General features: G+C 46.4%; 2 protein-coding genes and 1 long non-coding RNA gene across 4 annotated transcripts; 2 read left to right on the top strand and 1 right to left on the bottom strand.

The window, feature by feature from the left end:
* The first annotated feature begins 17,002 nt into the window (after positions 1 to 17,002).
* On the top strand, positions 17,003 to 37,301 carry SYNGR3 (synaptogyrin 3). The gene is made up of 4 exons (XM_014067238.2): positions 17,003 to 17,218; positions 31,877 to 32,114; positions 34,833 to 34,975; positions 35,801 to 37,301. The coding sequence occupies exons 1-4, from the start codon at positions 17,120 to 17,122 to the stop codon at positions 36,011 to 36,013; spliced, it is 693 nt and encodes a 230-aa protein (XP_013922713.1). The 5' UTR covers positions 17,003 to 17,119; the 3' UTR covers positions 36,014 to 37,301.
* On the top strand, positions 37,302 to 39,426 carry LOC148042734 (uncharacterized). Its single transcript, XR_015698455.1, has 2 exons — positions 37,302 to 37,992; positions 39,187 to 39,426. It is a non-coding gene; the product is annotated as an uncharacterized LOC148042734 (long non-coding RNA).
* A 1,138-nt stretch (positions 39,427 to 40,564) lies between these two features.
* Positions 40,565 to 69,725, bottom strand: ZNF598 (zinc finger protein 598, E3 ubiquitin ligase). 2 transcript variants are annotated; one of them, XM_087728935.1, is made up of 12 exons: positions 69,425 to 69,725; positions 54,907 to 55,019; positions 54,155 to 54,284; positions 53,828 to 54,039; positions 51,094 to 51,311; positions 50,272 to 50,389; positions 48,821 to 48,999; positions 48,591 to 48,675; positions 47,333 to 48,084; positions 46,729 to 46,864; positions 43,591 to 43,735; positions 40,565 to 41,936 (listed from the first exon to the last, which is right to left on the bottom strand). In XM_087728935.1, exons 1-12 carry the CDS (start codon positions 69,611 to 69,613, stop codon positions 41,574 to 41,576), a joined length of 2,640 nt encoding a protein of 879 aa, XP_087585061.1. In that variant the 5' UTR covers positions 69,614 to 69,725; the 3' UTR covers positions 40,565 to 41,573. The 2 variants fall into 2 exon arrangements, with proteins under 2 accessions (XP_087585061.1, XP_087585062.1); XM_087728936.1 differs by lacking the exon at positions 69,425 to 69,725 and adding an exon at positions 68,589 to 69,098.
* Between the last annotated feature and the right edge of the window lie 1,002 nt (positions 69,726 to 70,727).

Below are 70,727 nucleotides of genomic sequence, written 5' to 3'. Positions count from 1 at the left end.
GCGCTTTGATGACCCTCTCACCGAGTGCAGGGCTAGAATTAAATTTACAACTATTAGGCAGGGGAAAAGATCTGTGGCTGAGTATGTGCAAGAATTTCAGGAGCTGTCAGCTTATATGAGGGGATGGTCTGAAGAGGCCTTGCTAGACCGTTTAGCTGATGGCTTAAACAAAGAAGTTTACCAGCAATGTGTAAACAGAAGGCCCCCCCCTCCACCGATTGCAGCCCTGGTATGAGGCAGCCGTGGATGTCGAAATTGATTTAGCTAGGCTTTATTACAAAGGAGAAAGAGAAAGTGAGGAATCCCCACCTCCCACCAAAAAACCCCTCCCAAAGTTGCAAAAAGGAGGAAGGGGAGGATTTACAGGCAAACCCAAGCCTCCCGTGTGCTTCTGCTGTGGGAAGGAGGGGCTGCCGAGTCAAGATCAGCCACGCCACACCACCCCCTCGGAAGAAGAAAAAGCTAGAGAAACCTCCCAGCAGGAAGAAGGAACCAGTTTTGATGGGGGAGGAGACTTCTCGATGCTTCGGCCCGGAGGAAGGAGGGAACAGAAGCCCCAGCTCATCTGATGTCAGTGATTCTGAGGACACGGACCATTGGGTAAGTTCCCGTTCGGGGCCCATGCTTGTCCCAGTTGAACTTAGAGTGCCCTCTTCTGGCACACAAGAGAAACTTCTTGCTCTTTTAGACTCTGGTTGCTCACGTTGCATTATAAGCCCAGAAATAGTTGAGAAAATGGGGTTGAAACTGAAAACTTTGAAAATCCCAATTGCATTTTGCCAATTAGATTTTTTTTTTTTTTTTTGGTATTTGGTATTTTATTTGGATTTATAGGCCGCCCTTTTCCCTGAGGGGACTCAGGGCGGCTTACAATCATTAGGGAGGGGGTGCAAATCAAAACAAACAATACGTGAACGAAATAAATAAAGTAATAAAAACACAACTTGCATTCAACATTCAACATTCGGGTGGGGCAAATTAGAGACTTATCCCCAGGCCTGTTGGGATAGCCAGGTCTTAAGGGCTGCGCGGATGGCTCTATTGCAGGGGGAAGCCCTGATCATTTTGCTACTGAACCTATTGAAATGTGGATAGGGACCCATCAAGAAATGATAACTTTTATTGTGGCTCTGGGAATGGACCGGCCCCTTATATTGGGACTCCCCTGGCTCCGTAAGTGGAACCCACGCATAAATTGGAGAAATGGTTGGTTGCGCATTCGGTCTGCCACACCCCCTGAAGGAGAAGTGGGGGGGCCTGGAATCAGATAAAGCAGGCCCCAAGCTAGCAGCCAGAGGGCAGGAGAAAATTGAGGGGGAGGAGAGAATCCCAAAAGACCTGAAAGATGTTTTCAGTGAGAAATCTTCTGATAAGTTGCCCACCGATTGCACCATTGATATTCTGCCTGGTATGAAACTCCCCAAACCCCAAATTTATTCAATGACCCCTAGAGAGATGGACGAACTGAGAAAATTCATTGACAAAAACTTGAAAAGGGGTTTCATTGAACCAGCTAGACCCAGGGTAGCAGCTCGAGTCTTATTCAGAGAGAAGAAAGATGGCTCCTTTCATCTCTGTGTGAATTTTAAAAACCTTAACTGCATTTCTGCCCAAAATGTCTACCCTTTACCACTGATGAAGGACATGTTAGCACAATTGGGGAAGGGGAAGATCTTCACTAAGTTGGATCTATGGGAAGCATACTATCGGGTTAGAATTAAGGAAGGAGACGAGTGGAAAACTGCATTCAATTGCCCTCTTGGCTGTTTCCAATTTCGAATTATGCCATTTGGACTCCAGGGGGCACCAGCGGTTTTCATGCAATTAATTAATGAAGTTTTACATGACCATCTTTGCAAGGGCGTGATGGTCTATCTGGATGATATCCTTATTTACACGGAAACACGTGACGAACACGTGAAACTAGTTCGCACAGTGCTCAAAAAACTACGTGCAGCAGAACTATATGCCAAATTATCCAAGTGCGAATTTCATCAGGAGAAGGTAGATTACCTGGGTTATCGAATCTCCCACAAGGGGATAGAGATGGACCCAGCAAAGGTTAAAGCAGTCACCGAATGGGAAGCCCCATGTACACGTAAACAGTTACAGAGCTTCTTAGGTTTTGCCAACTTCTATCGTCAATTTATTCCTTCTTTTGCTAAGATCACTCTACCAATTATGAACCTCTTGAAGTCGAAAGGCGGGGTTAAGCCCAAACCTAGCAAACCCTTGAACTGGACTATGGAATGTCAGGCTGCTTTCGAGAAATTAAAACGTCTGTTCGCAGAGGAACCAGTCCTCAAACACCCAGACATGGACACACCTTTTGTGGTCCAAGCTGATGCTAGTGATGTTTGAAGGTTTATTGTATTTATTGTATTTATATGCCGCCCTATTCCCGGAGGGACAGTGGGGGCGGTACTGCAGTGGGGGCGGTACTGCTTCAAGCGAATGCACAGGGGAAATTGCAACCTTGCACTTACACCTCTCGTAAGCTAACCGAAACTGAGAGACGTTGGGCCATTTGAGAGAAAAAAGCTTTTTGCTGTTCGATGGACTTCGATGACCTGGCGTCACTTTCTACAGGGCGCAAAACACCCTTTTGAAGTATGGACTGACCACAAGAACTTGGAGGTGTTAAAAACCCCCAGGAAACAGTCTCCCAAACAAATGCGGTGGGCACAACATTTCAATAGATTCAATTTCATTTTGAAATATATCCCGGGAGGGAAAAAAAATTATGGCTGAAGCTTGTCCAGACTTCCACAGTACAACAGCTGGAAACTCAGTGTTGTCCAGCCTGTCATACCTACGAGAAGTCTGGCCGTTCCTGTTGTCACCAGAAGTCAGGTGACCTCTAAGTTGGAGATCACACAAGACCTCGTCATGAAGCTCAAGGGGACTCTTGCGAATGATGAGTGGTTCCGACAACATAAGGATGAATGCACCATGAAAGATGGACTAGCTTGGATTGCTGCTAAATTATACGATCCCACATCCATTAGGGCCATAGTTCTTCAACGAGCTCATGACTCTCGCATGGCCGGACACTTTGGATTTGTAAAAACCCTGCACCTTGTCAAGAGGCAGTTTTGGTGGCCCTCATTGAAAAAAGACATTGAATCTTATGTGGCTAGTTGCCCCACTTGTGCTGCAGTGAAACCCCCACCGGGTAAACCCCAGGGGTTGCCCCAGGTGGTAGCCCACCTTGAGGCACCGTGGAAGGAAACCTCTATGGATTTCATTGTTAAATTATCAGAGAGTCAGGGGAATACAGTGATTTGGGTTGTCACTGACTTATTCTCCAAGCAAGTTCATTTTATTCCTTGTTCCAAGATCCCATCCGCCAAATCCCTGGCTTAGTTGTTCATCACACATGTCTATAGCTTGAATGGGGTACCAGACCACATCATTTCGGATAGGGGGGTCCAATTCACCTCCTTGTTTTGGAAGGAGTTCCTGAAGTTGATTGGCTCCGCCCAGGGGTTGAGCTCCACCCACCACCCTCAGACTAATGGGACCTGCAAGAGGACCAATTCCGTGCTGAAACATTATCTTCGCTGTTTCATCAACTACCAGCAGGATAATTGGGTGGAATTGTTGCCTCATGCTGAGGTGGCATACAACAACTCGGTGCACAGTAGCACAGGTTTTACAAACTTCAGGGTGGTATACGGACATGATTTTGTGCCTATCCCTGAGATTCCTTGCGAGAAACCACAGGTGTCGTCCCTCTCTGAGTGGAGTGACTGCCTCAGAGAGATGTGGCCTTTAACTTACCGGGCGCTGCACACCGTGTACACAAGAAACAGGCGGATAAGAAGAGGGCGAGACGGAAGGAATATAAAGTTGGTGATCGTGTCTATTTATCCACTAAGTTTCTTCAGACCACTCAAAAGTCTAAGAAGTTGGGTCCCAAATATGTTGGCCCATTTCCGATTATCAAGGTTATCAACCCTGTGTCCGTCCGTCTCCAATTGCCTAAATATCTCAACCGTGTCTATCCTGTTTTTCATGTTAATCTCCTGAAGCCGGAATGTACTTCTCCATTGAGGGCTCCTTTCCCGGCTCCACCTGCTCCGCTTCTGGTTGAGGGTGAACAACACTTTGAGATTAGAGAAATTTTGGACTCTCGTAAACGGAGGAACCGTATTCAGTATCTTGTGGCTTGGAAGCATTTCCCCCCTTCTCATATTGAATGGGTTGATAAATCCCATGTGCGGGCTCCTCGTCTGCTCCGCAAGTTCTACTCTGCTTATCCAGACAAGCCCTGACCTCACTTCAAATTTTTAATTTCCCCTTCCCTTTTTCTCTTCTATGTCATGTTGTTTGTTTGTTTGTCTGTGTTCTTTCGTTTCTGCAGGCATGAGTGTCTTTTTCTGAAGGAGGGCCGGATGTCAGCCTTTGCTTTGCTGCTGCTTTTCAGCTGCCATTGAAACGGGGAGGGGGGCATGGTAATTGGGGAGGGAATCATTCTGTACTGGAGGGCTGTTTATTAGGGAGTTATTCTCACCATCTCTTTGCGCATGTGGAAGGAGGGGAGTTTCCCGCCGAGGCCAACTGTCCAGCATTCCATTCCTGATGATGATTTTTGAAGATGTCTCCCACCTGACAGTTGGGTGAATTATGATTGGACTATGGACTGGGGTACCAAGGGGAGGGGAATGAATTATGTATTGATATCTATTGCTTTCGCGCCTTTTATTCAGATTCAGCTTTGCTTTGCTTCTCATCGTTTGTAACCAGTAAAAGTACACTTAATTCTGAAACATGGAGTTGAGTGGTTTCTTTCTTGGTTATTAAATGAAGGGGCAGTGACATTTGCATTCATCAAATATTTCTGGTCAATTGTTCTAATATGTGTTTCTTGCAGGCAAATTATATCATTCTTGAATTGTTTGAAATAATGATTTATTTTCTTCCTTTTCTGTGGTGAATTTAAGCCATTGACATTCCAAGTTAAGAATTTAGTTATCATCTTTAGCTCCCTGAAGCTTTTTTAGAGCCATCTGGAAATGCTGTAGTTTGGTTTTCGGCCTGGCTCCTCCCACCGCTTCTGAGCTAGAATCTGTGGCTTCTTTAGCTGTTGTGTGAATTAGTTGGAGAACTTGTTGCTTCTTTAAACTTTTGTTCCATACATCTAGTGACAGGTTTGTCTTTGCTCCTTGGCTCCTTCTAGTTCCAGCAGAGGTGTCCGGACTTGGTCCACCTGCAATAATCCTTGAGTTTCTTGCTGTCTGGTCTGTCTTTCTTGCTCTCTTTCTCTGGGTCCTGGAGGGGGGGGGCTGTCCAGCCTTCAGTATATTGCTGTAAAAATCTTTAGCCTTCCAAACTGAGTTAAGATGATATCTTTGTCCCAGGTAGTTGACCACTAATCCGGCTGGAGCTTCCCATCTGAACTGTAGAGCTGACGGTTTTTGAGTTCATCCACTAAGAATGTATAGTCTTTTCTAGATCTCAACATTTTGGGTGGGATTTCCTTCAGAATTATCACCTCCTGGCCCGCAATTTGCAGCTTGGTTTTGTAAGACTCTTGTAGTATCAAATTCCACATGGCCCTTGTGGCAAAATACACTACAATGTCTCTTGGGAGTTGTTTCTGTCTGGCAAGTCATGAATTAACACAATATATCTTGTCCATTTGCCAGTCAAAGTCCCCTCCTGGCCAGCCCAACAATTGATCAAAGGCTTCTGAGAAAATCTCCTTCAGGTTTTCTTGGTTTTTCTCCTTTAGGCCCCTTATTCCCAAAGCAAATTCCATCTGTCTATACTGCAACATTCTAATTTCATTCTCTGCATCATCAACCTTGCCTTGGACCACATCCATTTTAGTTACCAGATTAATATTAGAGTCACTAACTTCTTCCACTTTCTCCTCCAATCCTGAGACATAGCTAGATAAGCATTTAAAGGCTCCTAAAATATCTTCTCTGAATTCTTGATTATGAATCTGGACCAATCCCAACACTTCTCCCGAAATCTCCTTGAAAGCAGCAGAAATCTTTTCCTGCATTTTAATTTCCATTACAGCTACATGGTCTTTTAAAGCATCGTTTAAAACTCTTTGCAATATTTCTTGAGTCAGAGGTTCTCCAGCAGGAGGGGGGGTATTGGGGGGGCAGCAATGACTGTAATTTAGTTGTCAGAGCAGGGGAACTCCCTGCGCTCTTGGAAGTTATAGTTGTTTTAGCTTGCTTTGAAGCCATTTCCTCAGTTAATTTTATCTTGCACCCAATTAATAAGTCCAGACAGACCGCTTGTTCCAATTATTACTCTGTAGCTTGCTAATAAATCACTGCTGATGTAGTGATCTTTAAGTAATTTTAAGCTCTGTGGTAGTTTATAACATTATAGCACAACCCCGCCTTCAAAGCTCTTCAGCGCCATCTTTATCTTTCTGCCACGTAGTTTAATAGAAGGAATTTTTAGAAAAATTGAGTCTGTTAATACATACAATTGGAAGTTCTCCGGTATTTCTCTGCCTGTCTTGGATTCAGGTATAAATCAATCGTTGAACAAGGGGTGGACGTGCGTCTTTGTTTCTGCCAAAAGGCAGAATGAGTCACGGGCACGGAGTTCGCTGAGTTACAGGGGGGTTCACACCTTCCATTTCCCAGATTTATCTCCTGGGAGAGGTTAGTGGAGCACTTCCCAAGCCCAGCTACTCACTCCTCCTTCTTCGCCCGAAGAAGAGGTAATCAATCTGTCAAACAGCTGATGAATGCGGTTTAGACAGCTTAACGCAATCTTGGGACTGGAGCTGCTAAAAAAAGCAGTTCTTCAGACAACCCATCCAAACCGGAAGTCCTCCATTGCTTCTTTCTTAGGGTTGAGAGAAAGTGACTAGCCCAAGGCCACCAAGCATGCTTTCATGTCTAAGGAGGGACTAGAACTCAGCCTGATGCCACCACCACCACACCAAACTGTCTCTCTTTGAACTCTAGCAATAAGATAGAAAGATATATTGATATCCACCTAAGAGAAAATGTAGAAAATCTATATCTAATCATGACCTTTCTCAAAAATTGATATGAAGTGTTTCAAAGAGCTTTTCAGCATCTAATGACATTAGGACACAGAATAACAGAGTTGGAAGGGACTTTGGAGGTCTTCTAATCCAACCCTCTACTCAAGGCAGGAGACTTTATACCATCCTAGTGAAATGGTTGTCTTGTCTATTTTTGAAAACCTCCAGTGATGGAGCATCCACCACTCTGGGAGACAAGTCACTCCATTGAGTAATTGTTCTCACTGACAGGAAATTTATCTTTAGTTCTAGGTTGGATCTGTCTTTAATGACCTTCCGCCCATTACTTCTTGTCTTGCCCTCAGATGTTTTGAAGAATAGGTCAACTCCCTCTTCTCGATGGCAGTCCCTTAGATATTGCTATCATTGACATGATAGCAATATCTATCCCAGTCCTTCTCTTTGTTAGACTAAACATTCTAGAATGTCTAGTCTAATGAAGTTTAATCTAATAAATGTCTAACCAAGTCTAGTGTAGTTAACAGAATTGGAAGGCACGCATGCATGAATGAATCTACCCTACACCTGAATAATTAAGAGCATAGCTGCTCTAGAAAAAATGCTATGACTATGAAACCAAACCAACCACTAAAGCAACATTTTGATGCTGCTGCTGCTGCAAATCTTTAGCAAGAGGGGGTAGAAATTTTTCAAGGACAAACGTTCTAGAGGAAGTGCAAGTGGACCATTGCCTGCTCTGAATGTATAAAACATACATAAAACAAATTCGATTCCATTAAATTTACTGTAAGAGACTTCTTGAAATTTAAAACTTGAAAAAAATCGGAGAAAAGGAGCAGAGCATATCTTTTCTACCAATAAGGAGTAGAAAGCAGCAACTGAACAGCAGATGCAACAATGGGTAAGCAGGGTAGGACAGAAATCAAACTAAAGGCTACAAAAAACTGGAAACACAAGGTTAAATAATGAAATCTGACTTAAATTCCAAATAAATGAATGAGGCAAAAATGTGTTTCCAAGCATGCAGTCAAAGTAGCATCTGTCAGGACTTCTCAACTATGATTTCGCCTCAAGACTCTTTATTATCTTTGTTGCTCTTTTCTGCACACATTCTAGGGTATCAGCTTTTTTTTTTTTTTTGGTATCATTGTGACCAGAATTGGATACATGTGTGGCCTCACGTGTAGTATAAAGTGTTGTTATGACTTCACATGATCTTGATGCTATCCTTCTGTTGATGCAACCTAGGACTTCACTGGCTTGCATGCTTAAGAGAGATTCACTAGGATCTCTCTCACAATTACTACTGCTGAGTCAGCTACCACCCATTCTGTACTTGTGCGCTTGGTTTTTCCTACCTATGTGCAGGACATTATTTTTCTAACCACTGAACTGCATCTTGTTGGATACGACCCAAAGTTCAAGTCTGTCACAATCCTTCTGAATCTTGAATTTGTTTTCTAAAGTGCTATCAATTCCCCCCAGCTTGGTGTTATCTGAAATTTCCCCCTTCTAGTCCCTCATCTAGATCATGTATAACGATGTTGAAGATTACTGGGCTCAATAGCAATAGCAATAGCAGTTAGACTTATATACCGCTTCATAGGGCTTTCAGCCCTCTCTAAGCGGTTTACAGAGTCATCATATTGCCCCCACAGTCTGGGTCCTCATTTCACCCACCTCAGAAGGATGGAAGGCTGAGTCAACCTTGAGCCGGTGAGATTAGAACCGCTGAACTGCAGATAACAGTCAGCTGAAGTGGCCTGCAGTACTGCACCCTACCACTGCGCCACCTCGGCTCTCTGGCAGCACCTTGTTCATTTCTAGGTGCTCACAAATGCTCTGCTTGATTATCTTTTTCAGAATTTTGACAGTTATTAACGTCAGTCTGATTGACCTATAATTTCCTGGATCCATTTTCCCCTTTTTGAAGATTTGTACCACATCAACTCTTTCCCAGTCCTCTGGTAGTTTCCCTGTGCTACAAGTAGAGCTCTGAAAGATTACACTCAATGGCTCCAAGATTACGTCTGTGGGCTCCTTCAGAGCCCTGGGATGCAAACCATCCGGTCCAAGTGATTTGCATTCATCCATGGTGGATGGTGGATAGCTATTATCTTACCATGGCCTTGCCTATTTTGACTTTTGTATCTGTTCTGTCTCCCTTGGTGCTGCTTTTGATAGATTGGGCTATTTCTTCCTTTTGCATAAAAACAGACATGAAGAAGAAATTAAGCAGTTCTGCTTTCTCTCTGCTGCCAGTCACCTTCTTGCCCTCTTCTGTCCTTAGTGGACTTATTGTTTCCCTGACTTTCTTCTTGTTCCTTACATATTGGCATAAACTTTTTTGTTGTTACATAGAACTATAACTGTTATCTTGACTGGGATCTTTGTCTTCTAAAATCAGAAATATCTCCTGTAAGTTTTGTAAAACAGGTGTGTACTATTTTTATATTCCTCCTCCTTCTTGGAATAAGTTGTCCCTGTCAATCCTCTCAGCGACTGATTCTTCATCACACCAGCCTTCCTACAGTATAAAGAAGCACATCATCCAGAGATTATTTTATAAAAAAATTGAAAAGGAGGGTAAGGCACCTGAATATCTGCACTGCTGCTTCTGCCTATAAAGGTAAAGGTTCTCCTTGCACATATGTGCTAGTCATTCCCGACTCTAGGGGGCAGTGCTCCTCTCTGTTTCAAAGCTGAAGAGCCAGGGCTGTCTGAAGACATCTCCGTGGTCATGTGGCCGGCATGAATGCTGAAGGCACACGGAACACTGTTACCTTCCCACCAACGGTGGTCCCTATTTTTCTACTTGCAGTTTTACATGTTTTCGAACTGCAGAAGCTGGGACAAGCAACGAGCTCATTCCGTTACACGGCGTTAGGGATTCGAACTGCCAAACTGCCAACCTTCTTATCGACAAGTTCAGCGTCTTAGCCACTGAGCCCTTATGCTTCTTCCTATACATTTTGGTAAGGAGTTTTCTGGTAGTGGGAATGCTGGTCTCAGCTGCTGCCCTCTGCAGCAATCAATCCTTCTCTGACCTGCATGAGGATTGCAGGGGGTTGGAGCTGGCATTGACATCATGAAATACATCATGAAATTGATGTAATTATCACAGCCAACGGTTGGCTTGGGTTATGTAACAAAAATGCTATATTGTGGCTTCTTTATTTATCTTGGTGAAACCAGCCATTGGGGCTTGCTGTAAAACATGGTTTATGGCTCAGTATTTATACAAAGTTATCCCACTGTCATTTTTCCTGTAAGCCAAGATCACCACATTGTTAATGTGGTGCTGTTCACTTTGCTGCAAACAACAGAGTGTGTGGCTTATTAAGAATTATCAGTTGTGCTTCACATGCAGTAGCATCAAGCCATTGTTTTCTTTTACATTGTGTTATTCAGTTACTAGTCTGAGACTGGTGACCACATACATTTCTCAGATAAATAAACCAGGTTCTCCTACTGCATTTATCAAACAGAAAAAGTCTTTTATTCAGCTACAACCAGTCCTTGTAACCCTGCAACGGATTAATCAACAGCCCTTTGTATAATATTTTCCTTTGCCAGTTTTTCCAGCCATTTCTCTTCCATAAAGGCTCTGTCTTCAAAACAGCCACAATTTTCGCCTTAACTATTTATTCTTACAACGGTTCACATTTAATGGGTCTCATTTCAGATAGAAAGAAACTTATTTGGTTTCCCCTCTTTTGAGAAGAGCAGTCTCGGGCCGCATGGAAGATGGCTGAATAGGAGAAGCCCCATTTATTTTACCCATTCAGTAATATTTGATTTATGTTTGCGATAATGGCAAATATTTGTAGCTCGGGTGTAGGATGAGAGTGTCGGTTCATTCTCCAAGCTTAGGGAATGTCAGTGTTGGCATTCACCATTCCTTAAATTCCACTGAATATGTTACCTAGCCTGGTAACAAAATGTTCGGAAACCAACCCACAAGCTCAGAGATTGATTCTTGTTGTCTAAAGCCAGTTGAACTCCAGATGAATAGCTCTCCTTTGGGGAAGAGGAGAGAAGGGGGTTGTATACTACTCCAAAGGGTCTCCTTTTGCTGGGGGTGGGGGGTGGGGCCAGTGGGAGGAGGGGGGAGGCCTTTTCTTTAAACATTAGCAGACCCCTACAAAAATGTTAAGGACAAGCCCCCTGATTTCACCCAGAGACTCCAGCCCCCCTTCTTGTCAAGTAAGGGTCCTTCAATCTCTTTCAACTTCTAAAATGTTATATTGCTGAGTAACCTTTAAAAAGTGAGCAGATGTCAGTAAAATGCAAGTCATCTGTAATTGAAAAGAAGGAAGAAACCATCACCATGAATTGTGAAGGTGTTGCTTTTCAAGCTGTCTTCACCCCCCTGTAAAAGTAGGCTGACTCTCAAGGGACTACTGACTTTCTCCACAAGGCCAGGCAGGCTCTAATCTGGAGTCAAGAGGCCTGATGCTTGGAAAAGGATAAACTGAGGCACAGGAAAAGTCCAGATGGCTGGAGTGGGGGGGGGGGAACCTGACTGGATTCTGCTGAATCCATTCCTCTAGCAGGAGGAGGGGTAGCGAGTGTTTTCCTGAGCAGAGGAGTGACGTCATAGTTGTCATGGCATCAGTAGCTATAGAATGAAAATCACTGTTGTGACATTACATGAGTTGGGTGGGGAGAACATTGCTGCACCTGTGATGTAAAAATCTTCCTGGTATATTGTGTGACATCCACAGTAACTACTCCCTCCATTTGCTCACTCAGGTTGCTAGTGTGCAACACAGCCTGACTGCAAGCTGGGGTTATTAAAATATTTTTATTGGTTCTTAAACATCACAGAGGTTTGAGATTTATTGGATTTATATGCCGCCCTTCTCCCAAGGACTCAGTGTGGCATGCAACATAAAACACATATTACAAAAATTAAAAGGGACATTAAATAAAGTATCCAAAAAACCCCAATTGATATTTACAATAAAATTTTAAAAATTAAATTAAAATTAACAACCAAATTAATCCTGTATTTTGTTCTATTCAGGCCAGGCGGGCTTGCTGGAAAAGCCAACTTTTTAGGGCATTTCGGAAGGATTGAAGGGAAGGCGCTCCCACAAAGAAGGCTCTCCCCCTGGAGGTCACTAGCCAACACTGTCTGGTCAACGGCACCCTGAGGAGGCCAACTCTGTGGGATCGCACTGGGCGGTGGGAGGCTACTGGTGGCAGTAGGTGGTCTCGCAGGTACCCTGGGCCTAAGCCATGGAGCGCTTTAAAGGTCATAATTAGTACCTTGAATTGCACCCAGAAGATAACCGGCAACCAGTGCAGGCTGCCTAAAAGGGGTGTAACATGGGAGTACCTAAGTGCCCCCATGATAACCCACGCAGCTGCATTCTGGACCAGCTGCAGCTTCCAGGTGCTCTTCAAGGGCAGCCCCATGTAGAGAGCGTTGCAGTAGTCCAGGCGAGAAAGGACAAGGGCATGAGTGACTGTGCACAGAGCATCCCGATCCAGAAAGGAGTGCAACTGACATATCAGGCAAACCTGGTAAAAGGACTCCCTGGTCACGGCCATCAGGTGTTTTTCTAAACTAAGCCCCGTATCCAGGAGGACTCCCAGATTGCAGGCCCACTCCTCATATTGATGATACCGTTCCCCAAAATCACGGATGATCTCGCCCAGCGGTTTCATATATATATTGAACAGGAGGGGGGAGAGAACCGACCCCTAGGGCACCCCACAAGTGACGCGCCTCAGGGTCGATCCCTGTCCTCCAGTCAATATGAACTGCGACTGATCCGACAGGTAGGAGGAGAACCACCGCAAAATGGTGCCCCCCACTCCCAACCCCCCGAGTCATCGCAGTAGGATACTATGGTCGATGGAATTGAAAGCCGCCAAGAGATCTAATAGGACCAGGATAGAGGAACAAAACCTGTCCCGAGTCTGCCAGAGATCATCAACCAATGTGACCAATGCCGTCTCCGTGCTGTACCCACTTCTGAAACCTGACTAAAATGGATCCAGGTAGGCAGCTTCATCCAGGTACTGGGGAAGCTGACGTGCTACCACACTCTCGAGAACCTTCGCTACAAAGCGAAGGTTGGAGACCAGGTGATAGTTGGCTAAAGAAGCTGGGTCCAGGGAAAGCTTCTCAAGGAGGGGCCTCACCACTGCCTCCTTCAAGGCGATGGGAAAGAATTCCTCTCTCAATGAAGCATTGGTAATCGCCTGGAGCCAGCCTCGTGTCACCTCCCGGGAAGCCGAAACTAACCAAGAGGGATACCGGTCCAGCACACAAGTGGCAGCACTGAGTCTCCCCATAATCCTGTCCATGCCCTCGGGGGTCACAGGGTCAAACTCATCCCAGATTCTCCACAAGATTCATCCCCGTCGAATTGCCCGAATCTACCCAGTCAGAGTCCAAGCCTGTCCGAATCTGAGTGATTTGCAGATACTGAACAAATTCTTCAGCCCTACCCTGCAAGGGGTCATTCCCAGTTCCTTGGTTAAGTAAGGAGCGGGTCACCCTAAAAGAGGCAGCTGGGCAGTTACCTGTGGACACGATAAGAGCGGAAAAATGTTGACACTTTGCCACTTTTATCGCCACTAAGTAGGATTTAATATGAAGTCTTACTAGTGTTCGATCGGATTTGGACCGGCTGGCCCTCCAACCACTCTCTAGGTGTCTTTTCCGGCGTTTCATCTGCCGGAGTTCCTCAGTAAACCAGGGAGCTACCCGGGATCGACACTGGGTCAGAGGCTGCAAAGGCACAATGCGATCCAAGGCCACAGTGGCTGCCCTACCCCAGGCTTCCTCTAGAGCTTCGGTCGAGCTGTGAGCAAGGGATTCAGGAAAAGTCCCAAGCTCCATCAAGAACCTTTCAGGGTCCATCAGACACCTGGGGCGGAACCATCTAGTCGGTTCCACCTCCCTGCGGTGAGAGGTAGCAGTATGGAAGTCAAGCCTAATGAGGAAATGATCAGACCATGACAAGGTTGGATAGAAATATCCCCTAAATCTAGATCATTCATTCACTACCCAGAGACAAAAATCAGGTCGAGCATGTGTCCCCTATTATGGGTAGGGTCTTGAATTAACTGAGTTAGGTCCATAGCCGTCATGGAAGTCATGAACTCCCAAGCTGACTCGGATATCTCACCAATGGAAGGCAGATTGAAACCCCCCAGGATCATAAGCCTGGGGAAATCAACCGGTAACCCGGCTAACATATTCAGCAGCTCTGGCAGGACCTATGAAACGTAGCAGGGAGATAGGTACATAACAAAAAGGCTCACCTGAACTCCAAGGCCCCATTTCACAAAAAGGGACTCACACCCGCCTATCTGAGGCACAGTGACCTCCTGCAATTTTATGCGGGGGTGGTGTGGGGGGTTGATCTGGGTGGCTCATACAGGGTTGTGGGGGGAGTCTGCCAGGGCATAGGCCAGAGCTAACTAATGGGCGCGGGTCGGGAGTGCTGGGAAGGGTTGGGATTCCGGGGGAGATATTAAGGGAAAGGGATGGTGATAATAATTTTTTATCGCTATTCAAAAAAAGTCACATGCATCCTGCCAGAGTAATTAACAACCACCCTGTTAGGTAGGCCATCGTGCATTCAAGAAAGAACTAATCTACTACAGATTTTTATGTGCTGAGTTAATGGGAATCGGTTTAATATTTGCAGGGTTTATGATGGGTTAGCGCACAGCTAGCCAGATATTCAGACTGGATTTGACATTTTTATTCCCAAGGACCTGGTATAGGCCCAGGTCCTATTGGTATTTTATGGTATTAAGGAGTATCATTGCAGGATGGATTCTATTCCAAGTCAAGCTGCCTTTTGCAATTGACTGATTGAACGAAGGTCTCTGTTGCTGTCTCTCTCTGTCTCTCTCTTTCGGTGTCTCTGTTTCTGTCTCTCTGTCCCGCTGTCTCTCTCTGTCTGTGTCTCTGTCTGTTTCTGTCGCTCTTTCTGTTTGTCTGTCTCCCTTTCTGTCTGTCTGTCTGTGTCTCTCTCTCTCTATTTCTCTCTCTTCTACCTTGCAGAGCGGTCTTATGGAAATAAGAGAACAGGAAATGTTTGCCCACTTGAGCTGTTGCATACTAGAAATAAAGGCAACAAGTGTATTTTGGAAAACAGCACTGAGAAAACAAGCAATATGGCTATCATTGCTGCTCGCTTTGAAGGGTCTCCCTCTTCTGGGTAAATAGGCAACTTGGTTAAAATGGGGCTAGGGGAGACACAAAGCCTGTAAATTATGCCTCTCTTGCCACTAGTGGATTTATCACCTGGCCTCTGCTTTTAAATATTTCCTTCCTCTTCAGGCTCCCTCACTGACGATTTTGCATCTGCAAATCCTGGTTCCACTTTGAAGTTTTTCCAGTGGACTGATCCATGTTGTCTTTAATAACTGCTTTTAATAGGATTAAAAATAAACAGGTTGTTTTATCTGAGATGTGTCAGATTCATAACCTCCTTTGCATTTATACGAAAAGCTATTAATTTAAGCTAATGAGCCAACATCTGTTCCTTGGAGGCAAACTTTCCACCTCGCCCTTTTCTCCCTATCCTACTGCTCATGCATAACCTTGAACTCAGTTCTTCCTTCCCGTTTCATATTGCTCTACACATACAGACTGCAAACCCACTTGGAAAAATGGCAACAGGATTATTTCTGGATTTGTGCAGCAGCACCCAGCACATGATACAAATTAATTAGACAGCAGAATAAACAAAGGGCAAATCCTAAACCCAACTCTATTGTCATGCCAAGATGCATGTTTGTTTGTCCACCTTTGCAGATGTTTGTCTACCTCTGTAGATTTTCTTTCTGCACATTTTCATCCAGCTTTTTTTAAAAAATAGGAACACACAACCCTCCTTAGGGCCATAATATGTAGCAACCGCCACTCTTTCACTGGGAAGAGACAGAATGGCAGGTTTGTGGGATGGAATTTTCTTTATCTTCTCTCTTTATACAACTAAATATTGTGGTGAATAAAGCTAAGAATTTTCTGCTGGAATACTGCGATTGCCTATTTTTTCTCTGTGCTTCCCTTTCCTTCTCTCCTCTTCCTCCATGATTTCCTTCCACTCCTCAGGTAGCATCTATTATTCTGAAAGATCTTGGAGAAGCTTCAGAAATTAGAAAATAAAACAAAAAAATAGTCATCTTAACCTTTTGGACTGCCCACTCCCTTTCCTGCAGTTGCTCCAGAGTGAAATGCAAACTGGAAACCAATGGCCGGGGCCCAGTCAGAAGAAAGCTAATGGTCAGCTTAAAAGGCTTTAGAAAAACAGGGAAGTGCTTGAAGAGCAGGAAAGATGAGACCTGAGAATTGCAAAGAGAAGACTTGTGCCAAAGAACCAGACAAGCAGTTACAGGAAGACCAGTATAGATTTAATGTCAGGACAACAATGCAGAGGCAAGAGTAGTTTGCTGTGGGGATCAATGATCCAGAGAAGTGAGGGGCATTAAAGCAGTGGTCAGAAAGGTCGGCAGTTCGAATTCCTAATATATTCCTCTCCTGTGTGAACATGGGGTTGGACTAGATGACCTCCAAGGTCCCTTTCAACTCTGTTACTGTTAAAACGCTGGTTAGTTTGCTAGCTTAACCGTGGCTTACAGAAATCTGCATCGGCACTACTAGAATTTGCAAGCCAAGCACGAACAAGCAAACCCAGAGGGTGTGGAATACAGTAACCCAATAGGGGTCGGCAGCCCTGTCCAAAGTAGGCCGGACTACAAAGCTCATAACTGACTGAAAATGATGGACCGGGATAGTCGAACTGGGGCGAGCAATGAGGCTGGCCAAAGGTGGCGGCGTCTTAGCTTGGTGGGGCCGATGAAAAGCCGTTTTCCTCCGCCTCGCGTCGCCGAGGTTTAGCTCGGTGCAGATCTTCCACTCGCGTCGGCATGAACGTGGGAAGTGGGCAGAGACGCGTCGGGGCAACCTTTCTGGGCGGACGCGCGGGGTCGGGGGCGAGCAATGCGGAGCGGCTAGGGCAGCGCCAGCAGGATCGCGGGCTGCGCGGCTGGCGGGCGGGCAGGTGGTGGCGCCAGCTCGCCCGTCCCTGCCCGCCGCCGCCCCCTCCTCTCTTTGCCTTCGCAGCTCGAGGCGGCGGCGGCGGCGGGACGATGGAGGGCGCTTCCTTCGGAGCTGGGCGGGCGGGCGCGGCGGTGGATCCCGCGGAATTCGCCAAGCGGCCCCAGACCCTCCTCAGGGTTCTCGCCGGGGTAAGAGCGCCCCTTCCTCCGCCCCCGAAGCCCTTTGCTGCCCCCGGGAAAGGGAGCGACGCCACAGCGCGGGGGCCGCTTGGCTCCTCTCGCCTTCCTTGGCGCGGGGGCTCCGAGGCACCCTCCTCGTCCCATCATCCGCAGCCAGTCTGGTCCTTGGGGGGCGCCAAGCGGGAGCCGGGCAGGTGACTGATGGGAGAAGGGGAGAGCCGGCCAGCTGCCTCCCGCCGCTCCTCCAGCCACCCGACTGTCCCCTGCAGGTCTTCCGATCCCTCCCCTGCCCCTCCCCACGCTTTGCCTTGGGAGCAACAAGCAGGCGTCCCCGCCGTGCCAGCCCGCCCTGCCCGACCCTGCTGCTCGCCATCCCCGAAGCCAGGCGCCACGGAAGCGCCGATTGCGGCATCTCGGCCGGCAGCCTCTCCGCCGAGGGGGCTCCTCCCGTCTCGGGGCTGCCGGCTCAGCGGCGGGGAAGCGAACGAGGCCTCCCGCCGGTCCGAGGGGAAAGGAGGGCAGCGGCCGCCTTCGGGGGAGCGGGCTCGGCACCTTGACGGGGTCCGCCGGGGAAGAGCTGCTCTCCTGCCCAACTTCGGCGGCGATGGGAGCCCCCGGCCCCTCCTTTGCGAGGCCGGTTCTCCTGGGGTCTCCTCCCCGCCTTAGGTGGGCTTTCCTGCCGAGGCCCCCAAAGCTGCTGCGATTGTGCTGCCTCTTTTGAAGGGCAGAAGTGATTCCCACGAATCTGTTTGGGTGAGGAAGGCGGTGGGCATATAGGTAATGTCATTGATATGCTACCGGCAATTATCTGAAATACTACCAGTAAGATAATTAAAAAGAAAAGGATTGAAAATCTATATGGAAAAAAGACCAGGATGTGTGTGTTGTTATTGTTGTTGCTGCTGCTGGAGAAACCTGTAATCTTTAGTTTAATGTTTTAAGTCAATGGAGAAACACTCTCACAAGCATACAGGACTCTGAAGACAGGTTTTCCTTTATAATCTTCTTTGGCTGTGCAATCTCAGACTGAAATATAATCTAGAGGAGGCTGTCATCTGAGCATACACAAAGTATTGTATATTCTCCACTTCCTCAGACCACATTCACAAGGAAACTCATTTCCTTAATTAACCCATTTTCTTTATTATTTAACAATATCATGAATGCACTAAATTGGGATGGGTCTAAGCAATATGATAAACCAGATTAAAATGAGCCGAGTAGATTTGAATACATACAGTCGCCAGGCCAGTGTTTCTCACGCTTAGACTTTAAGATGTGTGGACTTCAATTCCCAGAATTCCCCAACTAGCATTTCCTACTTCAGCTTGCTGGCTGGGAATTCTGAGATGAAGTTCACATAGCTTAAAGTTGCCAAGACTGAGAAATACTTCATTGACCTTTCCCTGGCCTATTTAAATGTTTTGGCCTTATTCAGGTATGGATTATTTTCTGGAAAATAAAGGTGTTTATGGACAGGGGAGAGGGAGAAATGATATATGATCATGAAAAGAAAGACAATTATCCGTGACAGTAACAGAGTGACCTTTTTGAAGGCTTCTGTGTTGTGTGAACAGCAACCCGTTTGTAACCAGGGGCTCTATTGTTTAAATATCCCCTTTTCAGCCTTTAGTTTTTGTTCCTCTCTCAGTACTTTGAGAGGGTCAGTAGAAACCAATAAAATAGGTTTGATAAGCTTGTTCATACTAGTGCCCTGCTCAGGCTGCACCTATAAAGAGGGTGCAATCTAGGGGGTTTCAGCAGCCCCAGAAAGGAACTGGCCACTCAGAAGCAACTGCAAGTTGAGGCTGATCAAATCTAGAAAGATCCTCTTGCCAGAGTCAGGCTATAAAGCAAGCAGCCCTCATTTTAACTCGCCTACCCACCCACCCACCTCCTGAATCTGGTTGCCCGTTTCTGAACAGCACTTGCTATCTTCTATTTTGTGGGCACTCTCACAAAATGGCTGCCATGGGCTGGGCTTATTAATGGCTGAGCTTCCAAAATGGCCGTTACCGTTTCCCTGAATGCCTGCTTATCAGAATAGAAATAAATAAGATTGCTCCCCTCAAAATACTTCCATCAGCTTGATTGGGTTTTTCCCTTTTTTTCTGGGCAAGTGACTGGTCTCCCAAATCAAGTTAAAATCAGCCAAGTCATCAATATTTGGGGAAGGTTGGCACCAGTCTGCCCACCCTTCTTCTGTAAAGCTGTCTGTTTTTTTTAGAGCTGCAGCAGCTGCAAATTGGGTAAGCAGCACCTCTGTGTTTTGAGGCCTGTAATGTTGAGCAGCCCAGAGCCCTGGTGTGTTGTTCCCAGCCTTGCTTCACCCAAATGGTTTCTGCAGGGCCTGAAGCTTTCTCTGTGTCATATGGAATTGTTCGCTTGCTGTTGCTGAACTTTGCATTAGTACTATGTGTAGTACAAAGTTTATTACCTTGCCAACAAGGATTTTGCTGGGGACTTTATTAGATTCTTAAGGATATTGTTCTCAGCCACAAGATGCAAAGATAACTTGAGTCATGCAGTAGATGAGCTTCCATGATGTGGATGCTCACTGAGCTCAAGTGATGAAGGAAGCCAAATTTAGCAATTTCACAAGCTGGAATTGTTAGGTCGGCGAGAAGCAGCAGGCAAGAGGCGCGAGTGAGTTTCAGCACTTTTTATTGCAAGAGTAAGTGACTGTGCTCTGCCGGCTGGGCTGCTGGAGCTCACCTTTTAAGGAGCTCTGGCAGACCAGCCGGCCAATGACAGTAGTTTAAACTTCTAGGGGTTTGGGCAACCAATCCCCGGTGAGCATGTGAAAACATGTCCGTACGTGCGTAACACCCATCCCCTCCTAGAATGAACAATGTCCAATCCCCTGCCTACGTAGTTGACGTAGTCTTTCAGGTAGGTGGGGCATGCCAGTCTCCTACTTGACCTGCACAGATCACTTGTTCCTCAGAGCTGGGCCGGTGCGGTCGAGCCTGCTGTTCCTCCAGCTGCCTGGGAAAGAACCTTCTGGAGCTCCTTGCCCTGCAAGCTCCAGCCTGGTTCCTTCAGCTCCTGAGATGCCATTTCTTCGTGGGATGGCTTTGGATGTAGCTATGTGTTCACGGCTTGGATTGGATGGTTGTCCCTTGATCTCTTGGCTTGGTGGGGCCAGTTCCTGCCCATCTGCTTCCTGGCTGGTGGTTGAGCATGCTCCGCGGGGTGGAGACCTGGGGTTTTCCAGGAGATGTTCTGAGCTGGTGGGTGCGGTCCAATCGCCCTGGTTCCTCAGTTCAGCATCCCCCAGGCAGTGTCAGAGCTGGTCAATATTCCTCCATCAGATTCGTCTGTCCTCTAGCTCCACTCGGTACAACTTCAGCCCAGTGACGGCCACGATTCGCCCCGCCAGCCAAATTGGGTACCCGGTGTAGTTGTGGGCGAATACCTGGCTGTTTATGTTGAACTCCCAGGTTGGTGGAGCGGAATCCAGGGGGTTCTCTGAAAGGTAGGCCGGGTGTTACCGGTCGAATCTGGACCTCAGACTTCTCCCCATCAATAACTCTACTGGACGTTTGTTGGTGGTTGCATGGGGGGTTGATGTATTGGGTGAAAAGGAATTGATTGACCTTTTCCTGCCAGCTTCCTGGTCCTATCCGGGTGAAGGTTTCTTTTGTGAGCCTCACCATTCGCTCGGCCTGTCCATTGCTTGCCAGATTGAATGGGACAATGAGAACATGCCTGATCCCTTGCTCTGCAAGGAATGCGTCCATTGTTTTGGTGGTCAGTTGGGGGCCGTTGTCGGAGACTAGAGTGTCGGGTAGGCCGTGGGTCACAAAAAGTTTCCGGAGAGCTCTGATGGTGGTGTGATTGATTGCATGCTAACGAACTCCAGCCATTTGGAGTAAACATCCACCACGATCAGGAACGTCTGTCCTTCTACTGGTCCCGCAAAGTCAATGTGGATGCATGACCACGGTCCCTTGGCTGCTTCCCACTCTCGCATGGGTGCCTGGGGTGGGGCTGGTCATGTCTCCTGGCAGGATCTACCCACTCCGTGATGTCCTTATCCATATTGGGCCACTAGATGTAGCTCCGGGCTAGTGCTGAGGTGGCGCAGTGGTTAAATGCAGCACTGCAGGCTACTTCAGCTGACTGCAGTTCTGCAGTTCGGCTGTTCAAATCTCACCGGCTCAGGGTTGACTCAGCCTTCCATCCTTCCGAGGTGGGTAAAATGAGGACCCGGATTGTTGTTGGGGGCAATATGCTGACTCTGTAAACCGCTTAGAGAGGGCTGAAAGCCCTATGAAGCGGTATATAAGTCTAACTGCTATTGCCTTCATCCGTACTATCCCCAGGTGACCCTCGTGGAGGGCTTCAATGGATTGCCTCCACGGCATCTAGGGTACAATGACTCTCCCCTCACAACAAGCAACCCTTGATAGTTGATAGTTCAGCTTGCTTACTCTGGTAGCTCTGGAACTCCTCATTCAGTGTCTCCTGTAGCCACCCCCTCAACACCCAGTTCAGAACCTTTCGCAACCCCTTGTCCTTTTGTGTGTACTCGGCAATGTCCCTGGCAGTGACTGGATTGGCTGGGTTGACGTTAATTAGCAGTACCGTGGTGGTGGGTTCTTCTACCAGCTCCGGTAATGGGCAATGGCTGAGTGCATCGGCGTGGCTGATATCCTTCCCTGGGCGGTGGATCAGCTCGCAGTAGTACGCCGTGAGTAAAATGGCCCATCTGGTCATCCTTGGGGACATGTACGGTTTGTTGGTTCCCGGCAAGGAGCCCCAGCTCTGGCTTATGGTCTGTGATGAGTTCGAAATGTCTGCCATATACATACTCATGGAATCTCTTGATCCCTGCGACTGCAACCAAGGCTTCCTTGTCAATCTGGCTGTAGTTGTGTTCAGCTGGGGTCAAGATCTTGGAGTAATAGGCTATGGGAGCTTCTGATCCATCCGGTAGGCGATGGCTGAGGACCGCTCCTATTCCGAAGGGGGGGGGCATCACAGGTGATCCGAACTGGCAAAGTATGGTTGAACTGGATGAGCATGCTGTTGGAGGATAGGAGCTCTTTTACCGCTGCAAAGGCCCAGTCTTTTCCCAGTTCCATGGCGCTGTCTTTCCCAGGAGCTTGTGCAGCGGCTCAGCAATGATGGCCTTCTGTTGTAAAAAAATACTACAAAAGTTCAATAGTCCTAAGAAGGCTTGGAGCTCTGTATCCCAGGAACTCTACCTACCTCAAGCCAATTTTACATTTCTTTGGGTTCACTTTAAGTCCCTTCTCCTTGAACCTCCCCAAAGTCTCGCACAAGCGTTCCATCAGCTGTTCTATGGAGTCCCCTGAGATGAATACGCCTTCGAAGTATGGCACCACCCCAGGGATTCCTTGCAGTAGCCACTCCATTAAACACTGAAACCGTCCTGGGGCTATGCTGACTTCAAACTGCAGTCTGGTGCATTTGAAAGCCCCCCTGTGGGTCACAATCATCTGTGCTTCTGCGGTAGCTTTGTCCACAGGCAATTGTTGGTATGCCTGGGCCAGGTCCAGTTTTGCTAATATTTTCCCGCTTCCTAGGGAATGCAACAGATGTTGCACAACTGGCACTGGGTACGCGCTTTGCTGTAAGGCCTTATTCAGTGTACACTTGTAATCCGCACAGAGGTGGACGGAATCATCTGGCTTCACGGGGGTGACTATTGGGGTTTCCCATACTGTGTGGTCAGTTGGCACAAGGATTCCTTGGGCAATTAGTTTGTCCAATTGCTCATCCATCTTGGGATGTAGAGCAAAGGGAACCTTTCGGTGTTTGAGACTGATGGGGGTTACATGGGGGTCTAGGTTAAATGAAATGGGTTTCTCCGTATATTTACCTAGGCCCCCATCGAAGACGTTCGTGAACTCTGCCAGTAGCCGATCCAGGTCATGGCTTGAGATTTGATGCAGGCCAGTGATGTTTAGCCCCAGGGGCTTGAACCATTCCACTCCCAGTAGGGATGGTCGGTGGCTGGCACTGACTGTGAGGGGTAGATGGCCCTGGAATTCGTGGAACACCACCTTGACCTCCATGCTTCCTAGGACTCGATCTGGTTCCCCTGGTAGTCGTTGAGCCGGATGTTTGGTGGTTTGAGCAGCTTCTTGCTGGCTGTCGGGTTCAATTTATTTTTTTCCCCTGAATTTTTTTAAAAATAAAAACAAATAAAATCATCCTCCATTACAATGTTGTAGAAAGTGTGTCAATTGGTTACACAGAGTTTTCGTGCATCCCTCCCTGTCATCACCTCTAATTCATATCAAATTATCTACATCATATATATTTATATATGGTTGTTATCATCATACTTCATCCTTCATATGACTATAGTTGTTTTAACATCCCTTTATAACAAACATTCAAAAATTTAAAACAGAACTACATAGTGGCATTCCCTTATCTATTTTCAATATCATCCAATCACATTATTCCATTCAAAATAAAAAAATAATTATGTTTAATAACAAAGTTTTTAAACCTCTTTTCTTAATCATTGTTACAACTTTTATCCAATTTCCCTTTTATCCTGTCAATACAAATCATTACATTATTATCATTATCAGTCATTTATTTAGCAATAGTTTGACTAAATTTAACTTTTCCCCCTTTTTTCATCATTTAAAATTTTAACCAAATTTCCTCTTATCAAACCAATACATACACACACACACACACACACACACATACACATTATTATCCTTATCAATTATTTATCTAACTTTATCCATTTACATTTTTAACGTAATTCTCTAATTTTAACAAAATTTTTAAACCTCTTTTTTACAATTTATATCCAATTTTCCCTTTTATCATGTCAATACAAATTATTACATTATTATCATTATCAATCATTTAGTTTGACTGTAACTTACTTTTCCCCCTTTTTTACCATTTAAAAATTTATAACAAATTTACAAAGTTTTTAAACCTCTTTTCTTAATCATTGTTTACAATTTATATCAAATTTCCCTTTAATCCTGTCAATACAAATTATTACATTATCATCATTATCAGTCATTTATTTAATGATAGTTTGACTGTTTAACTTGCTTTTTTCCCCTTTGCTTTTTTCACCATTTAATTTTTTTTACCAAATTTCCTATCAAACACATACATACATACATACATACATACATACATACATACATACATACATACATACACATTGTTATCCTTATCAATTATTCATCTAACTTTATGCATTAAGACTACATTTTTAACATAATGCTCTAATTTTAACAAAAACATTTAAACCTCTTAATCATTGTTTACAATTTATATCCAAATTTCCCTTTTATCATATCAATACAAATTATTACATTATTATCATTATCAGTCATTTAGTTTAACTATGTTTAACTTACTTTTCCCCCCTTTTTCACCATTTAAAAATTTATACCAAATTTCCTCTTATCAAACCAATACATATGTACACATTATTATCATTATCAATTATTTACCTAATTTACCTTTATAATTATCACTACATTTTTAACATAATGCTCTAATTTTAACTAAATTTGACTAGTATTTTATTAGTAGTTTTCATATCTCAACCTGTGTCTTTTCAGTAATAGTGTAGTCCTATTTCTTTTGCCATTTGTGGAATTGATCTTCTGGTTATTTCCTTAATCAAATTTGTTTGGACTTCTCTTCGCAACTTGTTGCTTATTACATATCTTGTAAAATCTTGAAACCCTCCATCAGCTTCCTTAATCAGTTTATCTTTGGTTATCAGTAGTGTTTTGGTCAAAATGTCTCTCCTTAAGTCCATCCATTCTTCTCTTTTTCCTTCTTCTATACCATGAAATCTGTAGTAAAGCACCTTTCCATCTATCTTCCCTTTCCTTGTTCTGCTCTTTCCATCTCCAACCACACTCAGTTCACTGTCAATATCTACGGTTATCTTGCCTCTTTGTTCATTTCCCCCCATGGGTTTTTAGAACTCCAGCCTCCACTTTTTCCATTTGCTGAATATCTTCTATTTGCTGAGTATCTTCCATTTTCCATCAGGTTTTGCCACATTAAAATTTATATTTTCAAAATTTTCAAATCTCTTTTCAATTCTCTCTGTTATTTCTAATAATTTTTGAATTGCCGACATAATCTATTGTAGTGTTATGGTTTCTTTTTGAAGTTGTGTCATCTTGCAATTAATAAACACTGCCACTCTAGTTTAAAAACAAATCTTTGTTTTCGCTTTTTTCCAGCTAGCAACAAGCATCCAGAGAGCACCAAACAATCCATGCCCTTCTTTATAAACAAGCTGAAGCCTTTGAAGTGCAAGGTCAAAATGATGAAAGGGAACAAAGAAAAAGCAATGTTTCCAGTTCTCAACCTCCAACCTCCAAGTGGCAGTGTAACTTCTTTTCCCTCTAAGGTTGCTACCCTCTTTATATACTTTTTAAATCTTCTTTATTTTTCAGGCTTTGGAAGAAATAAAGTTCTTAAATGAAACCAAATAAAAAGAAAAAATCCATTCCAACCAATATTGTAGAAGTAAAGGAAAAAATTTAATACATAGATAAAAAAGAAATAGAAGAAAATCTGAAACTTTCACTTTAAAAAGTAAAAAATATTCACAAAACTTCCATCGATAGAAAAAATAAAATAAAAAAAGATAACACACTGTCCAAGAATGCTTAATTCCGCCACTTTTTTTCCTTTTCTTTACCAATTTAATTTAACTTCAATCTTTTTTGGGCAGTCTTTTATAAAAATAAAATTTCCTCACCAGATGAACACACTTTCTCTTTCCGCTTTTCCTTCCGTTGCAGAGCTGTCCCGACTTCAGCAGCTTGAGGCTGTGCTTTTTGTCACTGACTAGAAGAGATTATCTTGGATCAATCAGGGACTTTGCAATGTCCCTGAGATCAGCAAGATGTACTCTTCCCTGTCACCATCTCTTTGGGACGGTTTAGGTCCAGATGGACCATCTAGTGGCAAAAGTATCGGCTGCGATCTCCAGAGCCCCAAGATCACACATCATATCGTCACGACATCAGTTCCTTTCTCCTTCCGGGTTCAATTTCTTAATGGTCTGCCAGGACACGATCATAAAATATGATCCTGTGTCCAGCTCCATCTTGCATGGTCCCCCTTCAATGGTCATTGTGGCATGAAACTTTTCTCCTTCCTAGACATCTGAGTGGCCCACAGTGGTGTGATGGATCTCCCTCTGAGCTTGGTGCTGTTCCTCTCTCCACCTACTCCACTGTTGGCTGGGTCATGGGTTGTTTTGTCTCCCCTGCGGAACAATGGGTCTTGGATGGGACGGGGTGGGCTGGGATGCTATGCACGCCTTGGCAATGTAGCCTTTCTGCTGGCATCTGCGGAAAGGCCACAATCCCTGGTGAGCATGTGGAAACATGTAATTTAAACAACGTATGTCCATACGTAACAGGAATCTCCGTCAGAAATTCTTCTGCTTGAGAACAGCAAGGTTCAGGCCCGCAAGAGAGAAATAGAAAAAGGAAACAAGGAGGAATTGGAAAGTGGAGGTCAAGAGGAAGAAACATCAGAACATAACGAAAGAAACAGGAGAGAAGAACAGAGGCATGAAATAGAGAGAGCAGAGAAGGAACGTGCGAAAGGGAAAAGTCAGATACAAACCAGAAGCAAAAAAACCCAACCCCAGTTAAAGATGATCAAGAAATAACAATTATCTCGATAAATTTGAATGGACTGAATGTTGGTATATAGACTATAGAACGAAAAAGAAAAAAAAAGAAATGATATGACATTATATGGGTTTGTGGAAATACCATCTCCAAGAAATCATAAACTGAGATTTGAAAGAGACACCAGTAACAATAGAAAAAGAAAGGGAGGGAAGAAGGAAGGAGAGGAGGAAGGAAGTAGTGGAAGGAGGGAAGAAGGAAGGGAAAGGAGAGGAGGATGGAAAGGGGAGAAAGAGAAAGAGAGACAGTAGGAAAGGAAGAGGAAGAGTGGAGGAGAGGTAAGGGAAGAAGAAAGAGATAAGGAAAGGTGGGTAGAAGGGAGAGTAAGAGAAGGAGGGAGAGTAGGAGGGGGAAGAGAGAGGGTAAGAGTAGGAGAGAGGTAAGGGAAGAAAGAAGGGGAAGGAGAGGAGGTAGGAAGGAAGTAGAGAAGGAAGGGAGAGAGAAAAGAAGAAAAAGAAAATAAGGTGGTGTCATAATAGAGGCTTAGTATGGTAATCAATACAATCGAAACTGTACTCTATAATTTCTTAAATGGAATAACAATAGTATAAGATGGGCAAAGAAAAAGAATAACCATGTTTACCTGGAATTGTATGTATGTATATATAGCACATTAGAGATAAGCAATATTTGGTTATGAATAGCTAATTATAGAAAGGGAAAATACTAATTGCAAAGAAACCAATACGGAACTGCCCTATGGTTTTTGATGGAACTTTTGGTTCCTATGTTGTCCTAAGTCATGTGTTTGTTGTTGATGTGTTTATGTGTGTAAAATAAAAACTTTAAAAAAAAAGGAATGGAGAATAGGAGACCCGAGGGCCTCTCTCATATATTAACCATTGGGAGGACAGTATTGGTCAGTATTTCCTTCTTCCGGGCAGTCCTCTTCTCCAGGTGTTCCACTTTTTAACAGCTCGTGTGTTGCTTTTTGATCCCTGGCAGCCCCTTCACAGTCCAGAGCCCCTTAGCTGCCCTTAGGCCAGAGCTGCTTCTTTGCTGTGCCTGAGAGCTTCTGCTGTGGTCCTGCTAGGAAGCTCGGCTGCGCAGGAGCTCTGACCGGAGGAGCGTGCAGACAGGGAAGTCGAGGAGAGAAAAGCATCACAGCAGGGGAGGCTTGAAACCGACTTCATCTTGATTTGCATGATGGGGGCAAAATTCCCTGGTTTTATTTTTCATTGCTATTTCCAACTCTTAGCTTATAGAATTGTGGCCAAGGACACCTGTGCTGACCGTAGTCTGTTTTCTTCTAACTTATGGACCTTTCCTCAAGCTTCCCTGTTCTTCTCCTCCCTCTTCTGTCGTTCCTCTTCTGAGGAAGAATCTAGAAGTTCTCCTGGCTTCCAAAAGGGAACCAAGTCTCTCTGACTTGCCTAGACATCTTCATTGGGTTATCCTGGCCACAATGGACAACTGTCCATTGTCTTCTCTTAGATGTTTCCCCCTTGGGAGTCCTCCTGGTTCCTCATCCCCAGAGTAACGGTCTTCCATCCTGCCTGGCTTTCTGTGGGGAACTGAGGTTGCCTTGTTACTGCCCTGGAATATCTGCTCTCCTCCACTCAGAAGTCAGCAAGGCCCTGGCTTTTCCCAGCCGCCCAGGGCTTCTTTCCAAGCAGCTTCCACGCCCTGCCGGTCTCTTCTGTCAGAAAGCCTGCCAGTCCTCCTGTCCCGTGGCCCCAGGGACTTTCTGAAGATCCTCTTGGTTGCTTTGGGTGCTTCTGCTGCCTATGCTAGAAACCCATCTGTGGTTCTTTAAAATGCTCTTTGGAACTTCACCCCATGGAGGAGAGAAGGTTTTCAAAGATATCCTGATGCAGCATTTGGCGAAAGACTGACTGTTGGGCAGATCAATAGAAAAGGTTTTTATGGTTTTTATGGTTTTATTTGTATTTGTAGGCCGCCCTTTTCCCTGAGGGGACTCAGGGCGGCTCACAGAAAACCAAGGGAGGGGGGAATACAACATTGAGATTACAACACATAATAAAATAGCAAACAACATGCATACTACATTCGGGCGGGGTAACAGTCCTTATCCCCAGGCCTGACGGGCGAGCCAGTTCTTCAAGGCTATGCGGAAGGCCTGGACGGTGGAGAGAGTACGAATCTCTACGGGGAGCTCGTTCCAAAGGGTCGGGGCCACTGCTGAGAAGGCCCTCCTCCTTGTGGTTGCCAGCCGACACTGGCTGGCCGATGGAATACGGAGGAGGCCTAATCTATGAGATCTTATAGGTCGTAGGGAGGTAGGGGCCTCGGGCGGAGTGGCATGTTTTTTTAACTATCATTTTAGTTTTATCTTTTTAATTTTCAATCCGGATGCATCTCCATATTCTTCTAATACTTTCATCAGCCTCAAACCTGAATTTAGTGGTTCTTCAAGAATAAAAACTAAATCGTCTGCAAATGCTTGCAATTTATAAACTTCTTTCCTAATTTCCAGACCTTTGATTTGTGTTTCTTTCCATATTATCCTCGTTAACACTTCTAGAGTCATTATGAATGACAATGGGGATAAGGACACCCTTGCCTCTTACTCTTCTGAATTTTAAACTTTTTTGTCACCTCTCCATTCATTATTAATTTAATTCTTCATGTTTTCAAATCGGTCTTTTCAATGTCCACCCTGTTGTCCTCTTTTCCCCTATCAAACTAATTATCATGGGGTTATGGTCTGCCCAGAGGTTCACGTCAATTTCAACTTCCTTCATGTCTGATTGCTATTCTAGTGATGTCCAGAGCATGTCAATTCTGGACCATGATTGGTGTCTATTCAAGTAGTATGTGTATTAGTTTATACCCTGTTTTCTCTCTCTCCAAATGTCTTTTATTTTCAGTTCCTCCACCATTTTAAAAAAAGTTTTTGGTAAAGTTCTTCTCTTTCCCTTTTTTTGTCTTATTGCTTTTATAGTCTAATTTTTAATGAGTTATTGCATTGTACTCTTCCAAAATACAAATGTTGTCATGTTATATCACAAATAATGTTATGCAATTTCATATAAAATTGCTCTTGTTCTCTATTCAGAGCATAGATTTCTACTAATAGAATTTTTTTCTCATTTATTTCTATCTCTACTATCAGGATCCTTCCATCTTCACCCTTATAAATTTGCTTGGCTGAAATCGCCTCTTTAATATATAGCACTACTCTCTTTTTTGTTGTGCTAATGAGGCATATATGATCCCTAGTTTGGTATATTCTAACAGTAGTTTTTCTTTTTCTTTTATATGGATTTCCTGTATTGCAATTATATCCAAGTTTAACCTCTTTAATTTATTAAATGTTTTCCTTCTTTTTAAGGGTGAGTCTTCCTGCATTTCTCTATCTATACCTCAGTTTGTGCTTCTTGTTGTTCTAACTTCTTTTGGTTCATGGCAGTGGTGGGTTGCAGGTGGTACTCCCTGGTACAGGTGTACCGGAGCCTGCCTGGAGTTCTGGTACGGTGCTCCGGAGGGCCCACTTGCCTACCTGAGCTCCTTACCTGTCCTTTAAAGCCTTCGGTGCTTCTGCGCGTGGGCATGGCATGTACAGCCCCTGTGCGATGCTCCACCAAGCAGTTGGAGTGTCACAGAGGCTTGCGGAGGCATCACTGGAAGGTACGATGCAAGCGTGCACCCTTCATGTGGAGGACGCCGGGCACCGTTGCAACTGTACCTGTTGCAACGGGATCCGGAACCCACCACTGGTTCATGGTATCTTCTCTCATAGTTCTCCATCTTGTCTTCTTTTCCATCTCCCCTCTCTTTAATTTGTAATATTTTCTTTTCTTTTTCTACCAGTCTCAGTTCTCTTTCTTCCCTTTCTTCCCTTTCTTCTTCTTCTTCTTCATTACTACATATTGATTGATACTACAACATATGGATTATAGAATTCCTCCACCTTGTCCACTGTGTCTATTCTGTGTCTTTTATCCTGCCACAAGACCATGATGCCTTCCAGTATCAGCTGTCTGAAGTTGATGTTATATTTGATTAATTTTGAAGTAAAAAATTGATATGGTCTTCACATTTCTCTGACCCTTCTTGGCATTTGCTTTATGATTACCAATTGTTTTCTTCAGTATTTCATCCCGGATTGATTTTTTCACCAATCTAACATGTATTTCCTTTGGTAAATTATGTCTCCTCACCTAGTTTGTCTGTACTCTATAAATTTCGTCTATCCCCATCAACATCTCTTCCTTCTCTATTCCAAGTGCTTTTGCTAATATTTCCACCATGATTTCCGGTAAATCTCCTTTTTCCTTTCTTATGTTCTGAAAGCTAATGGGCTGATTTTTTGGATTGTAGAATAGAAAAGGCCAGGGGCCTCGGGCCTCGGGCAGGGTGGAACATCCATGAAGAAGGATGCTGGCCATGTCAAAGCCTTTGGTACATGGGATGTACACAGCATTCACATACAAGGCTTAGGTTCTGTGATTGTAATATTCAATCATGGGGTTGAGATCACCTCTTGATTTGACACCCCCTCCTGGTTTCCCCCCCATGGAGCAAGGCTAAAGTGGAGGGGGCACGTTAACATCTGCTTTTAAAATAATCCATCCTAATCTTGTTTCCACAAAGTGCCTTGTTCTCCCCTTGACCATCAGTGAATGGCATCTCTCACTGAGAAGACCCAGGCAGGGTGATGGCACCTGCTTTGGGCTGACTCTACCTGCCCCCGTCCTAGAGGCATGCGCTGTTCTCATCGGGTCAAATTTTAATAGGGATGAGCTTGTACTTGTACTCTTCCCTTCTGAAACCTTCCCCCCTTGAGACATATGTTTTGTACAATAATCAGAGAGTGGAGACCTTCTCCAGATACAGGCATTCTTGATCCTCTCTTGATATGTTTTAGCATATTTTCTCTGGTTTATATAAGTTGTTTTGAGGATGGACCAGAAATGAAACATGGTATAATATGAACCCTTTTGGAAAGAGCTGAGGTTTCAACTTCACCTTGTTCCTCTCTTTCCTTCCTTCCCCCCCACCCCCATTGCAGGTGTTCTCTATTGTGGTGTTTGGCTCCATCATCAATGAGGGTTATGTGAACACAGATACGTCCCCGGTGCTGCACTGCATTTTCAACAGCAATGAAGGAGCCTGCAACTATGGCATCGCAATAGGGCTGCTGGCTTTCCTGGCCTGCAGCTTCTTCCTGGTGATGGACCTCTATTTCCAGCAGATCAGCAGTGTGAAGGACAGGAAGCGCATTGTCCTCTTGGACCTTGGCTTTTCTGGTATGTCCGCTGGGATGGGGCGAGGAGTTTGACTCACGCAGGGGCTGGTTCACACCACATAATCAACCCAGACTTGGGTTCACCAAACATTCTTGTATCCACATAGCATATGGTGCCAAAACAAACAAGACCATGGCTTTGCATAACAGCCGAAACAGGCTAAATCACACATCATGAGCCTCACCTGGTGAATCCAGTGAGCATGGCTTTATGCCACATTGCCCATGGACAAAGGCCGGGTGGGCTGGCACAAGTGTGTCTTACAAAGTGCTTGAACAATTGCAGGTGTGTAAGGAATGACGATGTTTAGTCCTGCTCAATTCTGATGGAAATCCAACCAAAGAAAAGCAAAAACAGTTAGTCCAGGCAATAAAACTATTGTGTTAAAATCTGTTTTACAACTTCTCAGATGTTCTCCCTCCTTCTTCCTTCCATCTTCTCAGTGTATTCTGAAGGCGTTTGGGAATGGCTTTTACGTTTCCTTTGGGGGTGTTTTCCAGCTGGCTGCATTCATGGGTGATGATGTAGAGTGGGGATGTTTTTGCTTTGAAACTTGCCTTGGAATTGAAAGGAAGACTGGGAAGCCAAGAGGGCTGCAGATCAACAAGACCCAGGACCTTCCTGTCCGTCCTTGGACCCTTTATTTTTGATGAGATAAGGCAAAGGTTTAGTCAGACTTCTTTTGAGCATGGGAACCCAAGAGCTCTCCTAATGTTAGACCCGCCCAATCTGGTCCCTTAGGAAAGAAAGACCCTCAACTCCATTTGGTTGAAGCAAAAGGTTATTTTACTAAGAGATGTTGACTGCAGTAAAGTCAGGCAAGCTCTGAGTTTCCTGCGCTCAAAGGATACAGACCAGTTCATCTTCAGCCAATCAGAACTCGCTAAAGTGTTTTGAGAATGCTGAAATGTTTTGGGTTAATCCACATATTTTCTCAGGCTGCCTGGCCTTGGATGCTGGTACAAACTGGTTCTGAGCTTATCACCTGTCATTCCCCCCTCCCTCTTTCCCATCATGTGCACACAAAGCTTTATTGCCCTTCCATGCCTTATTTCCAGACCTGGATGGCAGGATGCCTCTGAGATCCAAGCTGAGCCTGGCGGATCTGACAGGTTCCAAATTGTAACACAAAGCAGTACAGGCAGTCCTTAAGTTACGACCACAAAATTTATGTTGCTGAGACATTCTTTAAGTGAGTTTCACCCCATTTTATGACCTTTCTTGCCATAGTTGTTAAGTGAATCTTTGCAGTTAGTAACATGATTGTTAAGTGAATATGGCTTCCCCATCAACTTTGCTTGTCAGAAGGTCGCAAAAGCTGATTACGTGACCCTGGGACAGGGCAACTGGCATAAGTACATGCCAGTTGCCAAGCGTCTGAATTTTGAACACGTGACCGTGGGGATGTTGCAATGGTCATAAGTGTGAAAAACAGTCATGTCACTTTTTTCACTCCCATTGTAAGTTTGAACGGTCCCTAAATGAAATGTTGTAAGTCGAGGACTGCCTGGAGTAGAACTTCTAAGTAAAGAATGTTGCAGTATTGTTAAAAATAACACAGAGGGCAAGACAGAGTGGGGGTGGTAAAAAGGCCCCCACGGTGGGCATGATCAGAGCTCTGCCTCCTCGCAGAGCGGACGTCTCCATGGGGTGGCTCTCTTTCCCTGGCTGACAGCTTGCGCTATCCGGACATCTAGCCTGAACCTCCTTCTGAGGGCTTTTAGCTGCGGTCTGGTTGTGTCCTTTGTGATAAGCAACCCTGCTGATATCTGCTGGGGGGCTCCCACACCTGCCCTTAGAGTCCTTCTCTGTAGGCTGAGTGGAGTCGGGGCATTCACTGCTCCTCACAGGGGTCGATTTCCCTCCCAGTCTCCTGTAACCCTCCTCCAATCTGTCCCTGCTCATCTGAACTGGGGTGCCCCAAACTGGAGCAGGTGTTCCAAATGGGGTCTGACCAGGGCAGGGAAGGGCGCCCTGCTTTATTCCCTGCTCCTCTCTGTCCACCCCAAGAGAGCACCTGCCTCTCCAGCCGTTCTTCAAGGCAGGGCAGACCGCAGCCCAGGGCCTCCCCTTCCTCTCTGTTCATTTCGGCCCAGGATGGGAGGTTTTGATCTTGTCAACGTCTTTAGCCACTCTTCTCAGCAGAGTCACCTGCAAACGTTACCAGCATCCCCTCCGATCCCTTGTCCAGGTCACTGATGGGCAATTGAGCCGACAGAGTCCAGGACTGAGAGGGGCAGCGCAGTACTGGAAACAACGCTCAAAGCTGAAGTGGAGGCACAGGGTGTCCTCATTCAGACAACTGGGGGGGGGCACCTAACAACACTTTAGTTTAGCCTGGAGACTTTTAGGAGAGATTTAGAGGAGCTACAACAAAGGTCCAGTGATGCCATGTCTAAACACATCCTCTGAGCTACCGAGTTAGAAATTCTGCCCAAAGAGAGAAGGGGAGCCAGGCACCATTTGATGGCCACAAACCTTTGCTTCGTCTCCTTCATTGGAGCATGTTGTCTAAGTGCACCTAAAGAGGGCCTTGCTCTGACGTGAAGCTGACAACTCCACAGTTGATAGTTGCTCTCCTCTGATCCTCCAGGATGCCAGCAGCCCTCCTAGGCACTGCAAAGTCTGCTCTGAGCGGTTCTGTTTCCAGGAGTTCTTTGGTCTACCTTGAAATGTATCCAAGCAACAGGGGTGCTGACTGTTTTTTCTGCTCGACAGGCTTCTGGTCCTTCCTCTGGTTTGTGGCGTTCTGCTTTCTGGCCAACCAGTGGCAACGCACCCCTGCCAGCAAAGGGGCATCACAAGGAGGGGATGCTGCCCGAGCAGCCATTGCTTTCTCCTTCTTCTCCATCATCTCCTGGGTAAGAATAACACATTCTGGGCTCCCCTGCCCAGAGCTGGTAGCCTTGCAGGCGCTAATTGTGCCTTAAGAGTTAATGTTTTAAAATGCTATATTTATACCCTTCATGATCCCTGACAAGACACCTGTATGTGTATTGGTGCATGTGTGTCAAAAAGTCAAGATGGTATACATACTTGTGCCATATGATGTATAGGTGTGTGTGTGTGTGTGTGTGTGTATGTGTTGGGGCTCTGATTGCACAAGTCTGTTTAATATTTGGGGGCTTTGTGTAGTGTCTGAACTCCAGTGAACAAGACCTGGTGGGGCTTCAGATAAGTTCAAGATATAGATAGCAATAGCACTTAAGACTTCTATACCGCTGTGGCCTTACTAAGGTTTATAAAGCGGTACTAATACTTCAGATAATTTTGATTCTATGTCTCTGTTTATACAACCAAGGATTGTATTAGCTTTTTTGACTGCTGCCACACAAAGCTGGCTCATGTTTAAGTGATAGTCCACTAGGACTCCAAAGTCCCTCTCATGGTTACTGTTTTTGAACCAGATTTCACCTAATCTGTAATTGTACTTTTGGTTTTTCCTGCCTAAAATCTTGCTTTTCTCCACATTAAATTTCATGTTGTTGGATAAGGCCCATTGTTCAAGTCTGTCAAGATCTTTTTGGATCCCGAGTTTGTCTTCTGGGGTGTTGGCTGTTCCTGCTGGTTTAGTGTCATCTGCAAATCTCGAGTTCCCCTTCTATTTCCTAACCTAAGTCATTTATGAAGATATTGAAGAGTCCTGGGCCTAAAACAGAATTTAAATGTTCTCTTTGCTGTTACAGGTTGCCCTGACCATAAAAGCCCTCCAAAGATACCGGATGGGGACTGACATGTCTCTCTTTGCCACGGATCAGTTTGGCCCTGATCCCATGGCAGGATATCCGGGACACCCTCCCACCAGCGGTGGCATCGAAAGCACAGAAACCTATCAGAGCCCACCATTCTCCGAGACCCTGAACACCAGCCCCAAAGGTTACCAGGTGCCAGCTTACTGAAGGGGCAGGTGACCCTCCCGCAAATGGGGTTTCAGAGCAAACTGAAACCAGACCCAGAAAAATGGGCTGACATACCACAAGATGCAAGTATAGTCAACAGATTGGTTGCAAGTGTATTCAAAAGTACTTTCCTTTTCCTTTTTTTAATTTTTTTACATGTGGTGAGTTATGTGCTGGGTTAAACTTACTCTTAGCTAATGGTGCAGTGAATTCTGTACAGTGGTTCTTGTCTTATCTGTCCAAGGATATTTTTACTTTAAAAAGAGAGAGAAGGGCAACAGTGTTCCCTCTAAGCAGGAAACTCTAGAAAAGCTGTAACTCCCATTTCCCTGACTGCAGTGGCATTTATTCATGTGACACTTGGCTGCAAGTGCACAAAAACCCTGGCAAGACACAGGGGTGCTGGAGCGGTATGGGTGCCCCGCCAAAACAAGATGGCAGCCACCACTGCGTGATCAAAGCCCTGTTCCTTGTTTGTAGATGCCATGAATACCCAAGGGACCAGCCAGATAGAGTGCCCATCTTTCCTGGCCAGCTGGTACTTCAAGTACTTCCAAGGTAATCACAAAATAATAGTTCTCCCAGACACTCTTAGAAGTCTTCTCTTTCCCTCCTTTTCAATTTTCTTTCCTCCTAGAAAGAACTTAGAACTGTTAAAAAGGAATGTGCCAAATTAAACTACCAGAAAGAATAGCTGTGGTCATCTTCTCTGATGTATAGTTGGGTGTATATAAGTGCTATATTTAGGACAATAAATATGTACATATGCTGCACGCGTGTTTCTGGTATTCCAGGACACTTTGTTATTTAATTTGAGCACCAAAAACTAAACCTTGTTCCAGACAGGAAACAAACCAATAAAAGTCCTTCAACAGCACGAAATGTAGCATTTGGCCAACTTAGGTGCCATCTCAAGTTTTGGTGGCCCCTATGATCTTCTTGTTGAGAAATCAGAAAGGGGAGGGAAAGTTGGGAGGATATTCAAAGACAAAAGTAGAGTCTTGATTCCAGACACTGGGTGGCCCCCAGTGGTTAAGATTACTAACATTTGGCATGCTCTTTTTCAACATGAATGAGACAAAAATGTTATTCCTCCCACTCCTTTAAAAAGCCACATCTCATTTGAGGCTACCTATGATTTCCTCTGAAACAAAGATACATGTTGGCATAAGCTTTGAGAAAACTCCCTTTCCTTTGCAACTCAAGTAACAGTTTCATAGGGACAAGTTTTGTAAGTTTCAAAGAAAAAGTATTTATAATATAATTCCAAGTGCAAAAAACCATGAAAGTGGGATAATGTATATTTTAGCTGCCTCAGATATCTTGGGAGTGGGAAAGGCAGAAATCAAACAGAAATAGTAAATAATCAATACGCTAAATTTTCACAGGGACTGTTAAAATGGCCGTGGACATATTTCAGCCTTAAAGCACACCAGATTTGATTCTGCCAGGTGATCAAGGCAGCCTTGGCAGTTCAAAAGCAGTGCAAGATTGAAGATGTTTTTAAAACAGGGTAGAATTGAAGCAATACAGTATTTTCCTTAGAGAGAACACTGCGATATTAGCACCTCACAAAACTTGTGTTTCAGCATTTTAGGAAGAAACCATGCAGACTCAGAAGCAGAATTATCAAATATTTAAATGTTTCTCTCGGTTGTACGTGTGAAATAAATGTCTGTTCAGTAGTGTACTTTTTTCCTAACTATGAAGAAACCCTTTTCAGACTACCCTTGTGCTAACTGTAAGGAAAAAAGAAAAAACGGGCGATTATGTTTTGTGGAGTGGTAGAAACGTCTCGGTCACTGTTCATGTGCTATAGATTACTGTTCTGAATGTACGCACGTGCTGCCTACGCATGTATTCCCTTCCTTTCAGCCTCCAGAGCTTACGGGGAGAGGCGGGAACTGGTTCGGTGGCTTGGACAAAGCTGTGTCAATGTGTTATGCAGCATTCACAACTCAAGGCTGACACTGAAAATGGTGTGGACTAGAACACACGGTGTTTTGTGTGTTTGTGTGTGTGTATGTGTGTGTGTGTGTGTAGCAGCAAAGCCAGCCTAATCCCAAATCATGGCCTTGGCTCAAGCCAGAAGCTCCACTGCGCCCACCTCAGCCCGATTCTGGCTCGGGGGGATGGAGTTAGATCATCAAAAGATGGTGGCTGGGCCAGCACTGTACTGGAAGCAGCTGCGGGTAGGCTGGAAATGAGGGAGCTCCGGATCCCCCTCCCCACGCCCAGCAAGGGCCAAGCGGCTGACGGCATCCAGGCACAATTCCTCAGCACAAACCTGCAGCAAATGGGTCAGAGCAGCCATGTTGCTTTCTGTAGCAATTCTTTCCTTAACTGGATGAAAATGGCTGTTTTTATCCTGAACAATCCCCACCCCCAACATAACCTGAAATGTTAGGATTGTCCCAGTTCTAAAACTCTTTTGTGGGGCTGTTGTCACTTTCCCAAAGAATGTGCTAAAAGGAGAGCTCCAGTGCACCCAATTTGCTCTTGAGAAGCCAAAGGGTTTCACCCTCCCCAGGCAGGAGGATTTACAGCCAGGTCCTGTGGCCCTCGGCCACTGCCAAAGGGGCGAGAGAGGCTGGCCCTTCCTTCTAAGCCTCCACTTTCCCTCAGCTCTCTCTCCACCTGCCTTTGTCCCAGAGAGCACTGCAGGGATGGACGGCCAGGACGACACAAACCATCAGGACTCCAGGAGGGAGATAGTTTCCAGGGAGTGACACGGGAGCTCCACGGCCAAAGCAGGTGGAACTGGAGCCCTTTGGGACTCCCGAGCAGCAGCCTCAGCCCACCCAGCATCCCCTTCTATGTCCCAGCAAAGGGCCAGTGGGCATTTCAGGGATGATTCTGCCTTGTTAATGCAGCAGCAGCAGCAGCAGCAGCAGCAGCAGTTTAATTCTCCCTTCAGATCAATCCCAGCTGCAAAAGCCTCCCTTTTGGCCTCCTCCTGCCCCAGCAAGAAACCCTCCATCATTTCAGGCAGTGCAGGCAACCCATTTCCCTAGACTGGATTTCTGCCTCAAGCAGGTTCCGGTTCTCCTTAACCCCGGCAACCATTCTGTGGTCGGCCAAACCATCCCCATTGGCAGAGGTCTGGTTGGAGGGGAGAGAAAAGTCCGGAATTGCTGCACTGCCATTTTGGCTTCTCCTTGTTTCTTGTCAAGGTTAATTCGGAGATCAAAGAGGCTTCCATTCATCACCAACAGCAGGAAAAAAGTGGTCACTTGAAGTCATCCAACATGCACTGTAACAGAAAAGCCGACCGTGTGATTTTTTTTAATGTTTACATTTTTATGTATATAAGTATAGCTATACATTTTGAACAACAGATTAGTCTGTGATTGTGCTAATTTAATGGTTGGTGTTGCGATTACAACTTATTTTCCAATAAAGAGCTTAAAAGGAAGAGCCTGAAATGTGTCAAAATGTTCCTGGGGAAGGGAGGCCACCGGGTGATCCAAATGCCTGGCGCAGGGTTATTGAGAGGCATCCTCTCAGGCCAGCAGGGCTCCTTTTTATGTCATCCCTTCCAGGATGCCGGGCAACTGAGCTGTCCTACCCAGACTGAGGCTGATGGCTCTTCTTCTCATGAAGAGCCCCAGTCAGACTGAGGTGGGGGGTGCTACTGTAAGGAGCAGCAGCTTCCTTGTCTTCCATTCGTGCTCAATGGGAAAACTCTGCAACGGGAGCCATTACTTTCAAGAGAGAGCCTAAAGGAGCAGGAGCTTGGGGCAAAAAACAGCACCACAGAATCCTCAGGACCCCCACATACAGTCTCACCGCAGGACATTCAGGAAGGGAGAAAAAGGGATGTCCTGCCAGTAGAAACAGGCCTAATGTGGGGGTGGAGTGGCAAAGGAGATCCATGAATAAGTTACGGGTGAGAGGAGAGCTGATTTGCAGTCCCAGGCCTTAGCTGAAGTTGAAAGGAGCCCTGCGTTCTATTATAGTCGCAGGGAAAATGTGGAAATGACTGGAAAATGTTGGCTGAAAAACGCAACTTTTAAGACTCAGAAACAGTAAATTGAACTTCATCTGAAGACAAAATAAGATTGTCTGAGATTGAGGCTACAGGTCTTCTTACAAGCGTTGCCAACATAAAAGAACGTTCGCTTCAGTTTTGGAACTCAACGACCAACTTGCTACAGCAAAGTGCTCTGCAAATAGTGATTTTAAAAAACACGAATCTACCACTTTTGCTCTTTAAAATTAACACCAAATCCTCAGGAACTAAAGGCAGCCCACAAAAATGAATGTCGCAGATCTGTAGATTGTACTTTTTGCTTCGCAAGACATCAAATGTTTTCTGTCGTCTGTCTCCCTCTTTAAATAGAAGCAGTGGGAAGTAGCACAATCCAATTATATGCCACATATATGTACACAAAATGAAAATTCAAGGGGCCTGTGCTGGGTCTTGAATACTCACATGTGGTTCTGTGTGTGTGTGTGAGAGAGAGAGAGAGAGAGGGAGGGAGAGAGGGAGGGAGGGGGAGGGAGAGAGGGGGAGAAGACAGAGCGAAGAGAGAGGAAAAACACAACAGAAAATCGTAAATCATATTTATAATGTCTACTCTTGAATGTAAAGAGCTAGTGGAGCCTCTGACCAACTTTACAGTCTCAAGAACCTTTCTATGGAAGCAACTCAACTCTGCTGCTGGAGATGGTCTGGAGAAGGAACAGGACAGAACTCATGGATAGCAGCTGGCAACACTCAGGGCATCCAAAGTCACTGGGGCGGAGATCCAGGCAAGCAGCCCTTTTCAAGAACATACCAGGATGGCACTGAGGCATCAGGAAGGGGTCACTGCTGAGCAGCATTTAATGAGCCACGAGCACTCAAGACCATGGAAATAACTGAACTCACACATCACTGGACAGAAACCTACACTTACAGTGAGAAGTAAAGAAAGCACTGAATGGTACCTTTCCCCCGCATGCAAGTCTAAGAGAACAAAAGGGCCCAGGTTTCCTTTAGAAACAACTTGAGAGCAACAGATTCTGGGTTCTTGGGCAACTCTTCTGCCTGAGGACTCTTTCCTGCTGAGACAAGCCACAAAGTCCTCTATGCAAAACACTGTGAAGAATGAGGGAAAGAAGGATAGAGAAAGGCCAAACGGCATTCTTTGCTCAAACCTGTCACTATTCTCTCCCATCTTCTGGAATCCTTTTGGACAGACCCCGGGAGCCGCTCTTCATTATTTCTCAGCAGCCAACCCCAACCTTCCCCTCTTCAGAAAGCAGCCGCCGCCCTTTGCCCGGCATCCTTGCTATGGCCAGCTAGGAGTTAAATTCTTATCCACAACAGTAAACCAAGTGTCCGTCGCCCTGCTGCTCCATCCTATTCTGCAGGGGAGAAGGACTGCCCCCAGGTTTCTATTACAGCTACGTCTTCCTTTAGTCTGTCACCATTGAATTCCCCCTGCTTTTCTTCCACAGGTCAGGAGGCCCTTTGGCCCACACACACAGCTGGCTCCTCTCCCCTGGGTAGAGAACCTGCCTGAGAAGAGCCACTTTTCAGAGGGAGACTAACTTTATTGGTCACCTGGGACAGCTAGCTGATGATCCGGCTAATGGCCTGCAAGGAAGGGAACTCCTCCTCCTCCAGGTGCAGGGCTTGATGAGAAACGAGGTCCTGCTGGGTCAGCACCTGCTGGCAGGTGGGGCAGACGCAGCAATCAAGATCAGAAGGCGGTTCTGTGTGCCAGACCCCCTTTCGGTTCTTCTTGGACCTGGTCGAGGAGGGGGAGGAGGAGCCAGCTGGAGCTTTGACCTTCAAGTCCTGGTAAGCAGAGAGCAGTTCCTGTTGCTTGGCTGTGTCTGGCAGGAGGACCAAGAGCTCATTGAAGATCTTGTTGAAGTTCTCGCCCAAGAGCTCCTGGCAGCTTTTGTAGTACTGCTCTGCTGAAATCAGACCCTAGGAAGGGAAATTGGACATTTAAGAAAAAGAAATGAAAAAAGCTAAGCCTGAATTGGCGCTAACACAAACGGGAAGCTCAGATCTGTGGTGGCACAAACATATTAGATCACAAACACAATCCCTACGTGCAAGAATGAAGACGAGAGATCCCATGGAAGTTTTTTCTCCATAGCCAAGGAAATCATCCAGTAACAGATCCTTCTCCCACTTTGCATAAGGATTTGGCAATTCCAGCAGGAGAAAGCAAGGGAACCGAACTCATCAAATTTGTAGACAACACTAAGCTGGGTGAAGGAATTGGCAACACTTTAGAAGACTTGAACACTGGGCCCTATCGAATTCAACACAATTCAGTGGTGCAAAAAGGAAGGTTTTATACTTAGGCAAGAAAAACCAACGCACAGGTATAGAATACACGGTTACCTGGCACGACAGCAATCCAGAAGTCCTAGTGGCCCACCTCTTCAGTCCGAGCCAGCTGTGTACTGCAGCTGCCAAAAAGGGCAATGCAGTCACATGGGCAGTATTAATAGAACCAAGATCACGGTAAGTGTTAGTGCCGCTTTAGGCTGCACTGCTGAGACCACAGTTGGAATACTGGGTCCAGCTCTGGGTGCCACAATACAAAAAAAGATGCTGAGCCCCTAGAAAGAGGACAAAGCGCAGCCGAGGTGAAGAGGGTCCTGCAGGTTAAACAGCTGCTTGTCTCTGTGTGCTGGGTCTTGGCCAGGACCAGGGCGGATCAATTGCCATGGAAACCTCAGCCATTTCTTGGAATACAATGTCAGGAAGACAAGACCAAGAGGTAAACCAAGCAGACAAGGGCACTAAAAGCAAGCAAAAAAGCTTTCTGATCCTCTCTGGAATCCGAATGCCTCAATCCTGAGAGCTTCTAGAACCTTTTATGTATTGAACTCAGGAAGAGTCGGATCATCCCCAACTGCAGTTTGTTGCATGTCAAAGTTTCAACTCTCTCCTACTTACAAAGTAATTCATAAATCTGAAGCACATCATCGCTTTCTATTTTTTTAATGAAGTAGACGCAGATAAAAACAACAGATAGCAAATTTTCCTGCTATTGAGGGTCCCTCTTAGTTTTAACCATCACTTCTGGGCCAATCCCTAGTTTCTACCTTAGTGATCAGGTGAAAGACGCCCCAGTAGTTGTCATTCTCCGTCTCCTCTTGAGGTTAAGGGGCATCACCACCTGAGCGTGGAGAAAGGCTCGCTTGGGAGAAGTCCTCCCCGTTGTCACCCACACCACGGAGAACCGCATGCCTCCTGCCAGGCCTCGCTTTGAAGCATGGCTCCTCCTCAGCAGACAGGTCAGATTCTCGCTTACAGATCTTGCTCAGGATCAAGGGCAAAAGTCTCCCTCCCCTCCCTGGGTCTTCTGCTGAGGCACAACAAGCCCTCGCCCCATTTCTGAGGATAATGCCAAGCCTCTAAGGAGACCAAAGGCCAATCAGCCTCTTTGAAAAGCAATATTCCAAAATGCTGGCTGGTTGCTCACAATGTCAGTCTCACTTCTATCCAGAATGATGAATAGTTTCTCACAAAGAAATGTTCATCTAAAGGCAGATTCACAATTGCCAGGAAGACCCCACATGGCGTCAACTGTTGCTATGAAATTAATTTCCTGGCTACTCACCTGCCTGAACTGCCCCGAGTACATCTTAAATTTGTTGAACTGAGATTCATCTTCTTGAAGAAATTCTCTGATGGACTGAATTAGCTGGATGTTCCGTTGCTGGAAGTTTTCCAGGATCAGATAGGGTCCCTGACAGAGTTTGGGCCTGTTTTCAGAAAAAGAAAAACATAGCTATCTATACTGAGAAGCACCAGGTGATCTATTGCTGTTGTTCTTTGAATCTGTCATGAATACCCCAGCCAGAAATTCCTAAACCAGATGCCAGAGCCCAGAATCCAGGATTCCTAGAGGTGGAAGAGGCCACCACTTGCCCAGGGCCAGAATCCAAGCATCTCAGATAGATGCCTGTCCAAAGAGCCACACAGCTGGCACTCTTGTCAATGTTCTGCTGCAAGGGGCCCTCCTTCGGGGAGGAGGGGGGGGCTCAGGATTCTGTTGTGCCAGAGTTCCTTCTCTGCAATATCTCCCCCCCCCCCGCCCTCGGTTGTCACAGATCCCTCTAATCCATTATAAGAAAGGGAAAGGCTGCTTCATAAAATAAGACCAGATACTGGCTTGATTTTAATGACCTGTATCCTCACTGTAAAATGTGACAAAAACAGGCACAAGAAGTTAGAGCTATGGCAAATTTGAAACTCAAATAGTGACAGCAAGGAAGCCCTGGGGCACTTGTCCACAAGCTCATGCACTGCTGTCACATATCTCCCGAAAAACTATGGATTTGTTTCGAGGAGGTGCCAATTGGTACATCATGGTATGTAGACCTAGAGAGCGAGAAACTCTCTGCAGGTGACAGAAGTTGCTTAACTGTCTGAGCTTGGAAGCAAAGCAAATTGGTATTTGGATGGGAGACCCACAAAGAAATTCTAAGGCTACAGGCTATGACCAGGAAGTTGTAGAAGGCTGCAATGGCGTGCTGTTGACAAAATTATTATTATTATTTCTTTTATTCATTAAACAAGAAACTCAAGTGAACATTTAAAGATGTGTCACAAATACCACTGACTGGTGCTAATGGTTGATACAGTTTCCTGGCAGCATCCTAGGTATCAACCAAGTACCTTCTTAAAATATAAGATGTTCCGAGTAGCACAGTTTTTTGCAGTTCCACTGGTGTTAGCGAAGGAAGCTGCAATTTGTTGATGTATCTTATAAAATTCTTGGACATGGTGCCAAGTGCCCCAATGACAATGGGTATCACTGTTACATGCTTCACCCATAGCCACGTAGTTTCGATGGCCAAGTTGCGATATTTTGTGATTTTTTTCCTAGTTATTTTTCTTTGACTCTGTCATCTCCTGGTACAGCGATATCAATAAACTGTACACTTTGGCCCTCTACAACTGTGATATCTGGCATGTTGTGTTCCAAATGATGATCTGTTTGTATTTGAAAGTCCCACAAGATCTTCACCACCTCATTTTCGGTAACTTTTTCCACTTTGTGTTCCCATGACTTTTTGGATACGGGTAAGTCATATTTTTTACATAATGACCAGTGGATTAATTTAGCAACTCAGTTGTGTCTAGCTTTGTACTCACTTTGTGCAATTTTGCTGCATTCACATATTAAATGTGAAACAGTTTTGACTTTGTTGTTGCAAAGTCAGCAGCTTGGATTGTCAGTGGATTTTTGTATCTTTGCTTTCATGGCATTCGTTTGTAGTGCTTGTTCTTGAGCAGCCAGTATTAAACCTTCTGTTTCTTTCTTGATGGTTCCAATCTTAAACCATGTCCACGAGTTTTCCAGACAGGTGTTAATCCAGCTGTGGAGTAATGAGTCGAATGCCTTCTTGTAATCAATGCATGCCATATTTAAATTTGTTTTTCTTTGTTTTGCATTTTTTAGTTCCATTTTGTCAATGAGCAGCTGATTTTTTGTTCCTCTTGATTTTTTATAATTTCCTTTTTGTTCTACTGGATACAAACTGTTTGCCATCAGATGATTGAATACCTAATTTGCCAGTATTATTGTAAAAAGTTTGAACGTTGTTGGCAGACAATTAATTGAGAGATAGTTGCTTGGTTCTGTGCCCTTTTCTGGATCTTTCATTATCAAGTATGTTCGACCAGCTGTTAACCATTCTTCACTTGTTGTATTTTGAAGCATTTGATCAAATTGAGGGGCCATGCGATGATGGAGGCTGATCAGGTGTTTCCATGCAGTTCATCCAGGCCAGGTGCACTCCAGTTCTTCACCTTCTTTGCTTGTTTTGCAACCATGTCAGTTTATATTATATTTCCCATTTTGTTTCGTGTTGTTTATTGTTGAATAGCTTTGATCCAGGAGGCAGTTTTGTTGTGTTCCACTGGGTTTTCCCACAGTTCTTTCCAAAAGTTCTAAGTTTTTTCTTTACCTGGATGAACATTAGTTTTCATCAAGGGATCGATAAAAGAAGTGTTGGTTTCTTCTGAACTGGACATTTTCATGATATTGTTTTATTTGTTCTTCCTATCTTTCAATTTTGTTGTTGTTGCTATTACACATTGCTTTAGTTTTTCCATGATTTCCGTTATTGTTTTTTCCTCCAGGTTGTATTTTTTGTGTAAACAATTTTTCAGCTTTTTGTTCCTTTAGTTTTCCTCCTTTCAAATACTTCAGATTGCTGACATCCCCTTATAGTTTTTTAAATTTTATTTTCAAGTCAAATTTTCCACTTTGGTGTTCCAGTGGGTTTCTTTTTTGACTTTTTATAATCCAATTCTGCAGTTATAATGGTGGCTGTGCTATACACTAGTTGATTGCTTTCATATAGTGTGCTGGATAATTATAATTATTATTATAAATTATTCTATTCTCAAAAAATCTGAGATCTGTCCATGCAGTCCTCAAAATTCAAGGAAGCCTCCTTGCTCCCTTATCATTTTTGATATTTTTTGAAATTGAATAAAGAGGTTGCAAAATATTAACAGCAGCTGTTTAAGCTGCTAAGTATAAATACAAAACAGACAAGCATAAAGATAATCTCTGCAACCTTGAGCAGAAAAGCCAGACTGATCCTTCTGGGGAGAGCTTCTCCCCAGTCCCCAAAGGCCTTCCTTCCTGGCCCCATGGCCTGAGGCCGAGAAAACTGGCCCTGGAGCCATTCAGGAGGGGCAGAAAGCACCAGTTACCCAGAAGGGCTACTCTCACACTTACTCTTTCACTGAAGCTGGGGCATTTTCTGAAGTACCGGTGGTTGGAATAGGAGTGAAGCCAGGGGGTGGTTTACTAGGAGGCACCGACAGCCCAGGAGGGGGTGGGGGGCTATTAAGTAGCACCACAGAATTGAAACCTAGAAAACAGGAGGAAGTGAGACAGCAGTTAGAGCAGGCACTGACAGCCCCCGCAGGTCCCTGTTGTTAACCACTCTCGCTCTTGTTGCGTCTCCCCCCCCCCACAATCCCTATCCCAATCCCATAAATCCAGTAAAGATTTTGTAAAGCAAAGAGGTGTAAGAAGCACATGCAATTCAGTGGTGGACAATGTCTGAGCTGAGATCCCAGAGTGGCTCCTGATAAAAAGATCCCAGGCGGAGGATCTGGAGGAGCAGAGGACCCGGAGTGAAGGGTCACAGCCTGGCCCAGCAGCTGCAGCCACTCCATGCCTGACCACTCTCAATGAGGAGAGTCGAGGAAAGGCCCAAATGTCCTCAACCCATCTTGCTTCCCAAAGCCAAATTCAACTGCCACGTTTTGCCCTCTTACAGCTCCCACCAGGCCCTTCTCCAAACCTAGGACCGAGGAGCACCCGCAGCCCTTACCTGGGGGTGGAGGCATGCGAGGTGGCCCGGTGTTCCCAAGGGCTGGAAAGTCTTCCTGAGGCAACAGGCACTGGCCACCTCCGGAGGGCTTCTTAAGGCCAGGAGGCTCTTTGGGAGCCCTGCAGGGCAGCGGGGGCTTTTCTGAGTGACCGTTTACCAGAGTGGCAGATGTGCTGAGAAGGTCAGGACCGGCAGTGACGGGCGAGGACTGCTCAGCATCGTCTACCTTCTCGAGAGAGTGGGGGGCAGCTGGCACTTCCTGCAAGACTGTTCTCAGCTTCTCAGTCCCAACTTTCTTCTTCTTACCCACTTTGGCAAAAGTCTGAGAGTTGGAAGCTGCCAGCAAGGAGGAGACATCCACCATGGTTGGCGCACTACGGATCTCCTGGGTGGAAACGCTGCCGCTGCCGTCCTGAAAGTTACCAGGGATTGCCACTTTGCTCTTTTTGCTGGCTTTGCTGCTGCCGGGAGGGGGCCCTTTTCTGGCCGGCTGGCTGGCTGTGGCCGTCATTGCTCGGGCCATGTTCTTACTGGAGCCACCACTCCAGGCTGAGGCGAGGGTTGACACCGTCTTACTGCTCGGTCGTACTTTAGAGACCAAGGCAGGGAAGTCTTCCTCCTGAAATCCCGTCTTTTGGGCTGTAGCCATGTATGACAAGGGCAGAGAGGCAGAGACCACAGGCGGAGCAGAAGAGAAGGAAAGCCTGGGAAAGTCCTCTTCATCAAGCTTTACTGGCGCCAACTGAGATGAGCTGAAAGAGAAAGCACCGATGCAGGACAACCCCTCCCTCTGCACTCCTGAGGCAAAGGGCCCGGTTGGGGGGAGAGGAGAGAGGGGGCTCAGAGGGTAGAGAGCAGAAGGGCAGCTTAGAGCCAAGGACATTGATGGAAGGTTTCAAGGCAAACACTCCATGGGGGCTTTAAAAAGACACAATTGTTCAGAGGACAGCAATTTTAGCCTCTGGGGCAGCTCTGAAAGCACGAGAGGCCGAGTACTTTCCCCCGCGGGAGAAGCAGCAGCAGCCTCACCATCGCTGGCAAGGCTAGAGCCACTGACCTTTGCCTCCCAATTCAGATCTGAAGCTTCAAGCTGTGAGGACCAAGCAAAGGACCATCACAACCGGAGAAGGGAGAGGAGTCTTGAAGTGGCCTCTGAAGACCGGAGTCTGACCCCTTTCTGCAAGGCCTTGCTCACATCTGTTGGGGAGAATCCCTGATCTTGTGGCCAGTTTATTTCTCCACGCTACCAAAGACTTACCTTGGCACAGAATTCATGTTTGGCGAGCCAATGGCAGGAAAGTCATCTTGGCTTAAGGCAGCCTTGGGAACCGCTTCCTTAGGAACTTGGGAAAAACAGAGAACACAATTTAACCAAAAGGCTACCGAGAACTCCAGCAAGACGGCAAGGCCATCACCTCACCAACATGGAGAAGCCCAATGTCTGAGACAAAGCCCAGCGCGGATTTTGGGGGCGGAGCGAGGACTCACCTGGTTCTTCGGATGAAGGCTTCACCCCTCGCTTAGAGACTGTTGGCTCAGGATCTTTGGCATCTTCCTTCTTGGGGCGACAGCTGTCCCCTTTATCCTCCACCCTGTTTTTCTCTTCTTGCCTTTTGGCAGCTACTGAGGCCCGAACAGCTGCGGCAACATCCCGGTCTTCTTCTTCTCTGCAGAATTTTTCAAGCAAAACCAAGAGAGGTCAGAGAGGCATTTCCCATACTTCCCAGGAGGGGGACAAGCAATGCTAAGATATTGTGGGCAAGATGCAGGAAAGGCAGCCTGTTATGCGGAAGGAAGGGAGTGGATAACACCAAGAAGAAATTATGAACCCAGACATCTCCCCATCTTTGAATCCAGCTGGGAGACCTGACAACCGGATCCAATTGCTGCCCCCTCTAACAGGCAAAAGAAAAACGCCCTTTCTATCAACTTCTCATTACCTCTGGGACACAGATCAGCAGGCGCACCCCCATAATGAACCCTTTGCACAGAGAGTGAAATGAGCCTCCACAACATCCTCTGGCCAGAAGCCGTTCTATAATATCTACCACTAGGGATCCCCCAGTCACCATGGAAAGCTGCTGTGGCCACATGCACCTGAAATGCAGGCTCAAGCCCAGCCCAAACTCCAAGGACTGGGGGAGGGTGGATAGGAAGGAGCTGTGATGATGACCCTGAAGCTGATTCTGCTGGCAGTTCTCCAGAGTGACTCAATCCAGCTGCTTAGATGAGCAGGAGCCTGATCCCAGGGGACTACAGTCCCATAGTATGCTCCTCTCTGCATGGAGCGTAGCAAAGGCCCTTCATAGGTCTCACCTGACAGGGTCAGTCCTGGCCCAGCAACAGCTGCCCAGCAATAGCCCACTAAAAACAACTATCTCATTTAGATTGTGTGCCTGCACCTGTCACTCTCATCCTGGACCAGTTGTCACAAGAAACCCTAACCCTCCCCCCACATCCCATCAACCTTTATCTAGCACCCGTTTAGCCTTGGCCATTGGTTGACTAAATTCTTGTGAACAAGAACAAGAAGCAAACAAGAAGAGCTAGCCAAAACATGGGCAACTGTGCAGGCAGAAGCTACGGGTGGCTTTTCCTGGGCAAAGGCTGCAGAGCCCAGAAGTAGCAGGCAGAACATCAGGCTCAGGGCAGGTTTTGCCCCGAATATGGCCAGAAGCTGGAAGGGGAAACTCATTTAAAGCAGGTTTTCCATTAAAGCAAACATTGCTGTAGGTTAACATGGAGCACAAGGCAAAAACAAAAAAGGATAAAATGGATGATGCCATGAGAAGTGAGAAGGGTTTACTGCAAGCTTCTTCTATGCTGGCCTCTCTGTGCAGCTCCTGGCCTGGCTCCGAGGGCCTCCTGAAGGCCAGCAGGTCCTTCCCAGTCCCGGCCCACCTGAAGGAAAGCCCCCAAACAATCACCACTGCTCTTACCTCTTGTATCGCCAGCTGCCTCTCCTGTTCTGCTGCCCACCTCGGGATCCTGACCTGCTTCCTCTCATCTGCCTGTTATATCGATCAACTTCATCGTAGTCTTCACCACTCACAACCCCTGGAACATAAACACAACAGTAAAACCATCTCAAAAAAGAAAGCTGGATTCTGGGCTTGCCCTACACGCAAATCAAATGAGTTAACATATTGTCTTTATTCTAGTCGGAGGGTTAGCGCAGGAGATATCGGCATCCTGGCACCCCCAATATCACCAGGCAAACCCTTCATCCCATCAGGATGGAAACAGGAACTTTTGGAATACTACAGACTGGGTTCCACTTATGACCATTTGTTTAGTGCTGGTTCAAAGCCATGAGGGCCCTGGAAAAATACGCCTTTCGGTCTGAACTTGCATACAGGACAGCTCTGGAGTGCCAGGATCGCACATCCAGTTGCAGCACGATTGCAACTTGCAACTTTTTTTTGCTGATCTCTGGCATAAAACTCATTGGGGAAGCTGGATATGCTTAACAATGACAAGATTCACTTACTAACGGCCATAAACATTGTCATAAAATTGGTTCCCACTAGTGACCACAACTACTTATGATGGGAATTCTGATCCCAACTGTGGTCATAAGTGGAGGACTTATGAGCAAAGATTTGGGGGGGGAAATGGCATTTTTCACTACTATGAGAAAGTAGAGTTCTCGAGGGAATGGTGAGAGAGTAAAGAGCCCGCCAGAAAAACCATGATGCCCAGCCGTGCCCAAAGGGACCCTTCCGCCAGAGACTCCCTGCCCTCCCTCCCTCCCGGCCTACCCTCGTTTCTCCGCTGGTGTCTCGGGGCATAGTTGAACTGCAGGTCAATCTGCCGATTCTGCCTGGCTTCAGCCCGGTTTTTGCTGTGACAAGCTGTCTTGTGGGCTTTGTAGTCGATTTCAGTCCGAAAGGCATGGGTGAACTGCTCAGTGCTGCAGCGACCTTCTTCGCAGAGGAAGTGCTTCTCCCGGAAGTGTTCACGGAGGTACTCATAATCACTGCGAGAGAGAGATACAGCCCATGGGTGCTTGTGGGCTCCTCCACACTGGTCTTAGATGGAGGCAGTGATAGAAAGGGAGATCACCCTGAAGTTATTCCACTGTGCCAGTTTCTGAAACCATCTTGCAACCTCAGGAATGTATTTTCAGTACAAATCTTAAAATGCTCGCCTTTTCATAGGTATTTTTTTACCACAGAAGACAGGTAGTCCAACCCCAACCTCCCTCCTATGCAGGATCTGCTAAATCCACAGACTACACCTATGGTGCATAAAGCTTCCTAAAGTGCTCCTCATAGGCCCAGTTTTCCAGTCACCTTCGGAGAAGCCCTTCTCTCAACTTGCTCGTTTGTCAGCTCTGAAAGACAGACCAGGCACAGAATTCCACGGGGAAACTGAGGGAGAGCAGCAGAGTCCAGAAGAACAACTGCTTCCCATTACAGTGGAATCTCCGGTTAACGACCGTAATCAGTTTGAGGACTTTGGTCGCAACCCGATTTGATTGTGACTGGAAACAAGATTGGCTGCGCATACGTGTACAAAAAAATAATAATGGTGCAGCAGGGGAAATTGCTGCGGTGGTGTTTGATCGCCACCCAATGATGTGTTTGCAACCAGTGAAACATTTAGCGAATTTTTGGGTTGGCAGCCGATTTGGTCATGGTCAGAAGCATTTGTGAGGTTCTACTGCATCCAGATTCTAAGTTTCTGTTAATACAGAATCTCAAGGCAGCCACACCACACCACTGCCTCTCCTTCAACCTGTGATCTGGTAGGACATCCAAATCCTTTTCCTGTGAATCTAGTGTCTTGAATTATTTCCACAATAATAAAATAGCATTATAATGGCACGTTATATATTCTGTTTCCTGTAAACTTCTGCTTATTACCGTCTTTCTCCAAAAAGACCACTCACCTTGAAAAGAAGCCCTATCACGATTTTGAGCACATGCAATCAAATTAAGCCCCACCCACAAAATTAGCCCTAATTAAGACCCCGCCCACCCCAGGTTGCAGTGGTGGGGCGAGGCACATAGGTAGAAAATAAGCTAAGGTGGGGGTGGGGGGTTGGAGCTGCCCTCCTTACCAGGCCTCACACACCGACACCTGCCTTACCTTCTTCTGTGGCCACTTGCCGCCACTCGCATGCATTATCCTGGCCTCCGTTTTGGCTTCCAATGCCTGCCAGAAGGCCAAGAAGCAGCCAATAGTAGAGCTCCATTATCAAAGGTGATGCGTGCAAGCAGCCGCAGAAGAAGTCGGCCAGCCGCAAGCTCCTGTCGGTGCCACCGGTGCAAGGTGCGTCAATAATTATAACCCTCCAAAAAGAAGGCCTAGCCATTTTTTCAAGGGGGGGGTCAAAAGGAACACGGTAGCTTTCAAATTTTAAAGAACTGCCGTCTCTCCAGAGAATATTGAAAATTAGCCAGATTAACAGCATAATGAGTAAGCAAATCAAAGAAGGGAAATAATGAGCCTAGCTTGACTACCAAGGCAGGGCAAGGACTTCCTCTTGTGAGCTACTCTTGTCTCTCTCTCACCCAGCAGCAGCTCAGAAGGATCCTGCAAACTATTCCAGAGTCAAAGATGCAATGAGAGGAACTACTATGATAACCCTGCCCCAACCAGCATTGTAGGCAAGAATAATAGCGAGTTCACATAGCTAAAGTCTTCCCAGGCTGGGGAAGACTGTACTGGTGATGGAATAGCCCTGGCCCATCCCAGGCCTTCCAACGGAAGAGGCCTGCTGCGGATCCTATCAGCCCAGGAATGAAGACACTCTTCCACATGGAGACATTCTGCTGACGGGAGTGAGGTCAACCCACCACCCTGAAGACCTGGTTCTGCCGGCTGGCCTGGGCGCCAATGGAGACACGTCAGGCTGGAAGTGGTTGGTTTGGGGACAGAAGGTACCACTCCTGTTCCATGGGAGCCCCTGGAGTTGCTTTTACTCCTTTTACTCTATGTATGTCTTGTAATTTTAGCTATTTCCGTATTTCTAACTGAATGTTATGTTATTCTACTGCATTGTAACCTGCCCAGAGTTGCTCTCGACAGACGGCATACACATTTCATAAATAAAATAAATGTAGCATCCCAGACCTACTATACCCCATCTGCCAAAGGAACCAGCCACCTGTATCAAGGCCCTACTATAAGCAGAGAAGATGGTCCTGATGGAAATACACAGGACCCGTTACTTAGGCAGAAGTTACTGAAATATTTTCAAAGTCCAGGACGAGACAACACACGGAGGAAGTGACTCAGGCAGGCACCTTTAAATCACAGGAGGAGGAACTACAGCACCAAGATTGCTGTCAGCCGCACTTAGGAAATCAACTCCACCAGAAGGCTAAATCTCTTGTTTATTGAGACTGGCTCAATAAATATGGCAAATATTACAAGACTAATTATGCTGTGCCTTCTCCTTTCTAGAGTTCAGTGCATTAAGGAAGCAGCTGCCTCTTCTTTCTTACTTTCTAGCGTCAATCTTGGGGGTCAGCTGGAGTCACAGACCTGTAATATTCTTGAGCTCCATCAGAATCACAGAAGTGGCAGAAATAGTGGTCTCTCCTCAGGTGCTTTAGTAACTCATCATTATCCAAATATCGCTCGTCACAAAATTTACACAAGGGGTGCCCCCGGTGAGATGTGTCGTCGGGATCTCCGTGGATTCTGTGCCGAGCAAGATCCTTGCGGGAATACCACTTGCGCTCGTATGTAAAGATCTGGAAGGTTAAGAGGGAACGGCCTTCATGTTTTCAGTAGAAACGAATCCCCCCCTCAGCCCCTCCCCCTGCCTCACTCCCCCCCGCCTGCCTCACTCCCCCCCCCCCCGCTTGCCTTCAGGTGCTTCACGCAGAGCTTGCAGCAAAAGAGCTCATGCTGCTTCCTCATGTGCTGCTCCAGCTCCACAATGGTGGGAAAAGCCCGGGAGTCCGTGCACAGAGGGCATTCGTGTTGCAGGAGTTTCCTAGGAGGGGAAAAACACACATGAGGGACAAGAACCACATGCTGCAGGATGCTTCAGCCACTGATACCAGTTCTCACACAGGGGCATCTTTCCCTCTGCGAGCACGCTTGTGTTTCTCCTTCCTTCCTTCCTTTCTTTCCTAGGGTGTGAGGATGTTTATTAAATGAATACATAAATGAAAGCTTTTGCATACAAAAGCTAAGTAAGTTTATTTTGCATATATTTTTTTTCACAATGCAAGAGCAGCTTCCACTCAGTTTGCTTAGTTGCCCGACTCCTAAACACACTGACAAAAAGGCCAGAGGGACGGGTGGAAGTTTCAATGTAAACATGGAATATTTCACATTTGAAAGCAAAAGTATTTGTTGGAATTCTTGTATAAGTACGTTATCTTTTTCTTAATCATACTAATTGGAGAGACGTGTTTCTTGATCATTTCCAGACTAAGAGTTGCTACAGGTCCTGGCAAGCGCTGCCCAGAGCATCTCCTGGAAAATTCATTCATTCCATCCAGTCTCCAGACAATTTTCAAATGTGGCTGGTATGAAAATCATTGTCGTTCCTTTGCTGACCAGCCAGTGTGCCTGTATTACCCTAAGAAAGGAAGCTACAGAACATTTACCTATAGAGAGCATAAATCTTTCCATCAGTAAAATAGATGTCATATTTCTTCTCATGTTGTAACTGGCTGAGTATGATTGTTGAAAAGGCTGGCAGTTTCTTCCCAAAAACCACCTGTGGGGAGAGAAGCAGGAAGAGGTAAGGAACACAGAATGTCCAGGCCCCAAACAGCTTGCGGCACAAGGAGGCTCCAGAGGGCACCTCTGAGAGAGAATTAATATTTCCAAGAGAGATCATCATCCAGATAATTCCCAAGAGAGATCATCATCCAGAGGAAGAATATAGGGAACTCAAATCCCTAATAATTGCCATCCTAATCTATCCTGCACATTGCGGGAGGAAAAACAAAACTGAACAGGCTCACAGTACACATTTCTCTCAAGAGGCCCAGAAGAATAGAAGCGGTGGTCTCACTGGGCTTAGCTATTTAATACACAGGCACCTTGAAAAGTTCAACTTTGGATTTCAGTGAATTAGAGGTTTGTCTCATGGCTGCAATAAGGTTAAACGTGGGCAGTCGTTGTTGAAAAAGCACAGAGCAAATAAGTTCTCACACTTTCCAGCAACATATGGGAAAACTGCCACTAACAGCATAGAATAACCTAGTTGGAAGGGACCTTGGAGGTCTTTCTAGTCCAGTCGCTTGCTCAAGTAGGAGAAATGGCTGTCCAGTCTCTTCTTAAAAACCTCCAGTTCTTCTGAAGGCAACCCCTTCCACTGATTAATTGTTCTCACAATTAATTAATGAATCTCACAAGTAATTGTTAGGAAATTTCTCCTTAGTTTCCATCCATTGATTCTTGTCCTGCTTTCAGGTGTTTTGGAGAATAAGGGGCTGCCTCTTCTTTGTGGCAGCCCCTCAAATACTGGAAGACTGCTATCATGTCACCCCTTGTCCTTCTTTTCACTAGACAGACCCAATCCCTGAAACTCTTCTTCATATGTTTTAGCCTCCATCCCCTTAATTATCGTTGTTGCTCTTCCTTGCACACTTTCTGGAATCTCAACATCTTTTTTATATTGTGGTGACCAAAACTGGACACAGTGTTCCAAGTGTGGTCTTACCAAGACCTTATAAAGAGATACTACTGCTTCTTGTGTTCTTGATGCTATCCCTCTGTCTTCAAGGCTGGGAGCGTGAGAATGGAAGTTTCTTTTTGAGCTCTTCTCTACCGGAAATAGAAAAGACGTAATCACTTTCTATTTCCCACCCTCTGATTCCAAGCACTTTTCTTGATGAAGGCCTGGAGAGTGACTCATCCCTGCCTTTTGTGCAAAGGAACTGTCCATGTTTCATCACGTGGAAAGGCAGAGGACAATTCTACTTCTTGGAGAAAGGCCACTCTGCAGGCAACTTTCCCATTTGCCTTCTGCAACAGATTTTGTGGAAGGAATGGATGCCCTGCCTGGCCCTAACAGATGTGAGGTTGTGTGGGTTGTATGCAGCCCATTCCCTTATAATCTCATTTTCCCAAAACTGTGTTGCCCCCCCCCCAACATTAAATTATGATTTAGAGAGTTCATGAATGTCCCCCAGCAGTTCCCTTCACCTCGGCCTCAGAACTGTCCTGAATAAATCCAGCCACAAGCAAGCCAAGTTGAGTCCACAAGGCAATGGCAGGTAGTCCATAAAACAATAGACAGTTGCTCCAACAAGTCCACCAAACAAACTTAAATCCACCAGGCAAAACCAAAAGGACACCCACAAGAGCTCAGTTGGCAAGAGAAGTTCAATCTCCAAGGCACTAAGTGAGGCAGGAATAAACACATAGCGCGATAAACCCAACATGTTGTTCCCAGCAATGCCTCCCTCTGCCCACCGCGATAAATAGCTTTCCGATGTAGCCCATCAAGATGGGCAGGGCTGCACTGGAGTAATCTGGCAAATCTCTGTTGCCCTTGTCTTTTCTCTGCCCTGTATGCTCTCGGATCCACCATGGAAGGCAGCTCCACTTCCTCCTCCTCTTCACTGACCTGCAAGCTGTCCCCAGCCGAATCCTCCTGTGAAGTGTCCCACAAATCTCTTTCAACTGGCAGTTACAGTCATTAATTAACCCAGTTCTTGATGTGCCAGGAATGAGCTCATCCACCCTCCAAGGAAGAGTCAGAGGAATTATCCAAGGGAGAGAATCACACTAACTCAATGAAGACTCATACACCTCAGGTTAGCAACAACAAAAATCATATAACAACCGCACTCAACGTGTAGTCCTCAATGGAACTGCATCTACATGGAGGGAAGTATGCAGTGGAGTAGCCCAAGGCTCTGTTTTAGGCCCAGTACTCTTCAACATCTTCATCAATGACTCGGATGAGGGAATAAATGGGGAACTCATCAAACTTGCAGATGACACCAAGCTGGCAGGAATAGCCACCACTCCAGAAGACAAGGCTAAAATACAGAAGGATCTTGACAAACTTGAACATTGGGCACTATCTAATAAATGAAATTCAATGGTGAAAAGAGTAAGGTTCTACATTTAGGCAAGAAAAACGAAATGCACAGGTACAGTATAGGTTGTATCTTGCTCAATAGTAGTAACTGTGAGAGGGATCTTGGAGTCCCAGTGGACAACCATTTAAATATGAGCCAGCATTATGCAGCAGCTGCCAAAAAAAGCCAACACAGTTCTAGGCTGCATAAACAGAGGGATAGAATCAAGATCACGTGAAGTGTTAATACCACTTTATAAGGCCTTGGTAAGGCCACACTTGGAATACTGCATTCAGTTTTGGTCACCACGATGTAGAAAAGATGCAGAGACTCTAGAAAGAGTGCAGAGAAGAGCAACAAAGATGATTAGGGGACTGGAGACTAAAACATATGAAGAACGGTTGCAGGAACTGGGTATGTCTAGTTTAATAAAAAGAAGGACTAGGGGAGACATGATAGCAATGTTCCAATATCTCAGGAGTTGCCACAAAGAAGAGGGAGTCAAACTATTATCCACAGCACCTGAGGGTAGAACAAGAAGCAATGGGTGGAAACTAATCAAGGAGAAAAGCAACTTAGAACTGAGGAGAAATTTCCTGACAGTTAGAACAATTAATCAGTGGAACAGAAGTTGCCTCCAGAAGTTGTGAATGCCCCAACACTGGAAGTCTTTAAGAAGATGTTGGATAGCCATTTGTCTGGAAAGGTATAGGGCTTCCTGCAGGGGGTTGGACTAGAAGACCTCCAAGGTCCCTTCCAACTCTGCTATTGTATTGTAATATGTTGAAGAGGGGGAGGGGGCTTTCACTATTCTGAAGAGACAACCGAAATATCACTTCATCGACTTCATGGGAGCCTAAAAGAAAGTTACAGAGATCCACTTGTTGTTCACCCCACCTCCTTTAGAGATGAGGAGCTTCCAAATTCCAATTTAATAAAATTTGTATGCCGCCCACTCCCTAGGAACTCTGGGCGGCTTACAGACAGATAAAAAACATTTAAAAATTTAAAAATAAAGGTACATTATTAAAATTGCACATCATCCATTCAGTGTAGGTGGGGCTGGACATTGATCAACAGCCCCAGGCCTGCCGGAACAGGTCTTGGTGGCTTTACAGAAGGCCGGGAGAGTGGTAAGGGTCCGGATCTCTACGGGTAGATCGTTCCACAGGGCCGGCGCAGCTACAGAGAAGGCTCTCCCCCGGGGAGTTGCCAGCCGGCATTGTCCGGTCGACGGTACCTGGAGGAGGCCCAACCTGTGAGATCTAGTTGGTCGTTGGGAGATATGTGGCAGGAGGCAGTCTCTCAGGTAGCCAGGTCCTAAACCATGTAGGGCTTTAAAAGTAACGATTAGCACCTTGAAGCACGTTCGGAGACCAATAGGGAGCCAGTGCAGCTCGCGGAGGATGGGTGTAACATGGGTGTATCTAGGTACACCCAATATCGCTCGCGCAGCTGCATTCTGGACCAACTGCAGTCTTCGAACGCTCTTCAGGGGCAGCCCCATGTAGAGCACGTTACAGTAATCCAGTCTTGAGGTGACGAGGGAGTGAGTGACCATTTGAAGTGCCTCCAGATCCAGATAGGGCCGCAACTGGTGCACCAGGCGAACCTGGGCAAAAGCCCCCCTGGTCACAGTTGACAGATGGTGTTCTAACATCAGGTGCGGGTCCAGGAGGACACCCAAATTGCAGGCCCTCTCTGAGGGGTGTATAATTTCATCTCCCAGAATAAGAGGTGGAATGTCTGGACTGTCCTTGGGAGGCAGCATCAATAGCCACTCGGTCTTGTCTGGATTGAGTGCAAGCTTCTTCGCTCCCATCCAGACCCTGACAGCCTCCAGGCACTGGCACATCACTTCCACTGCTTCGCTGAGTTGGGACGGGGCGGACAGATACAATTGAGTATCGTCCGCATATTGATGATATTTGATCCCGTGCTGGCATATGATCTCACCCAGCGGCTTCATGTAGATATTAAATAGGAGGGGGGACAGGACCGAACCCTGCGGCACCCCATATTTGAGGGGCCTAGGGGTCGATCTCTGTCCTCCAACCAACATCAACTGCGACCTGTCCGAGAGGTAGGAGGAGAACCACCGTAAAACAGTGCCTCCCACTCCCACCTCCCGTAACCGCTGCAGAAGGATACTATGGTCGATGGTATCGAAGGCCGCTGAGAGGTCAAGAAGCACTAGGATAGAGGAATGTCCTCTATCCCTGGCCCGCCAGAGATCATCGATCAGCACGACCAAAGCAGTTTCAGTGCCGTAACCAGGCCTGAACCCCGACTGAAAGGAATCCAGATAATCTGCTTCATCCAAGGTCCGTCGGAGTTGAAAGGCCAACACTTTCTCAACAACCTTCCCTACAAACAGGAGGTTGGAGACTGGACGGTAGTTGTTTAAGATGGCTGGATCCAGGGAAAGTTTCTTAAGGAGGGGTCTCACCACCGCATCGTTTAGGGGGTGCGGGAAGGATCCCTCCCGGAGAGAGGTGTTAACAATCCTCTGGATCCAGCCATGTGTCACCTCCCTGCTGGTGGAGACCAGCCAGGAGGGACACGGGTCCAGTAAACAAGTGGAGGCACTTACTGCTCCCATGGCCTTGTCCACTTCCTCAGGGGCGACAAGTTGAAACTCACTCCATAAAATCGGATCAAGATCCTCCTCTGGCATCTCGGCTGGTGCTGTCCAAGTGGAGTCCAGGTCCGTCAGAATCCAAGCGATTTTATCCGACAGAAACTGCACAAACTCCTCAGCTCTACCCTGTAAGGGCTCACCCGCATCCCTCTCTTTCAAGAGGGAGCGTGCTATCCTAAACAGAGCGGCTGGGCGAGATTCTGCGGATGCAATAAGAGCGGAAAAATGAGGACATTTTGCCGCCCGTATCGCCACTAGATAAGTCCTAATAAAGGCTCTTAATTGTGTTCGGTCGGATTCGGAGTTACTAGCCCTCCAGCGTCGCTCTAGGCGTCTCTTTTGGTGCTTCATCTCCCGGAGTTCCTCGATAAACCAAGGAGCCCTCCTGGACCCACTGCCGTGGAGAGGCCGTAGAGGCGCAATCCGGTTGAGAGCCTCTGCCGCTGCTGTATTCCAAGCAGCGACCAGGGACTCCGCCGGACTGTGGGCCAGGGTGTCAGGTATCTTACCAAGCACCGTCTGAAATCCCATAGGGTCCATCAGGCGCCTGGGGCGGAACCTCCTAATCGGTTCCCCATCCCTACAGTGGGGGATTGGTTTCCGAAAGTCAAGCCTCAATAGGAAGTGATCTGACCATGACAAGAGCAAGATCTCAATGCCCTTTAAATCTAGATCACGTCTCCACTGCTCCGAGAGAAACACAAGGTCGAGTGTGTGACCCACTGTATGAGTCGGACCCTGAATTACCTGGGTCAAGTCCATGGCTGTCATGGAAGCCATGAACTCCCATGCTCCATCAGAGCGTTCACCGAGCGACGGCAGGCTGAAGTCCCCCAGCACTATAAGCCTAGGGAACTCAACCGCCAGCTCAGCTACTGACTCAAGGAGTACAGGCAGGGAAGAAGGCGGGGCTTAGCAGTGAGAAGATGGAGTTTCAGGCTATTCCTGAAATTCCCCTATTCCGAAGGAAATTGGACGGTTCGTTTCGGACCCAAGCTGTCCCAGAGAGACAGTGAAAGGTTGGAGGAGATCCAGCAACCCCAGAGACGTTCGCAAAGTCTCTGGGGGCTTGGAATTTAACCTCCTTTGCCAGTTCCTTCTGGGTTAGCTGTAAGCTAACTGAAACTGCAGGTTGCCCCTAAGAATGGTGTGAGTGTTTTCAACTGGTAAGCTGATTTTATTACTCAAAGAGATATAGTCCGCATAAAAATTTAAGCTAATTGAAACCAAAGAACAGAAGAATCTAGTGGCGAATTGGTTTTTTTTTGGGGGGGGGGTTTATAGCTGGTGGTTACCCTATTTCTTAAATGTTTTAAATGCTACTTACATGGATAAAGGAAAGATTACTTCAACAGCTCCTCTGACTCTCTTTAAGTGGGCTGTAAATCAATTTACTATAATTTGGCTCCTTACAATTTGACACTTTTATTGCTTGGCTGTGTTGGTCTAAGATCAGATAAGATTGCACAGCTCCCAGCTTGTTTTTACTTGCAAATACCTTAAAGCCTCTAAAGGGAGAAATATTAGCTGCGTCATAAACATGGCGTCTATGCAAGCTTCAAATGATTCATTTCAAATGATTTTCTCCGCGTTTCAAAAGTTGTCTGACACATATGATAGATTTGAAAAAAAGCTGGACTATTTGTTGTTTTTAACATCAAAATATGAAGAAAAAAGTGAGAACGTTGAATGTTTGAATGTTCCTGAAATACAAATGAAGAATGTCAGAAATGAAGTTTCTCAATTTGCTGACACTCCGGGCATCTGGTTTAAAGATTCTCAACTTGCTGACACGCCGGGCATCTGGTTTACTTCGGAGGGAGAAAGAGATGCAACGTTTGAAAGGGGGGGCAGCCATACAGAAGATTTATTTCAAAAACAGAGCGCAGGAGGAATGAGAAGCATTAAAGAATTTATACTGTATGAAACATCATTTGCAGAATTTCCGATACCACCACTGAGAATTAAAGACAAGCTGAAAAGTGCAACAAGCGTAGGACAACGATATTATATCAGAGGCATCTTAAGCAAAAAGGTGCGAAGATATTCCTGTTTGGACTTGCTTATAAAGACGTTTGGTGAACTTGTTCCACAAATGGCAATAGGATTAAGGAGGTTTTGTTATTGGAGAGACACAGGCTGATAGATGGAAGAATACAATTCAAAATTAGCTAAACCTAATTACTCTTATTTGTAATAGACATAGCTGAATAATAATTGATATTGATAGTTATGTATATAATGTGGAGTTGATATGATAATTGGATATGAGAAGGGAAAGTTGGAAATATTTTTGGACCATATACAAAGGTTATTAATCACAATAATTATCACTATTAAAAAATAAAATAAAACTATATACAGTTAAATGTTAACTAATATGGGGAAAATGTTACGATATATGATATAATTACATAAAGAAGGGAGAATGACAATAAACTATATGCATAGAAGATGGAATTTTTGATATTAAATATTATGGATGTTCAGCTAAAACAGGATATGAGGATTTGATGTTAATAGAGGATTTTACAAACAAGTAAATGAAATGCTAGCATGTGGTTATGGATTAAATCTTTGGCATAGTTAAGGATGAAGGATGTTTAAATAACTGTAGTCAACTAAAAGTGGAGGTATAATGATGTCAATATGGTAAACATTTGAGTTAAGATATTTGAATCAATATGAATTAATGGAAGAGATGCACCAAAACATGTTGTAACCAGCTGATATACTTTTTTATAATATATACCTGTTGTTTTTTTCCTCTTTTTTTCTCTTTTTTCTTCTTTTGTTTTTCCTTTTTTCCCCCCTGCCTTGTTTTTTGTTCTTTTTGTCTTCTCTGTGTTTTGATTTTTTCTTTTCCCACTGGTGTGGGCATGTGTTGTTTAAGTAACAAAAAAAAAAAAATAAAAAAAAAAAGGAGTACAGGCAGGGCTGTGGTAACGCAGTTGGGAGGTAGGTATGTTAGGAACAGACCCACTTGACCCCCAAGGTCCAACTTCACCAGCAGGGACTCACACCCGACAGTCTCCGGAGCAGGGATCCTACGAGGGACTAGTGACTCTCGGATGATGACTGCCACTCCCCCACCCCTTCTCTGGTGTCGCACCTGAAACCCTTCTGGGCACATTTCAGTGAGGGGGACTCCTCCCTCATGGCCCAGCCAGGTTTCAATAATACATGCCAGGTCTGCCCCCTTGTCTAATATTAAGTCCCGGACGAGGGGAGCTTTATGAACCACAGACCTGGCATTTAGCAACAGCAGCTTGAGACCAGGGCCCTGACAACTCTCGCCATCTGGTCCTGGAGTGGAGGTATCAGGGCCGGAAGGAGGGATCACTGTAACATAGCGAACCCTCCTTCCCCGGTAATGGCTAGCCCTTTAACTCCCGTCAAACCTGCCTCTCCCAACTATGACCGGGATGCACCGGCCCATCCCCGCACCCGTAGACCCCTCTTCCCCCCCCCCCCTGTAGCCTCCGTTCTTCCTGGCAGGCCGTTTCTGCCATGCATTCTGGGATGAGAGGCTGATCTGGGCCCCCATCCACTTCTGCTACTGCACTCAGTGGAGGGGGCTCCAGACCGCACTCTCAATCCCCTCATATGTGTCAACCAAGCATTCCCCACAAACATACCCCACTACAATTTAAAAGGTACAACAATATAATAAAGTAATTATACTAGTTTAAAAGAAGGTGGGTTCATTCATTCACAGGCATACACATACATTCCACATACAAAGAAAAAGTGTGTGTGTGTGCAAATATTAAGATGGATGTTAAAATTGTGCAAGTAAGGTTTCTGGCTCGTGAAGTAAGGACACAAGGATCAGATCGATGACAAGGGGATGCAGATGAAATAGTTCGTCTTCTCTTCTCTCCCAGATAGTATAGTAGAGGGAGGCAGAGGACTGGGTGGTTGAGATGGTGTCTCTAGAGTAATAATAGATAGTAATGGTCGTAATGGAGAAAACAGGATTATATGTCCGGAAATCCAGGAGTCCGAAAACCAAGGTCCAAGGTTCGTAGGCAGTCCAAAGTTCATAAACACTCCAATGGTCATAAGCCGGGAGGGCCAGGTGGTAAGAGTAATAAAACAGGAAGCTACCAAAGGGCAAGGAAAGGTCACAGCGTGAAGGCGTCCGATCGAATGGGGTGGGGGGGAAGTGGGAGGGGACACCCGGAGGGGTCATGGTGATGGTAAACCAACAGCTGTCCACCTCCGTCAGGCACCACATGAAGCAGCCACCCCACCCCGTGAAGACAGGCAACAAGGCAATACCGTCCTGCAGGTTCCAAAAGCTTCTAGGGCTCTCCCAGTCACGAAAAACTGAAGCAAAGGCCGCCCGGGCTACCGCAAGCCAGGATACAATGAGAAGGGGGGGGCAGGGAGAGCCGTGGTGGCGGCAGCAAAGCCAGCCGCTTAATTCCATTTGGCATCATCTGGGCCAGCCACCCCTCGTTGGCAAATAGCGTAGCACTGTCCCAAAAGTTCCCCGAATTTCCTCCAAGTTTTCTCCTGGGTTTTTAAATCAAGAGGCAGACCAAAGGCGCCGGCATCATTAGAAGCTGCCGGGCGCCACCATTTTCACCGCCAAAGTAGCAAGACCACCAACAGCCACACAGGCAGGCGAACAGCCCGAGAGAGCAAACCCCCAGTTGACCGCCCCACACGGTCCTCCAGATCATACCCCACCACTCACCCCTTTTTCTGCAGGGGGTCGCCGATAGGAACGCAATGCTTTTCCGATCTTTCATCTGTCCCATGCCGGAGCAGGAGCTCCCGGCCGTTCACGAGCTTGCACATGCTTGGTAAGGTTCCATTTCCCACAATTAAAACATGATGTAAAAGGAGATGCCTCTGACACACTCTTCCAGGAATAAATGAGATGCACCATTTAACCAGACACAAGGGGAAAACCCCTGACAGAACAAGTCATAAAAAACTATCATCCAGTCTCCAACCTCCCTTTTTTAGGGAAGGTTGTTGAGAAGGTAGCGGCCCTCCAACTCCGACGGACCTTGGATGAAGTAGATTATCTAGACCCTTTTCAGTCTGGTTTCAGGCCTGGTTACAGCATCGAAACCGCTTTGGTCGCACTGACCGATGATCTCTGGTGGGCCAGGGATAGAGGACATTCCTCTATCCTTGTGCTCCTTGACCTCTCAGCGGCCTTTGATACCATCGACCATGGTATCCTTCTGCGACGGCTGGAAGAAGTGGGAGTGGGAGGCACAGTTTTACGGTGATTCTCCTCCTACCTCTCCAACAGGTTGCAGTCGGTGTTGGTTGGAGGGCAGAGGTCGACTCCCAGGCCCCTTAATTATGGGGTGCCGCAGGGGTCGGTCCTGTCCCCCCTCCTATTTAATATCTACATGAAGCCACTGGGTGAGATCATTTGCCGGCACAGGATTAAATACCACCAGTATGCGGACAATACACAGCTGTATTTGTTCGCCCCGTGCCAACTCAGCATAGCGGTAGAAGTGATGTGCCAGTGCCTGGAAGCTGTTAGGGTCTGGATGGGAGTGAACAAGCTTGCACTCAATCCTGACAAGACTGAGTGGCTGTGGATTTTGCCTCCTAAGGACAGCCCAGCTAGTCTGTCTCTAAACCTGGGAGGAGAAAATTTGCTCCCCTCAGAGAGGGTCCGCAACTTGGGGGTCCTCCTGGATCCGCAGCTGACATTGGAACATCATCTGTCAGCTGTGACCAGGTGGGCCTTTGCCCAGGTTCGCCTGGTGCACCAGTTGCGGCCCTATTTGGACCGGGAGGCACTGCAAACAGTCACTCATGCCCTCGTCACCACAAGACTGGATTACTATAATGCGCTCTACATGGGGCTGCCCCTGAAAAATGTTCGGAGACTACAATTAGTCCAGAATGCAGCCGCGCGAGCAATACTGGGTGTACCTAGGTACACCCACATTACACCTATCCTCCGCAAGCTGCACTGGCTTCCTATTGGTCTCCGAGCACAATTCAAGGTGCTGGTTATCACCTTTAAAGCCCTACATGGTTTAGGACCCGGATATCTTCGAGACCGTCTTCTGCCGCACACCTCCCTAAGACTGATAAGATCGCACAGGATGGGCCTTCTCCAGGTGCCATCAGCTGGACAATGCCGGCTGGCGACGCCTCAGAGTAGGGCCTCCTCTGTTGCTGCTCCGGCCCTATGGAATGAGCTACCCCCAGAGATCCGGACCCTACCCACTCTCATGGCCTTCTGAAAAGCTATTAAGACCTGGCTATTCTGGCAGGCCTGGGGCTGTTGACCTCTGGATTGAGGTCCAGCCCCGCTTAGATTGGGTGCATGTTGTGTCTTTTTAAATTTGTAGTGTTTTATCTGTTTTTAATTTCTCTTAACTTCTGTTTCTGTAAGCCGCCGGGAGTCCTTTGGGATTGGGCGGCCCATAAATTTAATAAACAGTTAAACAGTCATAGAAGATGACAGGAGGAAAATAATCAGGAGCAAAAGAAGCTACAGAGGGGAGAAAACTTTTTCTAGAAAAACGGGGACCACAAGCCAAGGGCACCCACCATTCATAATGACTGAGCGTCTTTTGCATACAGTACTTCTCAGGTCAGAAATTATGGAGCTCACACAAAACAGACCCTCTCCACCTAAAGAGACATAGAAAGACTGAAAGGAACTCATCCTTCAACCCACCAGCATGAGCGGTCCAGAGGCTGCACACGATGCTCCCTCATTTTTTCTCTTCCTTAAAGATGCAGCGGTTCAGCAGCAGAACCTGACTGCTATGTAAGAGATCTCAAGCCTAACCCCAGCACTCCCTAGTAGCAGGGAGGAGGAACAAACAGGGAGAAAGTCTCTGAAGACTCTCTGCCAGTTACAGTGGGCAAGGATGGGTCTGAGCCTTAACTTATTATAAGCCTTGGTGGCGCAGTGGTTAGAGTGCAGTACTGCAGGCTATTTCTGCTACCTGCCAGCTGCCTGCAATTTGGCAATTTGAATCTCACCAGCCTCAAGGTTGATTCAGCCTTCTATCCTTCCAAAGTCGGTAAAATGAGGACCCCAAAATTGTTGGGGGCAATATGCTGACTCTGTAAACTGCTTAGAGAGAGCTGTAAAGCACTGTGAAGCAGTATATAGTGCTACTGCTATAGCTATCTCTAGCTAGAAGCCCACTGCCGTTTATTCCATTCATGTTCATAGTTCTTTGCTAAAATAACTACAGTATCAAGCAGCTTCCCAAATATCCCAGGAATATCAAGGAAAAGGCTGGTTCTGCACTGGGGCTGGCAAGGACTTCTTATTCTTGTTTTGTTTAGTGACTGAAATCTGGTCCTTAAATTGGCAGCGAAATGGTTGCTAAGCAAACACAGAAGAAAAAGCGAAACAGAGTGTGGGAAATCTGAGCGTGAGACTGAAAATCACTGATTGTTGCCATTCCATTTAAGTTCTCTAATGAGCAGTATCAATGTTACTCTCATTCCTTTTTGTGTGTGTATTCATCAGGTGTGCAGAAATTTGGGCATAAATGCACCCATGACTCAGAAAATGATTAAAAAAAATACCATTGTATTTGTGAATGGTGGTAAAGGATGTAGCCACTGAACAAGGAGAGGCTGTATAGGGGCTTTTAGTGCAGAAGAAAAGATTCAGTTGCTTAGAGAGGGATCAAGTCGGGAAACTGACCCCTCAGTATGACACAAAACAGTGTCATCCTGTTGAATTCCAGCAGCCCTAATTAAACAGAGTCAACTGTTGACACTCACTCAGGGCCAGGGCCCCAAGGCCAGTAGAGCAGCACACCTGACGTGGTGTGTGCCAAATCCCATGTCAATATTCGAAACATTCAGCAATTATAGAATTAAGTAGAGAAGACTTTAAAAAAAATTCCCTGCATAATCTGACAACCGTAATTTGTAGGTCTCAGATGTTAAAATTCCTATGAGCACTAACAGAAATCTTTTGAAGTCCAATTCTCATAAGGGAAAGTTTAATTTTGTGAGTAGGAGGGTGACAAGGATGAGATGATTAGAGAAAGTTGGACTGGAATAACAGCCAGGGCAATTAACACGGCCTCCTCCCTCCACTTCAGTCCCATTTAAATGGGCTAGATGGCAATTCCCAGCTTGCCTAGCAAGGACTGTAGTTTATCACATCTAAGCAAAAAGGCTGCTTTAGAAAAGATAGAGTACAGGAAAAGAATACAAATTATTCTTTATTTAGAGAAGCAAATGTCATAATATTAGCTAAAACAATTACAACATTGATCAGATAGATTAAATATTTCCTATGCTACGTGTCTTTGATTTTGTCTTTGTAAATAAAGTATTTATATTTGTCCATTAATGTTCACTGGTGTTTTCAACCCACATCTCTAACTTATCCTTTCGAGCTGTGTTTCTGTTGTCTATGGCTATCCCACTCAGCTTTGTATCATCTACTCGTTTAACAAGCTTCTCCTCACTCTTCAACTGATGAAAATTGGGCAGCAATTAATGGAAACATTGAAGAGCCCCAGTCCCGGGGCTGAATCCAGGGACACCCTTTAAAACCTCTCTCCACTTGGATCTGAACGGCTGACCAGACCTTTCCAGCCACCTAACAGGCTATCAAAATGCCACCTTTACCTACCTGGTTAATCAGAGCGTCACTGGCTATTCAAGCCCTGGGCTGAAATCAAAGGAAATCATATCCACAGGTTTCTCATCATCTGATCACGAAGTTCTTTTAGCATTTCAAAAGACGAATTAAGGCACAACTCCCAGCTGGTCTTGAGCAGATCCACCATTGAACGGCTGTGGAAGTCTTACTTTCGAGACAAGCAGGACAAGGTCCAAGGGCAACGGCAGGGCAGCAGACAGCCGTCTCATTTAGCTGGGTCTGGCCAGGGGACACCCAGGAGCCCAGTGGCAGCCAACACCCCAAGTTCTCCGGGCAGAAACTGGGCCGCCATTAACGTTGGGGAGGCCAGAGAAAGAGGCGCCAGGCTTGCTTTAGGGGGGAAAGGCTTACCCTGGGCGGCAGCGCGGGGATCCTGCTGGAGGCGGAGCCCCGGCCGATGTCCCTCCTAAACCGCCGGCCCGGCTTTGCTGCCTCCTTCCCAGGGGCCGAAGTCTACCGCCCCCGCCCCGAGTGCCCAGGCAGGGCGGCCCTGCCACGGCAGCAGCCTCCGCCTCAAGGCCAACCCCAGGGTGGCAATCAGGGCCAGCCGAGGAGGCCCTTTCGCCCGGGGGCGCCGCTCGGCTCGCCGAAGCTCATCCAAAGCACCGCCAGCCCCGAGGGGGCCCGCCGTTCGCCCGCCGGGTAACCTGCGCCCAGAGGAGGCGGCTCTCCGCCCCAGCCAGCTCCTGGCCCCGGGTGACGGCCCCGGCGCCCTGCGCTCCCCTGCCGAGGCCCTGCGAGCCGTGGTCGGCCTGGCGGTTGCCGGTCTCGCCCTCCGCCGCCCCTCCCCGTCGGGCGCCGCTCACCTGGGCCAGCTCCTCTCGGCAGACGGCGCAGTAGCGGACCCCGCACAGCGCTCGCATCCGCACGGAGCACCGGTAGCAGATGGGGTGCTCGCAGCGGCCCAAGGCCACCACCTCCAGCTCGCCGCAGCACAGGACGCAGCTTCCCGGGCCCTCCGCGCTACGCGACTCCGACGGAGGCGAAGCCGCCATGACGCCGCACAGCCCAACTCGATGCGGCTGCCGGACGGCCACGCCGCCCCGCCGCTCCTGCGGCCTACTAGGCCCCGCGCGCCGCCTAGCAACCGCCCCTAGCCCGCACAAAGATGGAAGCCTAGAGCGCCGCCCCCGCGCGGGGCGGCAGGGCCAAACATCCACGCCCCGAAAGAAGGGCGCGGCCGAGTCACTTCCGGCCTCCTCGCTGATTTTTTTTTTCTCTCTCGAGCGCCCTGCCAAAAAGGCTCAATGGGAAAGTCTCGGGATTTGCCGGGAGTGTCAATAAGGCAGCAATTCCTGGTTGCTCTGCCCAAGGCCTCCCGCCAGGCACCTCACGGCGGGAAAGAAGACGTTGCATTCTTCAGGCCTTAAATCATTCTAAATATTCTGGGACCCGCCCCGGGTTTTCCTCGTACCGTCCCTTCCAGGGAAATACTTAACCTGACCCTGCTTAGTTATTGGGGACCCACCAGGTGCATCTGGGATCAGAACATGGTGGTGGTGGTGCTGGAAGGGACCACAAGGATAATTTACTCTGCAACGTGCAGGAAAACTTAATTAAACCTTCCTTTAAAATTGGGATTTGATGCCGTCCTCAATTTGGAACACTATTCAACACGTCAGGAAATGCAGTTTCTCTGAACTGTTCCCGGTAGGTGTACCCGGAAGTTTGATATCCAAGCAGCTATCTACTATTTATATGGATTTGTCTCCCTCCTCCACTGGCTTCCCTTCTTTCCGCCCATTCTTTGCTCGAAGTTGCTCTAGCGCCGCCTGCCCCTCTCTCGATGCCTGCTCCGTCCCGGAGGTCCCACCAGCAATCCAGCGCGGCGTTTGGCGCCCTCTTCAGGAGGGAGGTTGCAGACAGGCTGGAGTAACTAATGGGACATTCGTGTATTTATTGAGCCTGCTATTCTGGCATTTCATGTATGGACTGGCACTGATGGACAGTATTGTTTGAGTCCATTGTTCTTGTTATACTCAGGGTCTATTCATGGGTCCATTTCTTCCTTTTCCTAAGAGGTGAGAGCTGGCTCCATCTGGCTCAGGTGCTGCTGGGGTCCCAGGAGAGCCAGTGGCACCAGGACCGATCGGAAGGAGACAACTGGGC

The sequence above is a fragment of the Thamnophis sirtalis genome, unplaced genomic scaffold (assembly GCF_051295495.1).
Source record: "Thamnophis sirtalis isolate CommonGarterSnake01/CBP01778 unplaced genomic scaffold, rThaSir2_p1.2 scaffold_14, whole genome shotgun sequence".
NCBI classification, from domain to species: Eukaryota; Metazoa; Chordata; class Lepidosauria; order Squamata; family Natricidae; genus Thamnophis; species Thamnophis sirtalis.
This window is presented reverse-complemented; position numbering and strand designations above follow the sequence as displayed.

Bases quoted from the DNA above. Each gene is read 5' to 3' on its own strand.
- ZNF598 (XM_087728935.1), bottom strand. From the start codon at position 69,613: ATGGCGGCTTCGCCTCCGTCGGAGTCGCGTAGCGCGGAGGGCCCGGGA. The intron at 54,040-54,154 runs GCAAGCGGGGGG...TTAACCTTCCAG, and splicing joins TCTGCGTGAAGCACCTGAAG to ATCTTTACATACGAGCGCAA. The intron at 49,000-50,271 runs GTAAGAGCAGTG...AAAATTCTGCAG, and splicing joins GGCAGCTGGCGATACAAGAG to AGAAGAAGAAGACCGGGATG.
- SYNGR3 (XM_014067238.2), top strand. From the start codon at position 17,120: ATGGAGGGCGCTTCCTTCGGAGCTGGGCGGGCGGGCGCGGCGGTGGAT. The intron at 17,219-31,876 runs GTAAGAGCGCCC...CCCCCATTGCAG, and splicing joins TCCTCAGGGTTCTCGCCGGG to GTGTTCTCTATTGTGGTGTT. The intron at 34,976-35,800 runs GTAAGAATAACA...TTGCTGTTACAG, and splicing joins TCTTCTCCATCATCTCCTGG to GTTGCCCTGACCATAAAAGC.